The sequence below is a fragment of the Pinus tabuliformis genome, chromosome Q (genome assembly GCF_031772625.1).
Source record: "Pinus tabuliformis cultivar Carrire ecotype Pingquan chromosome Q, CPIR1, whole genome shotgun sequence".
NCBI classification, from domain to species: Eukaryota; Viridiplantae; Streptophyta; class Pinopsida; order Pinales; family Pinaceae; genus Pinus; species Pinus tabuliformis.
In genome coordinates this window covers 226,899,234-226,971,322 of record NC_142296.1, presented here as the reverse complement: position 1 = coordinate 226,971,322, position 72,089 = coordinate 226,899,234, and positions in this window count along the sequence as shown.

The following is a 72,089-nucleotide window of genomic DNA, read 5'->3' as shown; positions in this document are numbered from 1 at the left end:
ATTTTGCTAAATAATATAAACGTAAAGATTGGATGTTTCTCCATGGACATAGCCTAATTTGGGTGAACCACATATATCTGTGTCTCTCTTGTTTTATGTGTTTATGTGTTTGTGTTTCCACTATCTTTTATTTGTTTCATTGCTTCGTTAATTATTTTCTAACAATTGGTATGAGAGTCGAAGGTCTATTTAGCTAATAAACTCGTAGGAGAGAAGGGTTTGTTTCAAGTGAGAGCAATGGCAGAAGATGGTAGGTTTAGGGTTGAAAATTTCAACAAGCAAAACTACCAGTTGTAGAAGATGCAGATGGAAGATTATCTATATCAGAAAGATCTTTACTTACCATTGAGTGGAAAATCAAAGAAGTCGACAAGTATGACAGACAAAGAATGTGATCTTCTCGACATAAAGACACTAGGAACGATACGGTTGTGTCTGGCAGTGTTGGTGACATTCAACATTTCAAAGGAAATGATAAAAAAAGGTTTAATGATGGAATTGGCCAAAGTATATGAAAAACCTTGGGCCTCAAATAAGGTATTTCTTATGAAGCGTCTATTTAATATGAAGATGTCAGAAAGTGGATCTGTTGTTGATCATTTAAATGAATTTAACACGGTTACCAGACACTTAAGTCTTGTAGGGGTAAACTTTGATGAAGTTAGGGCTATGTTATTTCTATGCTCATTGCTAGAAAGTTGGAATGACTTAGTTATGGCTATAACTAACTTTGTCTCTAGATCTAGTACTTTAAAGTTTTATGAAATTGTTGGTGCCATCCTTAGCGAGGAAATGCAATAGAAAAACTCTGATGAGACATCAGGTAATGCTTTCACTATAGAGACTAGGCGAAGAAAAGTGGAAAGAGGAAGGAGCCCAGGAATTCACAGTAAGTCAAGAAAAGGTAGATCCAAATCCAAATCAGGGATAGTGTGTTGTAAATGTGGAAAGAAATGCTACAATCTTGGAAGGGAAAAGAAGGAGATGAACAATAAGAGAATAATCATGAGTGAGTGTGACAGGTGATGTGTTGCAAGTTGTTTTGATTCTTTCATTAAAAAATATTATTGATTCATGGGTGGTAGATTCATGGGCTTCATTCCATGCCACACCTGATAGGAAACATTTTCATGACTATGTTAAATGAGATTTTGGACAGGTTCGTTTTGGTGATGATAAACACTATAAAATCATTGGAATGGGTAAGGTTTTTATAAAGCAACAAAATGAAAACCAATGGCTATTGAAGGAGGTAAGACAAGTTCCAAATCTGAAGAAAATTCTAATTTCAACAGGGTAGTTAGGTGGTGAAGGTTGTATAACTACATTCACAAACAAAACCTGGAAGGTCCCTAAAGGAGCTCTGGTAATAGTAAAAGGAGAAAAGGTTGGTACATTGTATTTATGCAATGGTATTTCCAATTTTTTTAATTCTTTAACTTCCACAGGAATATATATGACATTGTGGCACCATAGGCTCGGGCACGTGAGTGAGAAAGGGATGAAAATTCTTCACTCAAGAAATTTTTTGTCAAGTTTGAAGCATGTTGATTTGGATTTCTATGAAAATTGTGTTTATGGAAGAAAAAAAATAGATTTCTCAGAGTTGGGAAGGAAAAGAAGAGTGAAAAATTAGAGCTTGTGCATATAAATGTATGGGAACCTGCTCAAGTATCATCTTTTGGTGGCTCTCGCTATTATGTTACTTTTATTGATGATGAAAATAGGAAAATCTGAATTTATTGTATTCGAAATAAATTTGATGTATTTCATACTCTTAAGAAATGGAAAGCTTTGGTTGAGAATGAGACATGAAAGAAGTTGAGTGTCTCAGATCAGAGAATGAAGGTGAATACTATAAAAAAAAGTTTGATAACTACTGTTCAGAGCATGGAATTCATAGAAAGGGCAATGCCAGGAACACTAGGGGAAAGGGTGTCTCAGAAACGATGAATAGAACAATCATGGAGCATGCAAGGTGCATGAGATTGCATGCAGGATTGCCCTTATAATTTTGTGTAGATGTTGTAGATATTGTTGTTTATTTAATAAACAAAGGGCCTTCAATTTCCTTGGATGGTGGTATTCCAGAAGAGGCATGGACATGTAAAAAGGTAAATTACTCATTTGTAAAGACTTTCGGTTGTGAAACCTTTGTCCATGTCAATAAAGAAAAAAGAACAAAGCTTGAGGCAAAATCAAAGAAATTTACCTTTATTAGATATGATGTTAATGATTTTGGTTATCACTTATATGATTATGAAAATCAAAAAATCATCAGGAGAAGAGATGTCATATTCAAGGAAAAGGTCTTGTATAAGGATTAGATGCTGGAAAAGAGACATGAAAAGGAAAACAAAGAATATGTAGTGCTTGATGAAATCACAAGAAAAGTAAAGGTGCCTGAAAATAATAATGATCAATAGTGATAACAACAACAACAACAAGCACCTAAGACACTTGAAAGTGGTCTTAGAATATCTACCAGGATAAGTAGACCCCTTGAATGATACTCTCTTTCATTATATTATGTATTATTGACTGATTCTGGTGAACCAGAAATATATGAAGAAAAAATGCAGGTAGAAACCAGGAAGAAGTGGGCACAAGCCATGGAAGAAGAGATGGAATCCTTGATGCATAACCAAACTTGGGACTTAGTCAAGTTTCCTACAAGAAAAACAACATTGCAAAATAAATGGGTTCACAGGTTGAAGGGGGAAGATGGAGGTAAACAAATGTATAAGAATAGACTTGTGGTGAAGGGGTTTGCACAAAAGAAAGGTATAAACTTTGATGAAATTTGTTTTCCTGTTTTTAAAATGACTTGAATTAGAACTATTTTAAGTCTAGTGGCAACATAATATTTTCATATTGAGAGGTTATATGTAACAGCAACCTTTCTCCATGGGAATTTGGAGGAAGAAGTATATATGCAAAAACCACAAGGGCATTAGGTCAAAGGGAAGGAGAAATTAGTGTGCAAATTGAGGAAGAGCTTGTATGCCTTAAAATAGTCTCCAAGGCAGTGGTATCAAAAATTTGACAGGTTTATATCTGAACAAGGTTATACTAGATGTCACTTTGACCATTATGTTTATATTAAAATGAAAAATGATGACAATTATATTATATTTCTATTGTATGTAGATGACATGATTGTTGCAAGGTCTAACATGCAGGAAATAAATGTGCTTAAAGGAAAATTGGAAAATTCATTTGAAATGAAGGATTTGGGTGCTATAAAACAAATCCTTGGTATGAGAATAACTAGAGACAGGAAAAATCACAAATTAACATTGTCTCAGAGTGAGTACATAGAAAAGGTATTGGAAGGATTTAATATGTAGAATACTAAACTAGTTAGTGCACCTTTGGCTATCCATTTCAAACTAAGTAAGGAGATGTGTCCCAAGGCTCAGGAAAAGATGGATTATACATGTAAAGTTCCATATGCATCAGCAGTTGGAAACCTAATATATGTAATGGTTTTCACAAGGCCTGATATTGCACATGTTGTGGGAGTTGTAAGCATGTATATGAATAATCCAAGAAAAGAGCAATAAATGGCAGTGAAATGGATTCCAAGCTATTTGAGAGCTACCACAAATCAAGCATTATGTTTTGGAGGTTCAAACATTGTTCTATAGGGTTGTGTTGATGCAGATATGGCAGGTGATAGAGATAAAAAGAGGAGCACCATAGGGTATGCGTTTACTGTAGGTGGAACAACAGTTAGTTGGGTTTCAAAATTGTAAAACATTTTTACACTTTCAACAACATAATCAGAGTATGTTGTTGATAAAAAGGCTAGTAAAGAAACGATTTGGTTACAAAGGTTTATGGATGAATTGGGCAAGAAGTAGGACATGGGCAAGTTATATAGTGACATCTAGAGTGTTATTCATATTGCAAACAACTCATCATTTCATTACAAGACTAAACATATACAACTCAAGTACCATTTCATACAATCAGTGTTGGAAGATTGACAAATGAAGTTGGACAATATGTACACTAGCCATAATCTTGCAGATATGTTGACAAAGGTTGTAACCAAGGAGAAATTAAGCTCTACTTAGTTTCACTTGGACCTCAAGAATGATGATGAAGATGAGAAACAATTAGTTCCAATTGGATTCATTGTCCCACAAGTGAAACAATGATAAAGTTTGCATAATCAGTCTCCAAGTGGGAAATTGTTGGATGTGGAGCCTGATTATCTTCCTGATTGTTCAGAGGATTTTTTTATTGTTTTTTCAATCGCATTGGGTCCCTGTTCCTAACAGTGTGGCAGCGCCACCTATATGATCATCTTCAGGGGGTCAAGCAGGGAGAAATGATAATTTTTATGAGCTCCCCCCTAGCGGGGGTTCGAGGGAAGCACCCCTAAAACTAAAAATAGATGAAAAAATTCCTTGTAAAATATTGTAATTTCGTAGTCAATATGGGTTATTCATTAGGCAGATGATCTAACGATATATGTTATATTAATTTAGGAGTTTTTCCCTAGAAGACAACCCTCATTTTATATTGCATTGTATTGCGACTATGAATTATTATTCTAAGCGATAAAGAGAGAGGAGACCATGTGAGAGAGAAGAGGAAATTACAACAGATTTGTTGTAGGTTGTATCTCTTCATTTTGCTGGATAATATAAAAGGAAGGAATGGTTATTTCTCCATGGGCATAGCTCAAATTAGGTGAACCACATATATCTATGTCTCTCTTGTTTTATGCATTTTTGTGTTTACGTTTCCTCAATATTTTATGTGTTTCATTTCTCCATTAATTATTTTCCAACAACTATTATCAGAGCCAAAGGTCTATTTGGATGATAAACACATAGGAGAGAAGGGTTCTTGGTTCATGTGGAAGAAATGGCGGAAGATGGTAGGTTTAGGGTTGAAAAAATCAACAACCAAAAGTACTAGTTGTGGAAGATGTAGATGGAAGATTATATGTATCAGAAAGACCTTTACCTACCATTGAGAAGAAAATAAAAGAAGCCGACCAGTATAACGGACGAATAATGGGATCTTCTTGACAGAAAGGCACTAGGAACAATACGGTTGTGTCTGACAATGTTATTGGCATTCAACATTTCAAAGAAAACAACAACAAAAGGTTTAATGATGACATTGGCCAAACTATATGAAAAACCCTGGGCCTTAAATAAGGTATTTCTTATGAAGCGTCTATTTATTATCAAGATGTTAGAAGGTGGATCTGTTGTTGATCATTTAAATGAATTTAACATAGTTACTAGTCAGTTAAGTTTTGTAGGGGTAAATTTTGATGATGAAGTTACAACTCTGTTGTTTATGTGCTCATTGCCAGAAAGTTGGAATGACTTAGTTATGGCTATTAGTAAATTTGTCTCTTGACTATTAGTTATGGACTTTAATACATGAAACTTAAAAATCATATTGAATCAATAAACCCTAGAAACATAAAGAACATGCTTTGAATGAAAAATACTAATACTAATAAATTTCCTTTTTCTTATTTTTACTTTTTGCAAGAAATACATATCGATACAAGTACAAAGATAATTCAAATACCGAATCTAGTTAAATTTTTCAAGCCTTCCTTTTAACTAGGGAGGTATTTGTAATTATACAACAAGATACATGGATACTCAAATTAAAATATTCTTATAAGAAGAGTTTAGATTGATAATAATTTTCAAGCATCAACATCATAACCAACATTGCCAATCTGCATTATAGCAAGGCCTTAACTAACGAGCTCTAACTCTCCTCTAAATTAGAGCATAGTGTTGGGATGCTTACATTTTGACACCACCACCACTGCTTCTCAAGGCACATACCCCATCCAAATTTTCACCAGGTATGTCCTTACTAGATTGTTCTTATCTTGGATTCTCAATCATCAAGGAATATTGGTCCTCTTTGACTACTCTTATCTTGGATTTCCTACCTCATCCTCAAAGAGTATCGGTCCATGGGACTAATCCTAACTTGGATTCCTAATCCTCAAAAAGCAATATTCCTGGATGCTTATCCAATCCTCCATTCACCCTCTTAGTGCCTTCACTATACTTACGACTATTATTCTTAGCCTAGTGCATGACACATGGAGAATACAATGTCCCACATCATTCCCTCTCAACTAGGGAGGAGATATCTACAAGCCCAAGCTTGTTCATCAAATACTCAAGCTTATTTGGAAGAGACTTTGTTAATATATTAGTTACATGTTTGTCTGTGGAGATGTATTGTAGCTTCACGATCCCATCTTTTACCAAGCTTCGAATATAGTAGTATTTATTACTGATATTCTTTGTCCTAGCATGAAAAACTAACAGCTCTGTCAACCGTGTACACAACTATGGTTGTCACAATGTATAATGGTAGGGTCCAACGGTCCTTCAAGCAAATTTGAAAGTATCTTTCTGAACTAAACGTCTTTTCTAACATCTTCACTTGCTGCTATATATTCAACTTCAACACTATTGAATGCAATTGAATCTTGTTTCTTTCTCATCCACAAGATCATATACGATCCCTAAATAAAACATACACCAATAGTGCTTCTTCCATCTGCCTCATTACCTCCCCAACCTGAATCTGTATAGCCCAATAATTGTATCTCATTACCAGCATATCTCAGAAAGTGATGTATAGTCCCATGAAGATATCTCAAAATATATTTAGCTTCTATCAAATGATCATGTCTTAGCTCCATATGAAATTGACTAAGAATGTTCACTACAAAACATATGTTTGGTCAGGTGTTCACAAGGTACATTAAGGAGCCAATCAATTGTTAGTAGGAAGTGGGATCAACAAGACTTGAATTTGAACTTCTTAACTTCTTCAAATTAGTCATCATCAAAGTGTTCACCGGTTTACTATCCATCATACCATACTGTTGCAAAATATTGATCACATACTTCCCTTGACCAAGATAGATCTCACCAGGTTTCTACCATATTTCTAGTCCCGAGTAGTAATGCATTAGGCCAAGATCCTTCATATCAAATTTGGCTGCTAATTACTTCTTGCATTCTTGAATATGATGCTCCACACATGTAACTAATATTTTATCCACATAGAGTAGTATGATCACAGGTTCATTCTTTATCACCCTTATGTAGAGATTAGGATTTGCAAAACTCTTGAAAAATCCAAGTCTTAGTAGATATGCATCCATCATGGCATACCATGCTCTAGGTGCTTGCTTTAAGCCATATAAAATCCTTCTTCAGCCTGCAAACACGTGTTTCCTTATCATGGACCTCAAATCCCTCGGGATGCTTAATGTAAACTTCTTCATTAATTGTTCCATTTATAAAGGTTTTTTTTTTTTCCCTCCATTTGATGAATGTTTTATCCCATAGTATTTGCAAGAGATAAGTGATCTAATGGTTGTATATCTAGTTGTTGGAGAACTTTTTTATTCATAGTTGATTCCTTCCTTTTGAGAAAAAACTCTTCCCACAAACCTTGCATTATGCTTGTCAATACTTCCATCGATTGCATTCTTGATTTTGTATAACCATTTGGAATTTCAATTGATTTGTCTTTAGGTCTAGAAACAATTTCCCAAACATCATTCTTCATTATAGACTGCCATTCTTCTTGCATTTCTTTCTTCCATCCTTGATGTTTGGTTGCCTTCTCATAAGCGGTAGGTTATCCTTCAATAAGTTTAGTCATGTAAGTTGCATAACCTTAATATGTTTTAGGTTTCTTTCTTTCTCTAAATGTTACTTTTGATATTGCATGTCCTTCGGCTTCCTGTAGAGTTTATATTAACCAAGCTAACCTTTTTAGATTTTTTGGAATGATGAGTTGTTGCATAGGTTCACTTGGTCCTTCAATTTCTTCATGATTGGTTGTAGGTTCTTGAAAATTTTCATGCCTTGAGATTTCTTCAAAGATTGGTTCCTCTTCCTCATCAGGATCAATGGGAATGTCTTTAGAATTCTTATATCCAATATTCTCATCAAAGATAACATCTCTACTTACTTCAATATGATGATCTTCCTTCATGTAGATTCTATATGATTTTGATGAAGTATTATATCCAAGAAAGATTCCTTTTATACCTACAGGGTACAACTTATTCCTTTTTTCCTTGGGAATGTGAATGTATACGTGACATCCAAAAATTCAGAGATGATAGAAACTTGGTTTTTTCCCTATGAATGCTTCTTTCGGGGTCATGTCATTAAGAACTTTATGAGGACTTCAATTTTGTATGTATACTATTGTTACATACGCTTCACCCCATAATAATTTGGGAAGGTCTTAGTCATGTAGCATGGCTCTAACACATTCTTTAATGGATCAGTGCTTTCTTTCAGCCACACCATTTTGTTGAGTATTGTAGGGAACTATCAACTCCCTCTTAATTACCTCTTCCTTGCAAAAATCCACAAGCTCTATGGAAGTATATGTTGGTTGTGTTATGTTCTTTCCACGATTAACCTACGTAGTGAACTGGGGGCTTAGAGGGGGGGCAGAGCCACCCCTTTGTTGCACTGATTGCACAGCGGGGGGTCACGGGGGGGGGGCGGCAGCCACCCCTGTTCGGGGGGTTTGAGGGGGGGAAGGTAGCCCCCCTTTATGGGGTTCGGGGTAGCGCCCTGGGAAATTTTTTTTTGGACCTTATATTAGGTTTGGCGAACCTACCTATGGTTTTCGGTCCATGGTTTTGGACGCAATGATTTTCGGTCCATGGTATTGGATGCTTCGACATGTATAAATATGTATTGCAACATTGAAAGGAATATAATGAAAAATCAAGCTGGTAGTCCCGGTTTTGGGATCCAGGGGAAAATCTCTGTGTATATGTGTTTTATGTGTTATTCTCTGGCATTGTTTATTTTCTATGTTTTAGAATTCATATGCAGGTAATTTCTGTACGGGGTTAAAACCTACATTTGGTAGCAGAGTTGTTTTGGCTTCAATGGGACGCCTTTGTTGCTGAGGGGTTTCGCTGGGGCCCGTGGTATACCCTATTCAGTGAGAGATCTGCGAGATCGATTCTGGTGGTGAAAGAATATGGTGAGCAGTGGAAAGATAGAGATCGAGAAATTTAATGGTCAGAGTTTTGAGTTGTGGAAACTCAAGATGGAGGATCTGTTGGTGGATAAATATCAGCGGATCGCGGTAGATCTAGGTACTAAACCAAAAGGAGTGTCTGATGAAGAATGGAAGAAGTTGGATCGGAAGGCAAATAGCACAATACGATTGTGTGTCTCAGATTTAGTATTGTTGAATGTATCAGGGGAAGCTACGGCGAAGGCTTTGTGGAACAAGTTAGGGACTTTGTACCAATCTAAGTCTTTGGTGAATAAATTGTTCCTGTGGAAAAAGCTGTATAACCTGAGGATGAAAGATGGAGACTCAGTGACAGAGCATATGAACGCATTTAATACTGTGGTAAGTTAGTTAGCATGTGTTGATATTAAAATTTCAGATGAAGATAAGTGCATCAGTTTGTTGTGTTCTCTACCAGATTCGTGGGATAGTTTGGTTATTGCAATAGGTAGCAATGCAACTGCCTTGCAGTTTGATGAAATAGTCTCAGCCTTGCTGATGGAGGAGATGAGATGGAAAAATATGGAGAGCTAGAATGGTGATGCCTTATTTGTACAAGGCTGGTCCCAGAACAAAAACAAAAATAAGTCATCGAGTGGGAGATCTAAATCTAGAGGGAGATCTAAATCTCCAAGAAAACCTGTAAAGGTGGTGTGCTAGAAATGCAGAAAGGAAGGGCACTACAAAAGGGAATGTAAATCTAAAGCTCCTGACAAAGGAAAGGGATCTGATGATGCTCCTTTTGTAGAGGCGAAAACCACCTCAGATGAAGGTGGGGATGTGTACTTGGCTTCTTCAAGTACACATGTAGATCATGAGGTATGGTTGATTGACTCAGGTGCATCCTTTCACTTCACTCCCCATAGAGAGTGGTTCTACGAGTATGATAAATACGATGGTGGTGATGTATTCTTAGGGGATGATAGGAAGACTAGAATCATTGTTCGCGGAAATTAAAGTTGAAGTTGCAAGGTGGAAGGGTTAGAACACTTCCAGGTGTTCTACATATTCCTGCATTGGCTAGAAATCTGATTTATGCAAGAAAGCTGGATGATGCAGATGTAAAGACAATGTTCGAGAAAGATACCTGCAAAATGGTTTGGGGAGCACTGGTATTGATGTAGGGAGTTCGGATTGGAACTCTGTATAATTTGAAAGGTAGCACTATTGTTGATGGGTGCAACAGTTCTGTGGTTCCTAAAAGTGGAGCAGAAAATCTAGTGGTCTCTGGAGAGAAGACCATGCTGTGGCATCAAAGGATTGGACATATTGGAGAGAAGGGCCTTCGAATACTTCATGGTAAATATATGGTAGAAGGTATGAGTAATAGCTCTTTGGATTTTATTTATGTGAAAATTGTGTATATGGGAAGCAGAATCGGGTGAGTTTCCCCTCTGGTGGTAAGAGGGCGAAACATATATTAGAGCTTGTGCACAGTGATGTGTTTGGACTTGTGAAGGTTCCATCATTGGGTAAGTCTATGTACTATGTATCATTTATAGACAAATTCTCAAGGAATACATGGATATATTTCCTTAAGAAGAAATCATAAGTCTTTGACAGGTTTAAAGAATTTAAGGCTTTGGTGGGAAACTAGACAAAGAAAAAGATAAAGGTGCCGAGGACAAATAATGGTGGAGAGTTTTGTAGTAAGGAATTTGAAGAATTTTGTAAGAAGTGTGGTATAGCACGGTAGAAGACTATTCCATATACACCTCAACAAAATGGAGTTGCAAAAAGAATGAACAAGACGTTGATGGAAAGAGCAAGAAGCATGCTCAGTGGTGTCGGGTTAGGACAGGAATTCTGGGCAGAGGCAGTGGAGATAGCATGTTACTTGGTCAACAAATCACCTTCATCAGCGTTGGAGGATAAGACTCCATAAGAGGTATGGACTAGTAAGAAACCCTCTCTTTCACATATGAGGGTATTTGGATGTGATGCATATGTACATGTTCCAAAGGAGAAACGAATCAAGTTGGATAGTAAATCTGAAAAGTGCATCTTTATTGGGTATAAGGATGGTTTAAAGGGTTATAAGCTTTGGAACCAAACAACAACGAAGGTTGTGTACAGCTGAGATGCGGTGTTCAGAGAGGTGAAAGATGTTATTAAACATGAAGTCCAACCAAAGGAACCTGAGAAGATAGAGTTTGAGCTAAAGGAGGAAGAATCAAACTCTACTGCAGAGGAGGAATCAGAAGATGAAGAGCCACAAACTCCGAGTGTAAGAAGATCAGTTCGAGAAAGAAGGCAGTCAGAAAGGTATAGTCCACCTGATTTTTGTTCAAATTTTGCTTTATCTATTACTAATGATGACCCCAGAACTGTGAAGGAAGTAGTAGATTCAGAGGATGGAAAACTTTGGAAAGAGGCCATGGTTGATGAAATGGCATCTTTGCACAAAATTGAGGCTTGGGATCTGGTGGAGTTGCCAACTGGAAGGAAACCCATTGGCAGCAAATGGGTCTTCAAGAAGAAGAAAAATGCAAAAGGAAAGGTGGAGAAATACAAAGCTCGGTTGGTAGCAAAAGGTTATTTGCAGGTGCCGTGAATTGATTTTGGTGATATTTTTTCTCCTGTTGCCAAGGTAACTTCTATTAAGTTACTTTTATCTATTGCTGCTGCTTTTGATTTTGAGGTAGAACAGATGGATGTGAAGAAAAAATTTCTTCATGGGGATCTGGAAGAGGAGATCTACATGAAGCAACCTGAAGGCTTTGCAGTGAAGGGCAAGAACGAACTGGTATGCAAGTTGAAGAAGTCTTTGTATGGGTTAAAACAATCACCAATGATGTCGTATCAGAAATTTGATACATTTATATGGGGACTTGGCTTCACCAGAAGAAAAGCAGATCACTGTGTGTATTTTAAATTAATTGGTGACCATGTTATTTATCTGGTCTTGTATGTGGATGATATGTTGCTGGTTGGAAATGACAAAAAAATTATCGAGGATTTGAAGACCCAATTGTCGTCCAAATTCGACATGAAAGATCTTGGTGCTGCAAACTATATTTTGGGCATAGAAATTAAAAGATATCGGGTAAAGAGGAAGATCTGGTTAAAGCAGAGGAAGTATGTCAAGACAATACTGTAGATGTTTAATATGTAGGATAATAAACTGGTGAAGGTTCCTATTCCTGTAGGTGTAAAGTTATCTGCTGAACAGTGTCCCAAGACACAAGAAGAGGAAGAGGATATGTCCCGTGTTCCATATGCAAGTGTAGTCGGTAGCCTGATGTATGCAATGGTTGTACTAGACTAGACATTGCACATGTAGTGGGAGTATTGATCAGGTTTATGTCAAAACCAGGGAAGGAGCATTGGACAACAGTGAAGTGAGTTTTCAGGTATTTGCGTGGCACTAGTGATTATGGTTTGTTCTACCAAGGAAGACCAGGATTGGACAAAGTTTTGGATATCCATGGCTTTGTTGATGCAGACTGGGCTAGAGATCTAGATCAAAGAAGATCTACAAGTGGGTATGTGTTTAACCTATTTGGAGGTGTAGTTAGTTGGGTGAGTAAGAAACAATCTGTAGCGCCACTATCAACTACAGAGGCAGAATACATGGTAGCCACTCATGCAAACAAGGAAGCAGTTTGGTTGCAGAGATTATGTTCAAGTATGGGGTTAGTACAGGTAGCTATAAGGATAGACTGTGATAGCCAAAGTGCAATTTTCTTGGCAAAGAACCCTGCTTATTATTCAAAGACAAAGCACATTGATGTTCAGTATCACTTTGTGAGGGATATGATAGAAGAAAAAAAGGTGTTGTTGGTAAAGGTGGACACTTTGAAGAATACTGTAGATGCATTCACAAAATCTGTGAGCTCTGAGAAGTTTTGTTGGTGTAGAGAAACAATGGGCGTTTCAGGGTTGGAAAAATGACTATGCTCTCTTGTGGCCCCCTGTGGAAAGAAAACAACAAGTGGGAGAATGTTGGGTTGTGTTATATTCTTTCCACGACTAACCTACATAGTGAACCGAGGGGTTAGAGGGGGGGCAGAGCCCCCCCTTCATTGCGCCGATTTCGTAGCAGGGGGTTTGAGGGGGACGAGTAGCCCCCCTCTACGGGGTCTATGGCAGCGCCTTGGGAAATTTTTTTTTGGACCCTATATTAGGTTGGGTGAACCTACCTATGGTTTTCGGTCCATGGTTTTGGACGCGATGGTTTTCGGTCCATGGTATTGGATGCTTCGACATGTATAAATATGTATTGTAACATTGAAAGGAATATAATGAAAAATCAAGCTGGTAGTCTCGGTTTTAGGATCTAGGGGAAATCTCTGTGTATATGTGTTTTATGTGTTATGCTCTCGCATTGTTTATTTTCTGTGTTTTAAAATTCGTATGCAGGTAATTTCTGTACGGAGTTAAAACCTACTGTATATTCTCCACCATTATCTGATCTTAGGGTTTTGATATTCCTTTCTCTCAAATTTTCCACTTCTGCCTTGAAGTCTTGCAATCTCTTAAATACTTCATCTTTAGACTTGAGGAGGTATATCCAAGTCTTTCTAGAGTGATCATCAATGAATGTTACATATTATTGATGACCACCAATTTACTTCTCTATCATGGATCCACAAACATCTGAATGTACAAGATCCAAAATTTCCTTGGATCTTGTATCATTTTTTGCAAAAAGGTTTCTTCACATTCTTTCCAAAGCACATCTATTAAAAACTCCTTCATGTTCTTCCTTTAGTTCAAGGATACCAGTAACCATATGATTCAATGATGGAAATATCTTGTAATGAAGGTGACCATACTTTCTATTCCATAGTTCACAAGGAGTGATGTCTAAATTCACTAGAGCTTGAGGAAGAGGTGTTAGAAGTCTATACAACCTCTCCTCATGAATCCCAATAGTATTAGCATTTTCAATACTAAATCCCTTAGCCCATACCGTAACTTTTGTCATCAAAAAATGCAACCATATCACCTTTATCTTCGAAGAAATAAATAGAAAGAAAGTTATTTTTAAAAACTGGAACATAGAGTATATTGTTGAGATGAATATTTGCATCGTTTTTCAGCTACAAGGTGGTAGATCCAATTCCTTTGGTTCAGTAACTCTTTTTCTCTCCAATTTCAACTGAACGAGAGGAGATTCCTTTTGATAAATTTTTTATTTCACCACATTCCCTTGTCATATGTCTTGACACTCTACTATTGATTACCCATATACTATCATCTTCAAAAGTACCTGTAAGAGAAGAAAAGAGACATCCTTCCATGACATTTTTAGATAGCTTGGAGATGAAATTGATGATGCAACCTTTAATAGTTTCAAGGAGACTCCTAAGAGTATTGAGGCCTTTCTTTGTATAGGTTTTCATTGGATAAGGAGAGAGAATATGGATAATTTCTTGAAGAATGTCTTCCAATAAGAGTGCCATCAAAAGTGATCCTCAAGTTGTCCTTCCTTCACCTTAGCTCTGATACCATGTTGATAAATCAAAATTCTTGTAGATTAGGGTTGATTCCTATTACTTGATAATTAATTATGAGTGTTTGTTGGATTTTATTACTTTATTATATCTTTTTCATCAAGCAATTACCAAAACATAAAGTACATGAAGATCACAAGAGACAAAGAACACAAGATGTAGGCTCCAAGCCAGGGTAAAAGCCCACAAGGAGGAAACTCAAACAACTTCTCTTCTTATAGAATTAGATCAAAGTGAGACATCCAAGACTCAAGACCAAGAACTCCACAAGGAACCAAGTCATATCTCCTTCATATCTCCTCCAACCAAACCAAGTCAATGAGAATCAAAGTTGGTAAAACCTTTTCAAGGCAAAAATTTTAGACCTGCAACTTTGCAAAGTTTCCCCAGCACCTTCACAGAAAAATAATTTCAACCTATAATTTGTAGAGTAACCCCAGCAACTTTGCAAGTGTGGACAAAGACAAGCAAAAACTCAATTTTTTTTCTTCCTTTGATTCTTCTTTCTCTTTCTTGGCCTTCACACTTCATCTTCTTCTTTCTTGTTCATAAATCAAATTGTGAGCAAGTGAGAAAATGAGGTTGAAGCCTCTTCCTTTTATAGCCAACAAAGAGCTTGAATTGGGCCTCTTCAAGGCCAACTTGACAAGGGATGACTTCGTCTTTTGGGACATATGACAAAAATGATTCTTGACTCAATAAACCCTAGAAGCATGAAGAACATACTTTGACTAGAATAATAATAATAATAATAAAATTATTTTTCTTCTTTTTGTTTTTTACAAGAATTACATATTGATACAAGTACTATGATAATTATGAAGATCAAACCTAGTTACATTTTTCAATAGGGTGGAACCTGTTAGGATTCTATAATCTAGGAATCAAAGTGTGTTTACTTCTTACTATTCATCTAGGAGCTCTGCAGCCATTGGAAAAACTACTTCAAGACTTCTACACCATCATACATACATTTCAAGCCTACCCATTTGATCCATTTTTCCATAAGAGGTGTGCAAACATACAAAGCATGGAGGGCTACTTGGACTTGCTAAAAAATTTGTTGTGAAATTGACTGTTTTTTCATCATTATCAAAAGTTGTTTCCAACCAAATGGATCTGGATTTTGGAAAACTGAAAGAGTTTGTTTCCAAACACGGGCCAAAGAACAAAAACCTCCTTTATTTTCTACACGTTTCATATATTAGAAGATTCAAATGCATATTTACAGTCTATTTTTCAGGTTTTGGTATTTCCTATTTTAGTTATGATGTTTGGGTGCAAATTGTGAGGAGCTGGAGAGGAAGTTTTGGAAACTGAGAGAGGTTTCTCTCAAGGACACTCTCATATACATAAAAATCTCTATTTTTTGCAACAGATTCCCAGATTTAGGATATATGAGTTAGTTTGGGACCCCTATTTTTTGAGAAATTCAATCCTTGTTTCATAGTAGACTTGTTGCGCAACTTCCGTGCAAACATATAAGTCAATGTTATGTTGGAAAATTTCGAATGTTGAAACTTCTAGAAGTCATTTTAGTTATTGGCTAAGTGTCGATAAGTTTACAATCATGTCGATAGGTTTAAAATCATGTAGTTTGAATTTCTAAACAAAGTTGCATTGTTTAAGTTGATGTTTCTAAATTGTAATAACAATTTCTATTTTTTATACAGAGCAAGTGAAGATGCATTGCATCTATACCATTCTACTTTTATGAAGAAAATTTGACCACCTAGAGTGGTAATTCAAATTATTGATTGTATATAATGATGTAAAGACATGGAAAATGGGATTGGTTGGTCAGATTGGAGAGGAAAGAACACTGCGCATATTGTAATTTTTTCTGAGTTTTAATGAAATTGGTGGATCAGAAGTACCTGGTTAAATATTTTTAAAGATTCATGTTATTCATCTCTCTTATGTGAGTGTTTCCTATTTTATGTGTGTTATATTTCTTCCTATGAATTTTAAATGAAAAACTTGTTTCAAAATTCATCTAGTTAATGTTGCTATGTTGCAGTCATTTAGACATTCTATATGTCTTTTCTGCCATAATAATTTTAAGATTCATCCATTGTTTGATGCCTTGAGATGGTTATCTACTTTCTTTATTCTTATCACATCTATAACTATTAATTGACATAAGGAAGTGTTTCTATCTTTCATTTGAACAAATTTTCCCAATTCACCGAGCATCCACCACGTCATTGATCTCAATTTTTTACTAACTCCATGCTCAATGGATTTCTCTCTGCCCTACCACCACACCTATAAACTTTGTTATTTTCCAAATATCTAGCCATTTTTCTTCATTGAAACCAATCTTTAGTGACTAAGTTGAAAGAGAGAGCCCTCTCTGAGGTTGGAAGGGCTAGTTTCCAATTTCGCAAGTGGTTTGTGGTTACCTCTGGGTTTCCTTCCTACAATGAAAGGAAATTATGGAGTGCTAACATATTGGAACCATTGTCAAGGAGCGAGAGGTCACATTTTCCCTGGGTGTGAACGACAAGGATCAAATCTAATTCCTAATGATGAACAATAGTTGGACATCAAAAGGTTGTATATTTTTCATCGGGCGACTCCATTACAAAAAACTCCAAGTTGCAGAACACTCATGGCGACTCCACTATCTGAGCTATTTAGAGCTTGAAATATTGATCTGACTGCTTGTCAAACAAGATGACAGGGTATGTGGAAGACCCTATTTCTATTGAAGGTTTCAAAGAATATTCAGATAATTTTGATGATGATCAAATTGATGATGGTTTCTCAAAATTTTAACCTATTTATTTAAATTCATGCAAATGTAGCTCTGAAGATAAGATCAACATTTTAGAAGAGTTTGCTGAAAAAATTGAGAAGGTCTTCAAGCCTTAGAAGTTCAAATTCAATCCCATAGTTTCCAATGAAAAAACCAGTCTTTTGAGAAGATTTTTCAGCCGAAACGTGAAGTGGTAGTGCTTCATTTTGATATTGAGATTGAGGAGTGTTTTGAGAATGAGTTTGATGACTCACAACTGAAACTGTATGATGGCAACGAAAGCATATATGAACTGTCCAAGCATGATGATCAATTTTCTGAATACTTTGAAGATCAACGAGTAATGCATGTCTTTCATGATCCCACAACTCTCTATATGGATGAATTGTTCACTATAGAGTTTTGATCATGTTTCAATTGTGAAGATCAAGCCTAAAACCAGTTTCCATTGCCCTTACATGTTCCAGTTTTGATTCTGTTGAAGAATAGTCAAGAGGCCATGTTGAGAAACTACTGGACTGGTTAAATTGGCATTTTAGTATCACCTAATTCAAAATTTTAGAGATCATCTTAGAGTAGGTTTCTCTATATATAAATAATCTCATAGGAATGAGAATGCTTCAGTTTTTAGTTGTAGTAGTTTCTTTCTAGTGTGGATTTTATTTTCAGTCTATATATTGGTTACATTGCAACAATTTGGCTTCAGTTGGAGAAGGTTGCAGGTTAGAGAAAATTGCAGTTAGACTCCATTTCCAAATGGATCAAGCTACTAGTATACAGTGTTATTGGAACCTCACAGGGAGGATGCCATCCCCATTGGAGCCAATGTTAGGATCCTATAATCTAGGAATCAAAGTGTGTTTGCCTCTTACTATTCATCTAGGAGGTCTATAGGCATTGGAAAAACTACTTCAAGAGTTCTACACCATCACACAGACATTTCAAGCCTACCCATTTGATCCATTTTTCTAGAGGAGGTGTGTAAACATACAGGCATGGAGGACTACTTGGACTTGCTGTGAATTTGTTGCGAAATTGATTGTTTTTTCATCATTTAAAAAAGGTATTTCTGACTAAATGGAGCTAGATTTTATCAAATTGAAATAGATATTTTCCAAGCACGAGCCAAAGAAATGCATCTTTACAATCTATTTTTCAGGTTTTGGTATTTCTTGTTTTAGTTATGATGTTTGGGTGCAGATTGTGAGGATTTGGAGAGGAATTTTTGGAAACTGAGAGAGGTCTCTCTCAAGGACACTCTCATATACAAAAATTTCTCTCAATTTTGCAATAGATGTTCAGATTCAGGATATATGAGCTACTTTTGGACCCCTATTTTTCCATAAATTTTGGTTATTTCTTAGTAAACCTGCCGTGCAAACATATCAGTCAATGTTATTTTGGAAAATTTTGAATGTTGAAACTTCTAGAAGTCATTTTAGTTGTTGGATAAGTGTTGATAAGTTTAAAATCATGTTGATAGGTTTAAAATCATGTAGTTTGAGTTGTTAAACAAAGATGCATTATTTCAGTTGATGTTTCTAAATTGTAATAACAATTTCTATTTTTTCTACATAGCAAGTGAAGATGCATTTCATCTAGACCATTCGACTTTTATGAAGTGAATTCGACCACCTAGAGTGGTAATTTGAATTCCTGATTGTATATAATGATGTAAAGACATGGAAAATGGGGTTGGTTGGTCAGATTGGAGAGGAAAGAACAATGTGCATATTGTAAGTTTTTCTAACTTTTAATGAAATTGGTGGATCATAAGTACCTGGTTAAATATTTTCAGAGATTCATGTGATTCAAATCTCTTATGTGAGTGTTTCCTATTTTGTGTGTGTTATATTTCTTCCTATGATGTTTAAATGAAAAACTTGTTTTAGAATTCATCTAGTTAATGGTGCTCTGTTGCAGTCATTTAGACATTCTATATGTCTTTTCTGCCATAATAATTTTAAGATTCATCCATTGTTTGATGCCTTGAGATGGTTATCTACTTTCTTTATTCTTCTCACATTTGCAACTATTAATTGGCATAAGGAAGTGTTTCTATCTTGCCTTTGAACAACTTTTCCCAATTCACCGAGCATCCACCACGTCATTGATCTCAATTTTTTACTAACTCCATGCCCAATGGATTTCTCTCTGCCCTATCACTACATCTATAAACTATGTTATTTGCCAAAGATCTTGCCATTATTCTTCATTGAAACCAATCTTTAGTGATTGAGCTAAAAGAGAGAGCTCTCTCTGGGGTTGGAAGGGCTAGTTTCCAATTCCACAAGTGGTTTGTGGTTACCTTTGGGTTTCCTTCCTATAGCCAAAGGAAATTACAGAGTGCTAACAGAACCTTGTTGAAGAACTGGAAAAAATATCAGTTTGGAGGAGGCCTATTAATGAGCGAATAGGTTTGGACCTAAAAATTATCGCGATTGTCAAATTAACATGATCTTGACTGTTATATCTTTTAGGTGCCAACTTTACTTTTAACGTTTGTGCTAGTTGATGTCTAGAAAACTTAAAGGCATTCGATAATATGGGATATGACCTTCGATTGATCATGTGTTTGGAAGGACCATAATATGTATAATATATAAAGACTGATATAGATTAAAAATGTGTATATATAAAAATGGACACGTGGAGCCTATGGTCAGAAAAGAAGATAGTATGTTAGATGCATGTAAGAAAAGGTCAGAAAAGTTTGTTTGCTTCTTGTTAGAGTCCTATAATAATAGGATTCATAATTTTGAATTGACTATGGTCATTGTTGTAATATTATACATACCTTTTCTTTCTGCAAATGTTTTCTATATTAAAATTAAAAAATGTAAAGAGGGTATGTCCTAAAAGAATAATCAAAGGACAGAAAAAAGAAACAAAAGGACAAAAAGAATAAGAAAAGATAAAAAAATGAAAATATATGAACCCCAAATACAAAAACAGATCATGAAAGTGTGCAAGTCTAAATGCCACTACTATGTTACTTCTTCTGCAAATAATGGTTGTGTGCAGCTTGTCACACATGCCACAACCCATGGTAGTCAAACTGCTTAATCTTGACTATGTCATGCTTTGAATTTTATGTTTGTAGTTAGAGAATAAAATCTAACCAAACAACTTAATCTTGGCAGATCAGTAGATAGGTAGAGAAATAAAAGGAGCTCATCAGTTTAATCTGAGCCCTTGGAAGATATAAGGTTAGAAGTAGATAGTTTGTTTTATAAAATAAAAGGAAAGAAAAGGGTATGCTAGCCTAAATGCACCCAAATAAGTATAAAGAAGAATAAAATGTTAGGGTAGGTAATGGGTAAGTAGAAGAAAGGTTGTTGAAGTATAAAGTTGATTGGATCAAAACACATTCATCATGCTTAGACATATGTGCTAATATGTATGATCAATTATGAAGGCAAAAGCAAAGGTTTACAAGTTAATTTAATTAACTCCCCCTCAGTCATTTTTTCCCCTATACTTACTAATTTCCTATCCACAAGCATGTTCTAGTACTTTAAATCCTTCAAGTCAAAGAGGCTCAGAGCATTTCTCTAACTTTTGGTGGGACCGGACCCTCGGCTTAATGACTTATGGACATCAAGTGTTAGAATCCCCTTCATAAAAGTCATCCATCTTCATTTCCCTAAAAAAAATATTTTTCCTAAGTTTAAACTCCATTAGCCTATGAAAAGTGAGAAATACCATGTTAAACCGCATTTCATTCAAAAACCCACAAAAGAATTTATCTTAAGTTAAGTGTATGTAAAGGAAATGTAAAAATATTACATTACACTTGATACTATTTTCATCTCCACTCATTTCATGTCATATTGATTTCTAATTTAATTATATAGCTCCCATAATCCCCTGTTTCTCCTATATAAATAAATCCCTATGTATTATCCCCACCAATAGTTTAACTATAAACTATAGTTTTATTCTATTCCCCTCATTGAAACCCACTTAACCCATCAATTCTTTGTGAAGTTAAGTGAAACCTTCATTAAAACCCGTCTGATCCCCTAACCCCATGATTAACCCCACAATAATTACAATCCGCCGTAATTAAAGCCCTTGCCCCCCCCCAAACAAAAAGCTCCATCCATTTCCTCTACGCTAGTCTGCCACCCGACTACCATCTGATCATCTGTGCCCAAATCAGACAACGCATAACCATATCGGGCTCACCCAACGCCCGACCTTTACCTGCCCGATCAATTAAACCCATGATTAAATCTTAATAAATCCCAATCCACCAAGGATTAAAGCTCTGCACCCCCCGAAGCCCATGCTTTTATCACCCGCGCACCTCCCTTGCCCAACTGCCATCCAATCACCATCCCCCTCATTCGATGGTCCACAACCGTATCGGCCGCACCCGATGGCTAATCGTTACCTACCTGATAAAGTGGTTTTCCCCTGAACCCCAAATGCTACGTGTCAGGCGTGGAGGTAGATCGGGTGACCCCTCCTCAATACCGCCTTCGCCACAAAAGCAGTGCGATGGCCTGGAAAACCGCCTCCCCGCTTAACTCGAGAAATCACTCTTTGTTCATAATATAAAAATTCTGTGCCAATTTACCCATTACCCATTAAAACCCCTAAAAACCTCATTTTCATGCATTTTACTCAGTTACACAACGAAACCTGTCAAACCCTTCCGGTGCCACCTTGAGCCTCTGAGACATGATTTCACCATGGATTCCCTCCCGAACACCTTCTAAACTCTATCCATAGTTCTTCCCATTTTCAGTACAGTGTCCGGTCACCTCCTCGCAGACCTGTGTTTTATTAACAAATTGTTGTATTTTGCAGGTAATTAGCAAAAGACTAGAGCTTGGATAAACAGTTTTGATACTATTAAGGAATTTTAAAGATAGGGGGTATGAGTTATGAATAGGTCATTAATTAATTTTGGGCTAACTAGTGTATTAACCTTATCCCGTTTATGATTCTATTGGGTATTTTAAAGATAGATTAGATTTGTGTTTCCTTATATTTTTTATGCATTTATATTTAATTCGACTATACCTTTAGAATTGAAATTCCCTTTAACTTATTTCTTATAGATTTAATGAGTGAAAATCCCTTTTTAAACCTTATAAGTTTTAATATATTTACCTAATGACATAGTTAATTTTAATATTTTACATCATATTATTGATTAGTGATTTAGTTATAAAAGGAGATCTAAATTTACCAATGGACCATTAGGCTTATATGGTAAGTAAGAAATCATTAATAATAAATATATGATAGTAGTGAGTTAGTTTGTGTTAGTTAGTTTATGGTTATACATTTATTGTAAACATGTATTAATACATTTACCTTATGTAACTAATTTCTAAGAATAATAATAATTTAACAAGAATGCCATTTATTTGCTTTAATAATATGGGTTTGATAAATTAGGATGTGAATATAAGTTATTTAATAAATATATTTTATTATATATAACGTATTATTTGTTTTCGAATGGGCCATTATAATTAAATAATAAATAAAATAAAATAATATATTTTTGGGCCTTTAGATTGAAATAATTATTGAATAAATATACTTTTACCTAATGAAACTAAATTCTAAAAATAATAGTAAATTAAAACTTTTTGTTTATATTTAAATATTGTTGGAATAATATTAGATATAGATTATCTATGATTTATTTATTTATTGACCATTATATTTAAATAATAAATATGGATTATATAAATATTATATGAATTCTTTTAATTTTAGCTAATAAATTATATATTTTTGGTTTTAGGCATACGTATACAAATGAATTCTTTTACTATATGATTTACCTGATTTAGATATTTTTCTAAGAATAGTAAGAATTAAATATTTCAAGAATATTAGTAGTTTGACTTTGATCATTAGGTCTAAATTAGCCGTTGGCAATATAGCCGTTGGAGTCTCTGCACGCTCTATTTAATCAAGCTAATCCGGATTGGTTCTTCAACTTGTCCTGACGATGAACCACACTGGTTGGTTCGAAACGCGTCGACAAAAGATTGGTTATGTGATTTTGCCGAAGAATTTATGAACAGTTTTGATACTAGTCACAAAACTTGTTTACTCCAAGGCTTGAAAGGAAATATATTTAAAAAAACTGCATTCAGAAGAAGAAAACAATTATACATAGAACAAAGAAAGAAATCATTCACACAGAGACACTGACTGTTAAAACAAAGGAACCAGACAGAGCATACAGTCAAAAGACAAACAAATCAAACATACAGAAAGTTGATCAATGTTGATATGAAAATGGGACTCTTAGGATTCTTGTCTAACTTACAAGAACCTCTCCCACTTCCAAAGCTTTAAATTTTCCCAAGTCTTAATGATTAACCAATGCAGAATTAAGAAATGCTTGAAAATAAGGTGTATGGTGGCATGTGTTTTTCACTGTTTATGTGCTTTTAAAATTCGGTTGTTCGTGCTGATATGTAAATACATATGATAATAGACAAATGAAACAATAAGCAAACACATAAGACAAAAATTTAATATGGGGTTCACCTGAAATGCTTGGGCTACGTCTCCTTGAGCTCTAGTCAACTCGACTAGGCTCCCTAGGATTATGGCAACAGTTCTTTTACAAGTTCCACACTCAACTCCAATGTTTTACATAGGAACATTGGGCTCAGAGCACCATCTTATCCCTTGGCTCTTGGAGCTCTTTGGCTTTCTGGCTTTGGCTCTTGGCTCTGACTCTAGCTCTGTCTCCTTGGCTTGGGCTCTGGTTCTGGCTCTCAGCTCTCGCTTCTGGCGCTCACTTTGGCTCTTGGCTCTGGTTGTGGCTCATGGCTCTCTGCTCTGGCTTCTATAAGCTCTTTCTCTTGACCTTTGCATGCCTCTGTGAGTCACTCGACCTCCAAGCAACTCCAACAACAATATCCTGCTGTCAATTGAGCTCTCTGGCTTTTCACTCGACCTCCGAGTGACTCCAAAGACTCTCTGTGCATTCAACTTTTTCTCACTATTCATTCTCCTCTCTTCTTCTGTCCCCCCTCTATCTCTGTCAGTCTATGTCTTTAAGCCATCTGCTTCCTGATTGTTCGTTTCCACTTTTGTTGGGTGTGGAGCCTAATTATCTTTTTTATTCAAAGGTATTGCCACATTGGACCCTAGTTCGAAATGGGGTGGCAATGCCACCTATAAAATATTCACTGCAAGGGGGGTCCAGGGGGGGCGGTTGCAACCTTTGGGGAGGCCCCCCCTTGGCGGGGGGTTTCGGGGGCAGTGCCCTCGAAGCTAAAAACATATGTAAAATTGCCTTGTAAAAGTATAGTAATTTCTAGTCAATCTGGGTCGTTCATTAGGCAGATGATCTGACGGTAGAACTTATATTTAGTTTAGGGTTTTTTGCCCTAGAAGGAAACCCCTCTCTTTGTATGAGGGCATTGTATTGAGTCTGTGTAATATATGTGTATTCTCCGAGTGAAAATTAGAGGTGTGAGATTGTGAGAGAAAACAGAGGATATTACAGTGGATCTGCTGTAGGTTGTGTCTCTTCATTTTACTGGATAATAGAAAGGAAGGACTGGCTGTTCGGAGTGGTCGTAGCCCAAACTGGGTGAACCACGTATATCTGTGTCTCTCTTGTTTTATGTGTTTATATTTCTGCAATATCTTATGTGTTCCATTGCTCCATAATGTATAATTTTCTAACAACTAGTAGCAGAGCCGAAGGTCTATTTGGTTGATAAACTCACAGGAAAGAAGGGTTCCTCGTTCGAGTGGGAGCAATGGTGGAAGATGGTAAGTTTAGGGTCAAGAAATTTAATGGCCACAACTTCTTGTTGTGGAAGATGCAGATGGAAGATTATCTGTATCAGAAAGATCTGTACCTACCATTGGGCGAAAAAACAAAGATGCCGACGGGAATGACAGATGAAGAATGGAACCTTCTCGATAGAAAGGCACTCGGAACAGTACGGTTGTGCCTCGCAGCGTCGGCCACCTTCAACATTTCGAAGGAAACAACGACAGAGGGTTTGATTAAGGCATTGGAGAAACTATATGAAAAACCCTCAGCCTCAAACAAGGTATTTCTTATGAAACGGTTATTTAATATGAAGATGTTGGAAGGTGGATTTGTTGCATACCATTTAAATGATTTTAATACTGTTACAAGTTAGTTATGTTCTGTAGGGGTAAAATTTGATGATGAAGTTAGAGCTCTATTATTCTTGTGCTCATTACCAGAAAGTTGGAATGGTTTAGTAATGGCCATTAGTAACTCTGTTTCTGGATCTAGTACTTAAAGTTTGATGATGTTGTCGGTGCTATCCTTAGCGAGGAAATGCGATGGAAAAGCTCCGGTGAGACATCGGGTAATTCTTTGAGTGCAGAGTCTAGGGGAATAAAAATGGAAAGAGGAAAGAGCTCAGGATATCGCAGTAAATCAAGGAAAGGCAGATACAAGTCTAGATCGGGGATAGTGTGCTGGAAATGCGGAAAGAAAGGACACCTAAAGAAGGACTATAGATCTTAGAAGGGAAAAGAAGGAGATGCACAACAAGAAAACAATCATGAAGCAAATGTGACAGGTGAGGTGTTACAAGATGCTTTGATTCTTTCTTTCGAAAATATTACTGATTCCTGGGTGGTAGATTTAGGGGCTTCATTCCATGCCACACCTGATAAGAAATACTTTCGTGACTATGTTTAAGGAGATTTTGGACAAGTTCATTTGGGTGATGATAAACCTTGTAAAATTTTTGGAATGGGTAAGGTTCTTGCAAAAGAGCAGAATGGAAACCAATGGCTACTAAAGGAGGTAAGGCATGTTCCAGATCTAAAGAAAAATTTGATTTCAACAGGGCAGTTAGGCGATGAAGGTTTTGTGACAAATTTCACAGACAAAGCTTGGAAGGTTACCAAAGGAGCCCTGGTAATAGAAAAAGGCGAAAAGGTTGGTACATTGTATTTATGCAATGGTATTTCTAACTCTGTTAATGCTTTACCTTCCAAAGGAGTAGATGCAGCATTATGGCATCATAGGCTTGGACACATGAGTGAAAAGGGGATGAAGATTCTTCACTCAAGGAATTTGTTGCCGGGTTTGAACAATGTTGATTTGGACTTCTGTGAGAATTGCATTTATGGAAAATAGAAGAAAGTCAGATTTCTTAGAGTTGGGAAAGAAAAGAAGAGCAAAAAATTAGAGCTCGTGCATACAGATGTATGGGGACCTGCTCAGGTATCATCTCTCGGTGGCTCTCGTTATTATGTTACTTTTATTGATGATGAAACTAGAAAAACTTGGATTTATTGTATTAAGAATAAATCTGATGTATTTGATACTTTCAAGAAATGGAAAGCTTTGGTTGAGATTGAGATAGGAAAGAAATTAAAGTGTCTCAAATCAGACAATGGAGGTGAATATTGCAGCAAAGAGTTTGATAGGTACTGTTCAGAGCATGGAATTCACAGAGAGAAGATAGTTCCAAGAACACCACAAGAAAATGGTGTGTCAGAAACGATGAACAAAACAATCATGGAGCGTGCAAGGTGCATGAGATTGCATGCAGGATTGCCTTTACAATTTTGGGCAGATGCTATTGATACTGTTGTTTATCTAATAAACAGAGGGCCTTCAAGTTCCTTGTATGGTGGTGTTCCATAGGAAGCATGGACAGGTAAAAAGGTAAACTACTCCTTTTTAAAGCCTTTTGGTTGTGAGGCCTTTGTCCATATTGATAAAGAAAATAGAACAAAGCTTGAGGCAAAGTCAAAGAATTGTTTCTTTATTGGATATGGTGTTAATGATTTTGGTTATCGCTTATATGATTATGAAAATCACAAAATCATTAGGAGTAGAGATGTAATATTCAATGAAGAGGTCTTGTATAAGAATCGGTTGCAGGAAAAGAAACAAGAAAAAGAAAACACGGAATACACAATTCTTGATGAAATCACTGAAAAAGTAAAGGTCCCTGAAAATAATAATAATCAATAACCACAACAACAACAACCACCACAACAGCAACAGGCACCCCAAACACCTGAAAGTGGTGTTAGAAGATCTACCAATATAATTAGACCCCCTGAACGATACTCTCCTTCATTATATTATTTATTGTTGAATGATTCTGGTGAACTCGAATGTTATGAAGAAGCAATGCACATTGAAAGCAGGAAGAAGTGGGAGGTAGCCATGGAAGAAGAGATGGACTCCTTAATGCATAACCAGACTTGGGTTTAGTCAGGCTGCCTGTAGGAAAAACTACATTGAAGAATAAATGGGTTTACGGGCTGAAGGAAGAAGATGGAGGAAAACAGAGGTACAAAGCTAGACTTGTGGTGAAGGGGTTTGCACAGAAGAAAGGTATTGATTTTGATGAAATATTTTCTCTTGTTGTTAAAATGACTTCAATCAGAACTATTTTAAGTCTAGTAGCAGTTGAAGATTTGCATCTTGAGAAGTTAGATGTAAAGACAACCTTTCTCCATGGGGATTTGGAGGAAGAGATATATATGCAGTAGCCACAAGGATATGAAGTGAAAGGGAAGGAGAAACTAGTGTTCAGGTTGAAGAAGAGCTTGTATGATTTAAAACAGGTTCCAAGGCAGTGGTATCTAAAATTTGACAAGTTTATGTTTGAACAAGGTTATACTAGATGTCACTTTGATCATTGTGTTTATTTGAAAAAGCAAGATGATTGCAGCTATATTATATTGTTATTGTATGTAGATGACATGCTTGTTGTAGGGTCTAACATGCAAGAAATAAATGTGCTCAAAAGAAAATTGGCAAAATCATTTGCAATGAAGGATTTGGGAGTTGCATAACAAATCCTTGGTATGAGAATAACTAGAGATAGGAAAAATCGTAAATTAACATTGTCTCAGAATGAGTACATACAAAGGGTGTTGAAAAGATTTAATATGCACAATGCAAAACTAGTTAGTACACCTTTTGCTAGCCATTTCGAACTTAGTAAGGAAATGTGCAAAGACCCAAGAAGACATGGATTATATGTCTAAAGTTCCATATGCATCAACAGTTGGAAGCTTAATGTATGCAATGGTCTGCACAAGGCCTGATATTGCACATGCAGTGGGAGTTGTAAGCAGGTATATGAACAATCCAGGAAAGGAACATTAGATGGCAGTGAAATGGATTCTCAGATATTTGAAAGGTACCACAAATCAAGAATTATGTTTTGGTGGTTCAAACATTTCTCTACAGGGATATGTTGATGCAGATATGGCAGGTGACAAAGATAATAGGAGGAGCACTAGAGGATATGTATTTACTATTGGTGGAATAGTTGTCAGTTGGGTTTCAAAAATCCAAAGTGTTGTTGCACTTTCAACAACAGAAGCAGAGTATGTTGCTGCTACAGAGGCTAGTAAAGAAATGATTTTGTTACAAAGGTTTATGGGTGAATTGGGTAAGGAGCATGATATGGGAACGTTATATAGTGATAGCCAAAGTGCCATTCATCTTGCAAAGAACTCAGCATTTCATTCCAAGACTAAACACATATAGCTCAAGTACCATTTCATACGATCAGTGTTGGAACATGGAGAGTTGAAGCTGGAAAAGATACACACTAGCCAAAATCCTGTAGATATGCTAACAAAAGTTGTAACCAGGGAGAAACTGAGAATATGCTTAGATTCAATTGGTCTTCAAGGATGACGATGAAGATGAGAAATAGCCAGGTCCAAAGAGGAGTCATTGTCCAGCAAATGAAGCAGCGGTGGAGTTGCTATAATCAGTCTCCAAGTGGGATATTGTTGGGTGTGGAGCTTGATTATCTTCTGTATTCAAAGGTATCGCCACATTGGACCCTAGTTCGAAATGGGGCAGCAACGCTGCCCGTAAAATATTCGCTACAGGGGGGTCCAAGGGGGGCGGCTGCAACCTTTGGGGAGCCCCCCCCTGGCAGGGGGTTTTGGGGGCAACGTCCCTGAAGCTAAAAACAGATGTAAAATTGCCTTGTAAAAGTATAGTAATTTCTAGTCAATCTGGGCCGTTCATTAGGTGGATGATCTGACGGTAGAACTTATGTTTAGTTTAGGGTTTTTTTCCCTAGAAGGCAACCCCTCTCTTTGTATGAGGGAATTGTATTGAGTCTGTGTAATATATGTGTATTCTCCGAGCGAGAAGTAGAGGTGTGAGAGAAAATAGAGGATATTACAGCGGATCTGCTGTAGGTTGTGTCTCTTCATTTTGCTGGATAATAGAAAGGAAGGACTGGCTGTTCAAGGTGGACATAGCCAAAACTGGGTGAACCACGTATATCTGTGTCTCTCTTGTTTTATGCATTTTCTGTGTTTATATTTCTGCAATATTTTATGTGTTCCATTGCTCCATAATATATAATTTTCTAACAGATTTTAGCTCTCTCGTTCCCTGCCTCTGTCCGTTCGAATCCCTCCTTTCGGCTGTTACAGTCACTGCATCACACCTCATAGGGAAGTGGCCACCTATTCCATAACGGATAAGTGTCAGGTTCACCGGAAACACTCGATCATTTGAAACGACCGTTATTTCCGTTTACTCCAAGAATGCCCGCGAAACATGAATCTTTGCCAACTCATCGTCCACGTCGGACTTCAAAATATTGCACAATCTTCTTTATGGCTTTGTCAAATCCGGTCATCCATCGATCGCATCTCCGCCGTTGATCTGGAGCCTCCAGATCCTACGGTCTCCGTCCATATCGCGCGGGTAAGTTGCGTTACCTTTACTCGCACAATGTGAGCGGATTTCTCTCTCGTCCGTTGGACACATCTCACCCAGTGTATGGAATTTCACGGGACTTAGTCGAACCTGCTTACCGCCTGAAGTGCTTGCTATATCCTACCGGTTTTGGTGTGGGACCCACCTTCTGATGGAATCAGTAATTCCCATACGGTTTTATGCCTTTTCCTCGTGACCGAGCGCTTGGGGCTTTCCTTCACTGAGGGGGATGCCCTGTGATACGCGATTAGCGCTAATCACGTATCAGAAATTGCCTCTGTTTTTGGATTTGGCCTCCTGATTGCCAATTTGTGCCAATGCGCGGTCACCATGGGCCAACGGTCTGCACGTTTTAACCGAGGGTCCTCGTTGTTCCGCGCTGACCACAAATTGCCATTGTTCAGAGGTTATTTCTGATAAGCTCGATATCCAAAAGACTTTGAACTTTGGCATGAGTTTCTTTACAGAGTTTGGGTAACTTTAAGAGAGTTTAATGATCCAATTCGGATCACACCTTCCCACTAAAATAACTTTTGGTCCACCAAAAGAATGATATATTGATCTGAGCAGTAAATGAGAGTAACATCACCCTCATCTTTCAGCCTCCCTACACTTGCCTTTGCATAGTGCCTCTGAACCACAATCTCTAACCACTTCCCTTCTTGGATGGGTTGGTTGTCTTTGGGAGAACTGTTTTCCTCCTTGACTTCATGCAGAACTTCTTCTGTGAAGTTTACAGAAGGTAGTTTCAACTTCTTTACCCTGATCCTTGAGCCAAGGTGGCTCAAACGAATGTGAAGTACATCTGCTCCACAAAACATTCATTTGTACCTGTTTGAAAAGCTGCCAACAACAACTGTTAACAACAACAAGTATACAAACAACAATTGGATGGACTAACTCTTACTTCAACAAAGAAACATATTTCACATCTTGTGAATCCTTCCTTGTCTTATATGTGCATACAAATGATTGACTAGATAACAAGCCAATAAAACATGCCTTTAAAACAAATGACCCTTCAGGTCAAGCATGTAGAAAAAGACCTTTAGGACTCTTTTCCAAAAGATGAAACACTTCATCATTATCTCCATTTTGGAGACCAAGTTAACTTCTCCCAAGCCAACATTACATGCATCTCATGCTCATGCATGCATTCCATCTATCAACTTTCGCTTAAGTACACTGTACTTTCGAAGCTGAAATGAACATATTGTTGCAGCAATAAAGTGAGTTTCCTACTCAACTTCTTTCCATTTACCATTTTGGTAAGATCCTGCAACTTGCATTTATTCCACAAAGAAATGCAAACAGATGCATCAAAGGACATGCAGTCTTAATTGGATAAGAATTCTAACCATTTCTTACCAATCCATTTCAAAGGTCCCTCCTTGGTTTGCACATCAGCATCAATATGTGAATCATCCTGAAACACATCAATCATGGAATCTTTATTTCCATCCCTGCCATTTTCTTTTTCCACCTTCTCCTTTAGCTTTGGTGGAAGCAGTGCTGGATTCAAAGTCCAACACCTTTTAGCAAGATGCCCTTGCTTATGGCAGTAAGTGCAACACATGTGCATCCTTTTGACAGCATGATTTTCCTTGTCCTGTGGACCTTTGGCTACTTGCTTCTTTTCCTTCAAAAGTTTCCTGTATGTGGCCATCCTCTTCCAACATCTAGAAACATAATGGTTATCCAAACCACAAAAGGAACATGCAATTCTTTTTCCATGCTTTACAAAATCAAAAGGAATGTGTTTAGAACTAGATTTATACTTTCCCTTTTCACCTTTATCAGGAGTAGGTGAAGCAAATGAGGAAATGGCTCCCTTTGGAACACCATCACTTTCTTCAAGGCTGTCAGAGTTTCCACAACTCTTTGGTTCAAGTGTGTGCTTCTGAACACCTGCATCCTGTGAATGATGTTTCGAGCTATTGCATTCCTCCTGAATACAATCCTCACACTTCTGAGGTAGAGGACCTGCAATGAAACTCCTTTTTGGAACTGTTTCAATGGCCTTCATGGAAGCTTTGGAACTCTCTCCATAAGACTGTCCATAACCAAGACCCAAATACTTAGGCCTTTCCTCAACCATTATTGGCTCAACAATACCTTGTGCATATTTTCCCAATCCTTTTCCTTCATAGCCCATCTTGGACATTAGCTTGGAACCTATGCCTCTAGTATGTTTTTCAAAAGAACCAATATAAGCATTCTTAGAATAATTTGAAGACAAACTGGAATGGTTTACCTCTTCTTCAAGCTGATACTTGACCAAGGCTTCTTTGGAAACAAATAGTTGTGACTCCAACTCATGCGTCCTTTTTAGGTTCATATTTGCAATATGAAGTTGCCTCTCCATTTCCTGCAATTTTCCAGAAATCATCTGCTTCTCTTCCTCCACAGAATTCAACTACTCTCTAAGTATGCTACTCTTCCTTCCATCCTCATACATTTCTCTTACCTTGTTCATCATGATGAACATGTCTTGCTTCATGTCTCCATTAAAGAAACTTGTGATGAAAGAAGAATTCGAGGATTCACTTGTAGAAGTTGTCAATATGCAAATGGACAAAAGAACTTCAAACAAGATTATTAAAAATATTATTCAGTAACCTCTTACAATAACCTTTTGTGCTTCAAGGATTGCCTTGAGGTCCTTTGTGATAGAAGAATGCATTCAGCCCTTCTTCCTTCTTGTCCTTCCTGGACTGAGCTATCAATAACTTTCCCTTCACCTCTACAAACTCAAACAATAGTCATTCTGCAACCAAGCATACAATCAATGAGGCAATCAATCCTTGATTGTCCAAAAACCTTTGAGACAAGCAATCTTTGCCCTGTCAATCAAGCACTCTGATACAACATCCTTTGAAGGTGGGGTTAATCAATCTTAAGCTTTGATACCACCTGATCTGAAAATGGGGCTCTTAGGATTCTTTTCTAACTTACAAGAACCTCTCCCACTTCCAAAGCTTTAAATTTTCCCAATTCTTAATGATTAACCAATGCGGAATTAAGAAATGCTTGAAAATAAGGTGTATGCTTGTAGGAATTTACAGGGTAAGTTCCTCAGAAAGAACACCAAAAGGACACCGCTCACAACCAGATCACAGATCAATACACCAGTATTTTTGACGTGGTTAAAACCATCAAAGAGGGAAACAGTCCATGGCCTGTGCCAACGTGGCTACTACAGGCAATTTATTAATCAAAGAATGAAAATTTACATAAGCTTCTCTCATGCACGGATTACACGAACAATGACCCTCCATGCGCTTTAAATAGAACTCATGGACCAATCGGGTGTCAAGCCACGGATCAAGTGTCGGTAATACCGAGGAGAGAGTGAACCGTCGGATCACTACATATCGTGACCGTCGGATTGTAAGTTACAAAATGTACAACGGTAAAGAAACACACTTTACCTAACTCTATACCTAACTCTACACTAGACCAAGTTGAACTTAACTATATCCTATGTGTCGAAATATCCTAACATCCCCCCTTAAGAACAACTTGGGATAGGATTGAAGGATTTACAAATATGACACAATAGGAGAAGGAAGGAGGCACTAGAGCCTATCCCCCCTTAGTGACAACTTCCTGAACTCCAAGCATATATCGAAGTTTAGTGAACTTCGCCTCTGTGAGAGCCTTTGTGAAGATGTCTGCAACCTGATCATCTGTTGAACAATATTGCACTTCAAGAACATGGTCATGAATGAGCTTTCTGATGAAGTGCATGTGTAGTTCAATGTGTTTGTTGCGCTGATGCTGGACTGGATCTTTGCATAGCTGAATGGCACTTTGATTATCACACCAAAGTGTGGTTGGATGCTGCTGCTCAAAGCCAAACTCTGATAGGATCTGACGAAGCCACAAGGCTTCCTTACTAGCTTCCACGGCACCACGATACTCTGCTTCTGCTGACGAAAGAGAAATGGCAGCCTGTTTCTTACAAGCCCATGTAATAGGTCCTGAACCAAGAGTGAAGACATAACCGGCAGTAGACTTCCGATCATCAGGGTCACCAGCCCAATCAGAATCAGTGAAACCAACTAATAGAGGAGCTGCTTTGGCACTGTAATGAATCCCAAACTGTATTGTACCTCGAACATAACGAAGTATTCTTTTAGCTGCTTTCCAATGACTTTCACGGGGGTTTTGCATAAAACGAGCAACAAGGCCAACAACAAAGGAAAGGTCAGGACGAGTATGGGTTAAATACAAGAGTTTTCCTACAAGTTGACGGTATAAGGTAGCATCAACTTCAGGAGAAGTACAAGAGACTGAAAGTTTGACTCCAGACTGAAAGGGAGAAGGGGCTGGCTTACAGTCTTCCATGTGAAAATGACGAAGAATATCACAAGCATACTTGGACTGGGAAAGGGAAATACCCTCCTTGGATTGCAAGACTTGAAGACCGAGAAAATAGTGTAAGTGTCCTAAGTCTGTCATTTCAAATTTCTTTTTAAGGCTGGACTTCACATGGTTTATAAGGTTGGGATCACTACCAGTAAGAATAAGATCATCAACATAAAGAACAAGGATGATAAGAGAGTTTCCCACTTTCTTGGTGTAGACAGTATTGTCAGAATAACACCTAGAAAAGCCAGATTCTAAAAGAAAGCTATCCATTTTGGCATACCAAGCCCGAGGAGCTTGCTTGAGACCATAAAGAGATTTCTTAAGTCGACATACAAGGCTGGAGTCTGTTTGGATGAAGCCAATGGGTTGTTCCATATAGATTTCTTCATGCAAGTCCCCATGCAAGAAGGCAGATTTAACATCCATCTGATGGACTTCCCATTTTAAAGAGGCAGCAAGGGAAAGAACAAGGCGGATAGAGTTCATTTTGGCAACAAGGGAGAAGGTTTCAGTGTAGTCAATGCCTTCAACCTGTGAAAAGCCCTTAGCAACAAGACGAGCTTTATGTTTATCAACTTTCCCATCTGGTCCATACTTGGTTCTGTAAACCCATTTACATCTAACAAGTTTGCGTCCCTTTGGTAGAGGAACAAGATCCCATGTATCATTTGTCAACAATGAATGATATTCTTCATTCATAGCTGCTTCCCAATGTGGATGGCCTGAAGCTTCTGCAAAAGTGTCAGGATCATGATTTACTGGAGCTTGAGCCAGTAAAGAAGAGGCTCTTTCAAACTGAGAACGTGTACGTCGCTGATCTGTAGGATCACCGGCAAGATCACCTGCTGCATCCCGAGTAGCACAGACCCATCTTGGAAGTTGAGGATCCTGAGAAGGTGGGGGAGGATTGTCATCCTCACTTTCATCATCTGAAGAAGAAATGTTTTCAAAAGTAGAAGAGATAGGAAGAGGTGGCACATCCGCCGGACTAGGCTCGCAGGCCGATTTATTTTCATCAAATTTTACATCTCTTCTAATGATAACATTTTTGGACTTAAATGGAATAAGTCTATAACCTTTTACATCTTCAGAATATCCAACAAAAGTACATTTCTCACTCTTAGGTTCTAAAGCTTTATGCTTTTCATCTGGAATATGGGCCTATGCTTCACTTCCAAAAACACGAAAGTGACTTACATCTGGTTTAATGGAACTCCAAGCTTCTTCTGGAGTGATATTCTTTAGAACCTTAGTAGGAGTGCGATTTATTATATAATTTGCACAATTAATTGCTTCGGCCCAAAAACTAAGACTGAGTCCTTTAGATTGCAGCATACAATTAGCCATTTCCTTTAAGGTGCGATTTTTCCTTTCAGCTACACCATTTTGTTGTGGAGTGTATGGAACAGTATGTTGCATTTGAATTCCATTTTCGGTGCAAAAGTTGATGAATGTGTTTTTAACATATTCTCCACCATTATCAGTTCTTAGCTTAAGAATTTGATGTCCAGATTGTTTTTCAACAAAGGCTTTGAAGGCCAAAAAAGTGTTAAATACTTCGCTCTTGAGTTTTAAGAAGTATACCCAAGTGCGTCTGGAGAAATCATCAATGAAAGTTAAGAAATACTTGCAGCCAGAGAATGAAGCAACAGGAAGTGGACCACATAAATCACTGTGCACAAGCTGTAAAGGGGCTGAGGCGTGCCAAGAGGCACGTTTTTCAAAACTGTCCCGATGATGTTTTCCGAGTACACATCCGGAACAAACACCATCTCTGCAAGATACCATAGGAAGACCTGTCACCATATTTTCTTTACATAGATGCTGAAGGGAGCGATAGTTTAAGTGACCAAATCGCTCATGCCAAAGTTTGCTCACTTCATCATTATGAGCAACAAATACTGAGGGAAGATTTGATGACCCAAAGTTGTGAAACTTATACAACCTTGTGGAATCATCAGCAAGACCAATAGCTAGAATCTGTTTAGGATCTTTTAGATCCTTGATTACAACATCATGAGGTGAAAATTCAACAATTTTACCTTCACCTGAATGAGTTATCTGATATACAGATAGAAGGTTGCAGGATAAGGTTGGAACACATAATACATCATTAAACTGACCATTGTCTAGATGAACAGTTCCAGTCCCTACAACATTAAGAGATCTATCATCACCAACATATATATTTTTGGTGTTACAATCATTTAAAGAAGAAAACATGGCTTGGTTTTTGGCCATGTGATAAGAGGCTCCAGAATCAATGAGCCACTCATGAGAATGAGAAGAAGAAGATACATTTAATGCATAACCAGACTGAGATGATTGACAACGACATGCAGAAAGTGCCATTCCTGAAGATGAAGTTGAAGTTGAAGTTGAAGAATGCTCCACATGGATGTTATGTTTCTTCATTGCGGCTTCCAAGGCTTCCATCTTCTTAAAGCATTTAGATTCTAAGTGGCCATCTCGATTACAAAAGTTACAATGTCTATCAGTCTTCTTCCATTTGTTTTTATTGGTCCTATCATTTTGCTGAAATGATCTTTCATTTTCAGGCTGAGTTTGCTTAGGACCCTTGTTTGGTTTAGGACCATTCTTTTTAGGAAATGACTTCTTAGGATTCTTTGAATTTGGTTGTTGCTGGGCGGCTAACGCTTTCTTGGAAGAGTTTCCAAGATTAAGAAGACCAAGGTGTAAGAGTTTTTCTTTTTCTCTTATTAAAGAATCACAAAAAGAGTCAAAGGAAGGGGCCTTGTAGTCTTTTCCTGACAAATGAAAGCTTCCCTCGTAGAATGGAATGTGGAAACAAATACAGAGTAGGCTGGTCCCAACTTAGTAAGGATGGAATAAATAAGGTTACTATCTTCTTTCTTAACCTTAACACCTTCCAAGAGATATCTAAGGGTCTTGAATTTGGACAAGAAATCTTCAATGCAAGAAAAATTATTAGGATCCAATGTAAGCAACTCATTTTCAAGTTGATGGGCTCTAATTTCATTTTTAATTCCAAAAACTTTAGTGATTTGTTCCAATGCTTCATGAGGAGTTTCAAGTTCTGCAATATGGAATCTAAGATCAGGAGAAATAGACATCCCTATCAAACCACGTGCTTGATCTTGTCTATTTTCCCATTTTGCAGCCTTGTCTTCATCTTTTGGTTTCTTCTCTTGGTCTGTGGCTATTCTGTAGAGACCTTTACTTCTAAGTAAATCTTCCATGTAGGATATCCATTGGAAGTAGTTAGTGCTGTCAAGAATGACTTGGCATGAACTTTCCATTTTTAAAAAAAACTGAAGCTGAAGATGCTGAAAGTAAGTGTTCCAATGGATAGATCTCGAAAAATTAGGCTGTTTTAAAAAAAACGGCTCTGAAAAAGGCTTCCGGATGAAGAAGTTATGGCTTTTTGAAAAAACATTTTTTGAAGTTGCCGGCAAAGTGCGCGAATGTGCGGAAATGAAAAAATCCGCCCCCACAAAATGGAGACTTGAACCCAAGACCTCTACTCTCTTAAAATAGCTTTGAACCAATTGATATATACAAAAAATTTGAGAGAGAGAGAGAGAGAGAGAGAGGGGGGGGGGGGCCTTGGTTTGCGTGCTTGCCTTGAGAAAGCTCTTTTTCCCTACAAAACACAAAACACAAAATCCAACACGGACATGCAAAGAAAACGAACCTTATGGCTCGAAGTTAGCTTTAGCCAAAAACCAGATATTTTAAAAAATGAACCTTGCGGCTCAAAGTTAGCTTTAGCCGAAAAACTAAATATTTTTCTCAATGTTTCTGATTTTCCGAGATCACACTAAGGTGCAGGGAAAAGAGCATACGCATGAGAAAAATCCTCCTTTCTGTTTCTAATTTGCCCAGATCACACAGAGTCGCAGGGCAAAGAGCATACGCAGAAATGAAAGGTATAGATCCGGTTAAAAAAAAGCTAAATAAACCGAAACCGAAATAAGCAGAGAGAAAATAACAGTAAACTGCAAGTAAAGACTGTATACCTCCAGATCTTAAAAATGACGCAGCTAGGGCTACCGGAAACCTTTTCGCGTGAAACGAAAGGGGTTCCTCACTGGAACAGATGCTCCGAACACAACAGAGCAGTTCTCTCGGCCCGAAAGCAGTCAGAAACAACAGATCTAGGAAACGGCAATCGGATGCAGTTCTACCGGCTTCAGATTTGGATCACCAACGGACGCAGCCCTCAAATAGCTCTGATACCATGTAGGAATTTACAGGGTAAGTTCCTCAGAAAGAACACCAAAAGGACACCGCTCACAACCAGATCACAGATCAATACACCAGTATTTTTGACGTGGTTAAAACCCTCAAAGAGGGAAACAGTCCACGGCCTGTGCCAACGTGGCTACTACAGGCAATTTATTAATCAAAGAATGAAAATTTACATAAGCTTCTCTCATGCACGGATTACACGAACAATGACCCTCCATGCGCTTTAAATAGAACTCATGGACCAATCGGGTGTCAAGCCACGGATCAAGTGTCGGTAATACCGAGGAGAGAGTGAACCGTCGGATCACTACATATCGTGACAATCAGATTGTAAGTTACAAAATGTACAACGGTAAAGAAACACACTTTACCTAACTCTATACCTAACTCTACACTAGACCAAGTTGAACTTAACTATATCCTATGTGTCGAAATATCCTAACAATGCTGGCATGTGTTTTTAATTGTTTATGTGATTTTAAAATTCAGTTGCTCATGCTGATATGTAAATACATATGATAATAGACAAATGAAGCAATAAGCAAACACATAATACAACAATTTAATATGGAGTTCACCCGAAACACTTGGGCTACATCTCCTTGAGCTCTAGTCAACTTGACTAGGCTCCTTGGGATTATGGAAACAGTTATTTTACAAGTTCCACACTCAACTCCAATGTTTTACACAGGAACATTGGGCTCAGAGCACCATATTATCCCTTGGCTCTTGGAGCTCTTTGGCTTTCTGGCTCTGGCTCTTGGCTTTGGCTTTGGCTCTTGCTCTGGTTCTTGGCTCTAACTCTAGCTCTGGCTCTTTGGCTTGGGCTCTGGTTCTGGCTCTCAACTCTCGAAACTAGCGCTCGCTCTGGCTCTTGGCTCTAGCTGTGGCTCATGGCTCTTTGCTCTGGCTTCTCTAAGCTCTTTCTCTTGGCCTTTGCATGCCTCTGTGAGTCGCTCGACCTCCAAGAAACTCCAACAACAATATCCTGCTGTCAATTGAGCTCTCTGGCTTTTCACTCGACCTCTGAGTGACTCCAAAGACTCTCTGTGGATTCAACTTTTTCTTGCTGTTCACTCTCCTCTCTTCTTCTGTCCCCCCTTTATCTCTGTCAATCTGTGGCTTTAAGCCATTTGCTTCCTGACTATTCGTTTCTGCTTTCAGCTCTCTCGTTCCCTACCTTTATCTATTTGAATCCCTCCTTTCAGCTATTACAATCACTGGATCACACCTCACAGGGAAGTGACCACCTATTTCATAATGGATAAGTGTCAGGTTCACCAGAAACACTCGATCGTTTGAAATGACTGTTATTTCCGTTTACTCCAAGAATGCCTGCAAAACATGAATCTCTGCCAACTCATCGTCCACATCAGAATTCAAAATCTCGTACAATCTACTTTATGACTTTGTCAAATCTGGTCATCCATCGGTCGCATCTCCGCCGTTGATCTGGAGCCTCTAGATCCTAGGGTCTCCGTCCATATCGTGCGGGTAAGTTGCATGACCTTTACTCGCGCGATGTGAGCAGTGTTCTCTCTCATCCACTGGATACGTGTCACCCAGTGTATGGAATCACATGAGACTCAGACGAACCTGCTTACTGCCTGAAGTGCTCACGATATCCTGCCAGTTTTGGCGCGGGACCCTCCTTCTAACGGAATCGGTGATTCCCGTACAGTTTTATGCCTTTTCCTTGTGACCGAGTGCTTGGGGCTTTCCTTCACTGAGGGGGATGCCCTGCGATATGCGATTAGCACTAATCGCGTATCAGAAACTACCTTTGTTTTTGGATTTGGCCTCTCGATTGCTAATTTGTGCCAGTGCGCGGTCACCATGGGCCAACGGTCTGCACGCTTTGACTGAGGGTCCTCGTTGTTCTGTGCTGACCACAAATTGCCATTGTTCAGAGATTATTTCTGATAAGATCGATATCCACAAGACTTTGAACTTCGGCATGAGTTTCTTTATAGAGTTTGGGTAACTTTAAGAGAGTTTAAGGATCCAATTCGGATCATATAAAAAACTAAATAATTTACTATTGAAATACACAGTAAAAGGTTAAAATGTACAGTAAAAGTAAAAACACAGTAAAGGATATTGACAGGTCATCAAAGTAAAAGTGTATCAGTGTCAAAGAGTATCATATGAAAGCCTAAAGTGACTAAAGCCTCCAGTGTGAAATTTCAAACAACAAAGAGCATAAAGGGCTAAAAATCAAACCATAAAGGCTAGCAGTACCACAATAAATGGGAGAACATGAAAGCAGTTCAATAGTTGTCTCTATCTTCTTGCAAGAAGATATTTTTATTTCCTAGATTAAATCTCAAGTTAGTTCGAGATATTTTGTAATAAAACTTTTGTATAAATACTTCACAATTCAAAGTATGTGGAGTGGATACCTAGACATTTCTATAGAAGTTTGATCAAGAGATTGTAAAGCTATTGTATCATTGACTGAGCTAGCACGCTGGATTGATGAATAAAGACAAGATATTTAACATCCATCTGATGGACTTCCCATTTTAAAGAGGCAGCAAGGGAAAGAACAAGGCGGATAGAGTTCATTTTGGAAACAAGGGAGAAGGTTTCAGTGTAGTCAATGCCTTCAACCTGTGAAAAGCCCTTAGCAACAAGACGAGCTTTATGTTTATCAACTTTCCCATCTGGTCCATACTTGGTTCTGTAAACCCATTTACATCTAAAAAGTTTGCGTCCCTTTGGTAGAGGAACAAGATCCCATGTATCATTTGTCAACAATGAATGATATTCTTCATTCACAGCTACTTCCCAATGTGGATGGCTTGAAGTTTCTGCAAAAGTGTCAGGATCATGATTTACTGGAGCTTGAGCCAGTAAAGAAGAGGCTCTTTCAAACTGAGAACGTGTACGTCGCTGATCTGTAGGATCACCGGCAAGATCACCTGCTGCATCCCGAGTAGCACGGACCCATCTTGGAAGTTGAGGATCCTGAGAAGGTGGGGGAGGATTGTCATCCTCACTTTCATCATCTAAAGAAGAAATGTTTTCAAAAGTAGAAGAGATAGGAAGAGGTGGCACATCCGCCGGACTAGGCTCGCAGGCCGATTTATTTTCATCAAATTTTACATCTCTTCTAATGATAACATTTTTGGACTTAAATGGAATAAGTCTAAACCTTTTACATCTTCAGAATATCCAACAAAAGTACATTTCTCACTCTTAGGTTCTAAAGCTTTATGCTTTTCATCTGGAATATGGGCCCATGCTTCACTTCCAAAAACACGAAAGTGACTTACATCTGGTTTAATGGAACTCCAAGCTTCTTTTGGAGTGATATTCTTTAGAACCTTAGTAGGAGTGCGATTTATTATATAATTTGCACAATTAATTGCTTCGGCCCAAAAACTAAGACTGAGTCCTTTAGATTGCAGCATACAATTAGCCATTTCCTTTAAGGTGCGATTTTTCCTTTCAGCTACACCATTTTGTTGTGGAGTGTATGGAACAGTATGTTGCATTTGAATTCCATTTTCGGTGCAAAAGTTGATGAATGTGTTTTTAACATATTCTCCACCATTATCAGTTCTTAGCTTAAGAATTTGATGTCCAGATTGTTTTTCAACAAAGGCTTTGAAGGCCAAAAAAGTGTTAAATACTTCGCTCTTGAGTTTTAAGAAGTATACCCAAGTGCGCTTGGAGAAATCATCAATGAAAGTTAAGAAATACTTGCAGCCAGAGAATGAAGCAACAGGAAGTGGACCACATAAATCACTGTGCACAAGCTGTAAAGGGGCTGAGGCGTGCCAAGAGGCACGTTTTTCAAAACTGTCCCGATGATGTTTTCCGAGTACACATCCGGAACAAACACCATCTCTGCAAGATACCATAGGAAGACCTGTCACCATATTTTCTTTACATAGATGTTGAAGGGAGCGATAGTTTAAGTGACCAAATCGCTCATGCCAAAGTTTGCTCACTTCATCATTATGAGCAACAAATACTGAGGGAAGATTTGATGACCCAAAGTTGTGAAACTTATACAACCTTGTGGAATCATCAGCAAGACCAATAGCTAGAATCTGTTTAGGATCTTTTAGATCCTTGATTACAACATCATGAGGTGAAAATTCAACAATTTTACCTTCACCTGAATGAGTTATCTGATATACAGATAGAAGGTTGCAGGATAAGGTTGGAACACATAATACATCATTAAACTGACCATTGTCTAGATGAACAGTTCCAGTCCCTACAACATTAAGAGATCTATCATCACCAACATATATATTTTTGGTGTTACAATCATTTAAAGAAGAAAACATGGCTTGGTTTTTGGCCATGTGATAAGAGGCTCCAGAATCAATGAGCCACTCATGAGAATGAGAAGAAGAAGATACATTTAATGCATAACCAGACTGAGATGATTGACAACGACATGCAGAAAGTGCCATTCCTGAAGATGAAGTTGAAGAATGCTCCACATGGATGTTATGTTTCTTCATTGCGGCTTCCAAGGCTTCCATCTTCTTAAAGCATTTAGATTCTAAGTGGCCATCTCGATTACAAAAGTTACAATGTCTATCAGTCTTCTTCCATTTGTTTTTATTGGTCCTATCATTTTGCTGAAATGATCTTTCATTTTGAGGCTGAGTTTGCTTAGGACCCTTGTTTGGTTTAGGACCATTCTTTTTAGGAAATGACTTCTTAGGATTCTTTGAATTTGGTTGCTGCTGGGCGGCTAACGCTTTCTTGGAAGAGTTTCCAAGATTAAGAAGACCAAGGTGTAAGAGTTTTTCTTTTTCTCTTATTAAAGAATCACAAAAAGAGTCAAAGGAAGGGGCCTTGTAGTCTTTTCCCTGACAAATGAAAGCTTCCCTCGTAGAATGGAAGGTGGAAACAAATACAGAGTAGGCTGGTCCCAACTTAGTAAGGATGGAATAAATAAGGTTACTATCTTCTTTCTTAACCTTAACACCTTCCAAGAGATATATAAGGGTCTTGAATTTGGACAAGAAATCTTCAATGCAAGAAAAATTATTAGGATCCAATGTAAGAAACTCATTTTCAAGTTGATGGGCTCTAATTTCATTTTTAATTCCAAAAACTTTAGTGATTTGTTCCAATGCTTCATGAGGAGTTTCAAGTTCTGCAATATGGAATCTAAGATCAGGAGAAATAGACATCCCTATCAAACCACATGCTTGATCTTGTCTATTTTCCCATTTTGCAGCCTTGTCTTCATCTTTTGGTTTCTTCTCTTGGTCTGTGGCTATTCTGTAGAGACCTTTACTTCTAAGTAAATCTTCCATGTAGGATATCCATTAGAAGTAGTTAGTGCTGTCAAGAATGACTTGGCATGGAATTTCCATTTTAAAAAAAAAACTGAAGCTGAAGATGCTGAAAGTAAGTGTTCCAATGGATAGATCTCGAAAAATTAGGCTATTTTAAAAAAAACGGCTCTGAAAAAGGCTTCCGGATGAAGAAGTTATGGCTTTTTGAAAGAACATTTGTTGGAGTTGCCGGCAAAGTGCGCGAATGTGCGGAAATGAAAAAATCCGCCCCCACAAAATGGAGACTTGAACCCAAGAGCTCTACTCTCTTAAAATAGCTTTGAACCAATTGATATATACAAAAAATTTGAGAGAGAGAGAGAGAGAGAGAGAGAGGGGGGGGGCCTTGGTTTGCGTGCTTGCCTTGAGAAAGCTCTTTTTCCCTACAAAACACAAAACGCAAAACCCAACACGGACATGCAAAGAAAACGAACCTTATGGCTCGAAGCTAGCTTTAGCCAAAAACCAGATATTTTAAAAAATGAACCTTGCGGCTCAAAGTTAGCTTTAGCCGAAAAACTAAATATTTTTCTCAATGTTTCTGATTTTCCGAGATCACACTAAGGTGCAGGGAAAAGAGCATACGCATGAGAAAAATCCTCCCTTTCTGTTTCTAATTTGCCCAGATCGCACAGAGTCGCAGGGAAAAGAGCATAGGCAGAAATGAAAGGTATAGATCCGGTTAAAAAAAAGCTAAATAAACCGAAACCGAAATAAGCAGAGAGAAAATAACAGTAAACTGCAAGTAAAGACTGTATACCTCCAGATCTTAAAAATGACGCAGCTAGGGCTACCGGAAACCTTTTCGCGTGAAACGAAAGGGGTTCCTCACTGGAACAGATGCTCCGAACACAACAGAGCAGTTCTCTCAGCCCGAAAGCAGTCAGAAACAACAGAACTAGGAAATGGCAGTCGGATGCAGTTCTACCGGCTTCAGATTTGGATCACCAACGGACGCAGCCCTCAAATAGCTCTGATACCATGTAGGAATTTACAGGGTAAGTTCCTCAGAAAGAACACCAAAAGGACACCGCTCACAACCAGATCACAGATCAATACACCAGTATTTTTTACGTGGTTAAAACCCTCAAAGAGGGAAACAGTCCACGGCCTATGCCAACGTGGCTACTACAGGCAATTTATTAATCAAAGAATGAAAATTTACATAAGCTTCTCTCATGCACGGATTACACGAACAATGACCCTCCATGCGCTTTAAATAGAACTCATGGACCAATCGGGTGTCAAGCCACGGATCAAGTGTCGGTAATACCGAGGAGAGAGTGAACCGTCGGATCACTACATATCGTGACAATCAGATTGTAAGTTACAAAATGTACAACGGTAAAGAAACACACTTTACCTAACTCTATACCTAACTCTACACTAGACCAAGTTGAACTTAACTATATCCTATGTGTCGAAATATCCTAACAATGCTGGCATGTGTTTTTAATTGTTTATGTGATTTTAAAATTCAGTTGCTGGTGCTGATATGTAAATACATATGATAATAGACAAATGAAGCAATAAGAAAACACATAATACAACAATTTAATATGGAGTTCACCGGAAACACTTGGGCTACATCTCCTTGAGCTCTAGTCAACTCGACTAGGCTCCTTGGGATTATGGCAACAGTTATTTTACAAGTTCCACACTCAACTCCAATGTTTTACACAGGAACATTGGGCTCAGAGCACCATATTATCCCTTGGCTCTTGGAGCTCTTTGGCTTTCTGGCTCTGGCTCTTGGCTTTGGCTTTGGCTCTTGCTCTGGTTCTTGGCTCTAACTCTAGCTCTGGCTCTTTGGCTTGGGCTCTGGTTCTGGCTCTCAACTCTCGAAACTAGCGCTCGCTCTGGCTCTTGGCTCTAGCTGTGGCTCATGGCTCTTTGCTCTAGCTTCTCTAAGCTCTTTCTCTTGGCCTTTGCATGCCTCTGTGAGTTGCTCGACCTCCAAGAAACTCCAACAACAATATCCTGCTGTCAATTGAGCTCTCTGGCTTTTCACTCGACCTCTGAGTGACTCCAAAGACTCTCTGTGGATTCAACTTTTTCTTGCTGTTCACTCTCCTCTCTTCTTCTGTCCCCCCTTTATCTCTGTCAATCTGTGGCTTTAAGCCATTTTCTTCCTGACTATTCGTTTCTGCTTTCAGCTCTCTCATTCCCTGCCTTTATCTATTTGAATCCCTCCTTTCAGCTATTACAATCACTGGATCACACCTCACAGGGAAGTGACCACCTATTTCATAATGGATAAGTGTCAGGTTCACCAGAAACACTCGATCGTTTGAAATGACTGTTATTTCCGTTTACTCCAAGAATGCCTGCGAAACATGAATCTCTGCCAACTCATCGTCCACATCAGACTTCAAAATCTCGTACAATCTACTTTATGACTTTGTCAAATCTGGTCATCCATCGGTCGCATCTCCGCCGTTGATCTGGAGCCTCTAGATCCTAGGGTCTCCGTCCATATCGTGCGGGTAAGTTGCATGACCTTTACTCGCGCGATGTGAGCAGTGTTCTCTCTCATCCACTGGATACGTGTCACCCAGTGTATGGAATCACATGGGACTCGGACGAACCTGCTTACTGCCTGAAGTGCTCACGATATCCTGCCAGTTTTGGCGCCGGACCCTCCTTCTAACGGAATTGGTGATTCCCGTACAGTTTTATGCCTTTTTCTTGTGACCGAGTGCTTGGGGCTTTCCTTCACTGAGGGGGATGCCCTGCGATATGTGATTAGCACTAATCGCGTATCAGAAACTACCTTTGTTTTTGGATTTGGCCTCTTGATTGCTAATTTGTGCCAGTGCGCGGTCACCATGGGCCAACGGTCTGCACGCTTTGACTGAGGGTCCTCGTTGTTCTGTGCTGACCACAAATTGCCATTGTTCAGAGATTATTTCTGATAAGATCGATATCCACAAGACTTTGAACTTCGGCATGAGTTTCTTTATAGAGTTTGGGTAACTTTAAGAGAGTTTAAGAATCCAATTCGGATCATATAAAAAACTAAATAATTTACTATTGAAATACACAGTAAAAGGTTAAAATGTACAGTAAAAGTAAAAACACAGTAAAGGATATTGACAGGTCATCAAAGTAAAAGTGTATCAGTGTCAAAGAGTATCATATGAAAGCCTAAAGTGACTAAAGCCTCCAGTGTGAAATTTCAAACAACAAAGAGCATAAAGGGCTAAAAATCAAACCATAAAGGTCAGCAGTACCACAATAAATGGGACAACATGAAAGCAGTTCAATAGTTGTCTCTATCTTCTTGCAAGAAGATATTTTTATTTCCTAGATTAAATCTCAAGTTAGTTTGAGATATTTTGTAATAAAACTTTTGTATAAATACTTCACAATTCAAAGTATGTGGAGTGGATACCTAGACATTTCTATAGAAGTTTGATCAAGAGATTGTAAAGCTATTGTATCATTGACTGAGCTAGCACGCTGGATTGATGAATAAAGACAAGATATTTAACATCCATCTGATGGACTTCCCATTTTAAAGAGGCAGCAAGGGAAAGAACAAGGCGGATAGAGTTCATTTTGGCAACAAGGGAGAAGGTTTCAGTGTAGTCAATGCTTCAACCTGTGAAAAGCCCTTAGCAACAAGACGAGCTTTATGTTTATCAACTTTCCCATCTGGTCCATACTTGGTTCTGTAAACCCATTTACATCTAACAAGTTTGCGTCCCTTTGGTAGAGGAACAAGATCCCATGTATCATTTGTCAACAATGAATGATATTCTTCATTCATAGCTACTTCCCAATGTGGATGGCTTGAAGCTTCTGCAAAAGTGTCAGGATCATGATTTACTGGAGCTTGAGCCAGTAAAGAAGAGGCTCTTTCAAACTGAGAACGTGTACGTCGCTGATCTGTAGGATCACCGGCAAGATCACCTGCTGCATCCCGAGTAGCACGGACCCATCTTGGAAGTTGAGGATCCTGAGAAGGTGGGGGAGGATTGTCATCCTCACTTTCATCATCTAAAGAAGAAATGTTTTCAAAAGTAGAAGAGATAGGAAGAGGTGGCACATCCGCCGGACTAGGCTCGCAGGCCGATTTATTTTCATCAAATTTTACATCTCTTCTAATGATAACATTTTTGGACTTAAATGGAATAAGTCTATAACCTTTTACATCTTCAGAATATCCAACAAAAGTACATTTCTCACTCTTAGGTTCTAAAGCTTTATGCTTTTCATCTGGAATATGGGCCTATGCTTCACTTCCAAAAACACGAAAGTGACTTACATCTGGTTTAATGGAACTCCAAGCTTCTTCTGGAGTGAGATTCTTTAGAACCTTAGTAGGAGTGCGATTTATTATATAATTTGCACAATTAATTGCTTCGGCCCAAAAACTAAGACTGAGTCCTTTAGATTGCAGCATACAATTAGCCATTTCCTTTAAGGTGCGATTTTTCCTTTCAGCTACACCATTTTGTTGTGGAGTGTATGGAACAGTATGTTGCATTTGAATTCCATTTTCGGTGCAAAAGTTGATGAATGTGTCTTTAACATATTCTCCACCATTATCAGTTCTTAGCTTAAGAATTTGATGTCCAGATTGTTTTTCAACAAAGGCTTTGAAGGCCAAAAAAGTGTTAAATACTTCGCTCTTGAGTTTTAAGAAGTATACCCAAGTGCGTCTGGAGAAATCATCAATGAAAGTTAAGAAATACTTGCAGCCAGAGAATGAAGCAACAGGAAGTGGACCACATAAATCACTGTGCATAAGCTGTAAAGGGGCTGAGGCGTGCCAAGAGGCACGTTTTTCAAAACTGTCCCGATGATGTTTTCCGAGTACACATCCGGAACAAACACCATCTCTGCAAGATACCATAGGAAGACCTGTCACCATATTTTCTTTACATAGACGTTGAAGGGAGCGATAGTTTAAGTGACCAAATCGCTCATGCCAAAGTTTGCTCACTTCATCATTATGAGCAACAAATACTGAGGGAAGATTTGATGACCCAAAGTTGTGAAACTTATACAACCTTGTGGAATCATCAGCAAGACCAATAGCTAGAATCTGTTTAGGATCTTTTAGATCCTTGATTACAACATCATGAGGTGAAAATTCAACAATTTTACCTTCACCTGAATGAGTTATCTGATATACAGATAGAAGGTTGCAGGATAAGGTTGGAACACATAATACATCATTAAACTGACCATTGTCTAGATGAACAGTTCCAGTCCCTACAACATTAAGAGATCTATCATCACCAACATATATATTTTTGGTGTTACAATCATTTAAAGAAGAAAACATGGCTTGGTTTTTGGCCATGTGATAAGAGGCTCCAGAATCAATGAGCCACTCATGAGAATGAGAAGAAGAAGATACATTTAATGCATAACCAGACTGAGATGATTGACAACGACATGCAGAAAGTGCCATTCCTGAAGATGAAGTTGAAGAATGCTCCACATGGATGTTATGTTTCTTCATTGCGGCTTCCAAGGCTTCCATCTTCTTAAAGCATTTAGATTCTAAGTGGCCATCTCGATTACAAAAGTTACAATGTCTATCAGTCTTCTTCCATTTGTTTTTATTGGTCCTATCATTTTGCTGAAATGATCTTTCATTTTGAGGCTGAGTTTGCTTAGGACCCTTGTTTGGTTTAGGACCATTCTTTTTAGGAAATGACTTCTTAGGATTCTTTGAATTTGGTTGCTGCTGGGCGGCTAACGCTTTCTTGGAAGAGTTTCCAAGATTAAGAAGACCAAGGTGTAAGAGTTTTTCTTGTTCTCTTATTAAAGAATCACAAAAAGAGTCAAAGGAAGGGGCCTTGTAGTCTTTTCCCTGACAAATGAAAGCTTCCCTCGTAGAATGGAAGGTGGAAACAAATACAGAGTAGGCTGGTCCCAACTTAGTAAGGATGGAATAAATAAGGTTACTATCTTCTTTCTTAACCTTAACATCTTCCAAGAGATATATAAGGGTCTTGAATTTGGACAAGAAATCTTCAATGCAAGAAAAATTATTAGGATCCAATGTAAGAAACTCATTTTCAAGTTGATGGGCTCTAATTTCATTTTTAATCCCAAAAAGTTTAGTGATTTGTTCCAATGCTTCATGAGGAGTTTCAAGTTCTGCAATATGGAATCTAAGATCAGGAGAAATAGACATCCCTATCAAACCACGTGCTTGATCTTATCTATTTTCCCATTTTGCAGCCTTGTCTTCATCTTTTGGTTTCTTCTCTTGGTCTGTGGCTATTATGTAGAGACCTTTACTTCTAAGTAAATCTTCCATGTAGGATATCCATTGGAAGTAGTTAGTGCTGTCAAGAATGACTTGGCATGAACTTTCCATTTTAAAAAAAAACTGAAGCTGAAGATGCTGAAAGTAAGTGTTCCAATGGATAGATCTCGAAAAATTAGGCTGTTTTAAAAAAAACGGCTCTGAAAAAGGCTTCCGGATGAAGAAGTTATGGCTTTTTGAAAAAAACATTTGTTGAAGTTGCCGGCAAAGTGCGCGAATGTGCGGAAATGAAAAAATCCGCCCCCACAAAATGGAGACTTGAACCCAAGAGCTCTACTCTCTTAAAATAGCTTTGAACCAATTGATATATACAAAAAATTTGAGAGAGAGAGAGAGAGAGAGAGGGGGGGGGGGCCTTGGTTTGCGTGCTTGCCTTGAGAAAGCTCTTTTTCCCTACAAAACACAAAACAAAAAACCCAACACGGACATGCAAAGAAAACGAACCTTATGGCTCGAAGCTAGCTTTAGCCAAAAACCAGATATTTTAAAAAATGAACCTTGCGGCTCAAAGTTAGCTTTAGCCGAAAAACTAAATATTTTTCTCAATGTTTCTGATTTTCCGAGATCACACTAAGGTGCAGGGAAAAGAGCATACGCATGAGAAAAATCCTCCCTTTCTGTTTCTAATTTGCCCAGATCGCACAGAGTCGCAGGGCAAAGAGCATACGCAGAAATGAAAGGTATAGATCCGGTTAAAAAAAAGCTAAATAAACCGAAACCGAAATAAGCAGAGAGAAAATAACAGTAAACTGCAAGTAAAGACTGTATACCTCCAGATCTTAAAAATGACGCAGCTAGGGCTACCGGAAACCTTTTCGCGTGAAACGAAAGGGGTTCCTCACTGGAACAGATGCTCTGAACACAACAGAGCAATTCTCTCGGCCCGAAAGCAGTCAGAAACAACAGATCTAGGAAACGACAGTCGGATGCAGTTCTACCGGCTTCAGATTTGGATCACCAACGGACGCAACCCTCAAATAGCTCTGATACCATGTAGGAATTTACAGGGTAAGTTCCTCAGAAAGAACACCAAAAGGACACCGCTCACAACCAGATCACAGATCAATACACCAGTATTTTTTACGTGGTTAAAACCCTCAAAGAGGGAAACAGTCCACGGCCTATGCCAACGTGGCTACTACAGGCAATTTATTAATCAAAGAATGAAAATTTACATAAGCTTCTCTCATGCACGGATTACACGAACAATGAACCTCCATGCGCTTTAAATAGAACTCATGGACCAATCGGGTGTCAAGCCACGGATCAAGTGTCGGTAATACCGAGGAGAGAGTGAACCGTCAGATCACTACATATCGTGACAATCAGATTGTAAGTTACAAAATGTACAACGGTAAAGAAACACACTTTACCTAACTCTATACCTAACTCTACACTAGACCAAGTTGAACTTAACTATATCCTATGTGTCGAAATATCCTAACAATGCTGGCATGTGTTTTTAATTGTTTATGTGATTTTAAAATTCAGTTGCTGGTGCTGATATGTAAATACATATGATAATAGACAAATGAAGCAATAAGAAAACACATAATACAACAATTTAATATGGAGTTCACCCGAAACACTTGGGCTACATCTCCTTGAGCTCTAGTCAACTCGACTAGGCTCCTTGGGATTATGGCAACAGTTATTTTACAAGTTCCACACTCAAATCCAATGTTTTACACAGGAACATTGGGCTCAGAGCACCATATTATCCCTTGGCTCTTGGAGCTCTTTGGCTTTCTGGCTCTGGCTCTTGGCTTTGGCTTTGGCTCTTGCTCTGGTTCTTGGCTCTAACTCTAGCTCTGGCTCTTTGGCTTGGGCTCTGGTTCTGGCTCTCAACTCTCGAAACTAGCGCTCGCTCTGGCTCTTGGCTCTAGCTGTGGCTCATGGCTCTTTGCTCTAGCTTCTCTAAGCTCTTTCTCTTGGCCTTTGCATGCCTCTGTGAGTCGCTCGACCTCCAAGAAACTCCAACAACAATATCCTGCTGTCAATTGAACTCTCTGGCTTTTCACTCGACCTCTGAGTGACTCCAAAGACTCTCTATGGATTCAACTTTTTCTTGCTGTTCACTCTCCTCTCTTCTTCTGTCCCCCCTTTATCTCTGTCAATCTGTGGCTTTAAGCCATTTGCTTCCTGACTATTCGTTTCTGCTTTCAGCTCTCTCATTCCCTGCCTTTATCTATTTGAATCCCTCCTTTCAGCTATTACAATCACTGGATCACACCTCACAGGGAAGTGACCACCTATTTCATAATGGATAAGTGTCAGGTTCACCAGAAACACTCGATCGTTTGAAATGACTGTTATTTCCGTTTACTCCAAGAATGCCTGCGAAACATGAATCTCTGCCAACTCATCGTCCACATCAGACTTCAAAATCTCGTACAATCTACTTTATGACTTTGTCAAATCTGGTCATCCATCGGTCGCATCTCCGCCGTTGATCTGGAGCCTCTAGATCCTAGGGTCTCCGTCCATATCGTGCGGGTAAGTTGCATGACCTTTACTCGCGCGATGTGAGCAGTGTTCTCTCTCATCCACTGGATACATGTCACCCAGTGTATGGAATCACATGGGACTCGGACGAACCTGCTTACTGCCTGAAGTGCTCACGATATCCTGCCAGTTTTGGCGCGGGACCCTCCTTCTAACGGAATCGGTGATTCCCGTACAGTTTTATGCCTTTTCCTTGTGACCGAGTGCTTGGGGCTTTCCTTCACTGAGGGGGATGCCCTGCGATATGCGATTAGCACTAATCGCGTATCAGAAACTACCTTTGTTTTTGGATTTGGCCTCTCGATTGCTAATTTGTGCCAGTGCGCGGTCACCATGGGCCAACTGTCTGCACGCTTTGACTGAGGGTCCTCGTTGTTCTGTGCTGACCACAAATTGCCATTGTTCAGAGATTATTTCGGATAAGATCGATATCCACAAGACTTTGAACTTCGACATGAGTTTCTTTATAGAGTTTGGGTAACTTTAAGAGAGTTTAAGGATCCAATTCAGATCATATAAAAAACTAAATAATTTACTATTGAAATACACAGTAAAAGGTTAAAATGTACAGTAAAAGTAAAAACACAGTAAAGGATATTGACAGGTCATCAAAGTAAAAGTGTATCAGTGTCAAAGAGTATCATATGAAAGCCTAAAGTGACTAAAGCCTCCAGTGTGAAATTTCAAACAACAAAGAGCATAAAGGGCTAAAAATCAAACCATAAAGGCCAGCAGTACCACAATAAATGGGACAACATGAAAGCAGTTCAATAGTTGTCTCTATCTTCTTGCAAGAAGATATTTTTATTTCCTAGATTAAATCTCAAGTTAGTTTGAGATATTTTGTAATAAAACTTTTGTATAAATACTTCACAATTCAAAGTATGTGGGGTGGATTCCTAGACATTTCTATAGAAGTTTGATCAAGAGATTGTAAAGCTATTGTATCATTGACTGAGCTAGCAAGCTGGATTGATGAATAAAGACAAGATATTTCACAGGATTCATGTGTTGAGCGAAGTGCAGACAAGTATTTTCTCATGTTGTTGTTATCTTTCTTAAAGTTTTTCCACAATCTTTAATGTATTTCTGAATCTGAATGCTATAACTGGAACAATATCTCAGAATTTGTTTAATTACACTCTATTTTAACAATTATGCTTATAAATGTTTTCAACTGATATCTAAGTTAAGGAATTCTTAATTGATCCTTAGTTTAGGTTGTTTCTTGCTAATCCAGATCAAAGGATTCTTAACTTCCCTTTGCTTTTGATTACCCCCTATTCCTCATTTAAGTGCCGGTCTGAGAACCCTTAATTACTCCCTCACCCCGATTCAAACCATTTCACCCCCCTATTCCAAAGAACTGCACTTTACTTTGCTAGCTTTCCCTTTGAACATTCCCTTTAGTGAGTTGATCCAATTCTACTGCCCTTCTATTGACTCCATAGCCCAATGGTCTAGAGACATCATTCTATCCATCTGTTTAAAGAATCCCACAACCCAATCTCAAATAGAAATTAATAAACTCCCTAAACATTCATTACTAGCCTGAAATCCCAGCAAACAAAGCTAAATCATATAGAGAGAGCCCTCTCTAAGCCTAGGTTGGCTAAAGCCTATGCTCCAAAAGTGGTTTGTGGTTACCTCGATGATTTATTTCTTTAAACTTGAGAAATTACTGAGTGATAAAACTTCTAATGAGAAGTGGGAGAAACCCGGATGCGGGTGCCACGCCGCATATGGATGGCTCGTCAGCTATTTAGCATGGGTGGTCTCAAGTTCAGAAGAGGCATTAACTGCTCTCCACCGCCCTGGATGGCAAGCGTGAGAGCTGAAGGGAGGAAGGACGACAATTCATTGCCGATTTTGTGCGACATTAACGGTTTCAGATGGGAGTTATGGCACTCCAAAAACGAGGCAAACCAGAGCAGCTTAAGTATGCCAAGAATTGGGAATGTTTTGCAATGGTTCAGGCTCGATTTGTGGATTCAGGCTTCAGTCCGTCAGGCCTTCAAGCGCTGGCTCACGAGCTCTCCTTGGCAATTGGAGGTGGATACAGGGCAACAAGGGAGGATAAGGGCAGATTCACACCCCTCATATCCCTCTCCACGGCTCTGTCACGCTCATCGGTCTTCAAGGAAGGAATGGCGCCAAGACAGAGGCTCATTAGCCGTCGAGGCACTGGAAGGGAAGGTTCTTCACGTCCCCTGGCTGCTAATCCGCCTCCATGTTGCTGTCGTTGTTTATGCCACCAGTCGGCAGATGCACACCCCATTCGGCCGTCTCAATTCATGGACACCAGGTCTCCGGACTCAAGCTCTGCTCCGCTACCTGCGTTCGGAACAACGGTCTTCACTGTCAGTTGTGCCCAATGTCATTCCAACATTAATGCTCATGTTTCGGTCCTATTCCTGGAGGAACCGAAAAAGGAGGTGGGAGGATTACCCAACGCCCAAATTCATCATGTTGAATGTTCCAGAGTTGCTGGGGAAAGGGCAGAGGCACAACCTGAACCGAATGCTGTGCAACCTTCGTCTCAGCCAGCACCAGCTTCAGGCAAAGCCAAGGTTGATTGGGGACCTCCACCGGAAGGCGAGTACTGGATTTATGAAGAGGACTCGGAGGAAGAGGATTCGGTTGAATAGGAGCCGGCTCTACCATGCTTCTGCCCTCAGACAACTCTCAGGTTTTTTTTGTGAACTGTTACTCTTGATACAAGTGCTCAATTATGCTGTAAATGTCACTGTTTGGCCTCATAATTCTGTTACTCTATGCTCGACTACGCCCGCGCGAAGAATACTGCTGAAGAACCTCTCTTTCTCTCCTTGGCCCCTGCGCGGGATTCATAATTTTGCTTTTTCTGTGTCTCCAAAGATTACAGCCCCTGCGTGGGTTACTAGTCTCAGTCATGACGCCCTTGCGTGGGTATCTGGTCAAAAGGGTGTTGCCCCTGCGTGGGCGTTCAGTAGCTATAAGAAGACCCCTGAAAGTGAAGTTTTCTGTGAGCACTATCAATCCAGAGGACCAGCCTTGGCCCCTGGCGACATGTATTCCTGGATGTAACTGTTTTCTCTTGTAAATAATAGAAGTAGCATAGTTTTAACGATAAAAAAAAAATGAGAAGTGGGAGAAATCCTAAGGAGGTCAGATAATAATAGAGAAGTAGGGGGGGTACAATTAGTTACCTACTAAAAGAAGAATAGTACTGGCTTGTTGAGAGCAGGATGAAAATCAAATTTCAGGCATGGATGAATTGGGGAAAATTAGCTAAATTTTTAAAGCCCCTAACTTATAGCCTGTAAACCAAAATTGGGCATATGACTAGTCATTAGAAACATAATTCTAGGTGGGTATCAACTATCCACCTAGAAATTTGGCTTGAGGGAAAAAATTAAAAGAAAACTACAGGAATTTTTAGAGGCAAAAATAGCTAAACAGATTGCAAGATTTCAGAGGGTATAAATTTCAGCCTAGGTGTAAGAATAATGGTATTATATAGTCAATAGAAATATATTGATGAGGAGAATGACTTGGTCAACCCATATTTTGGAATTCAACAAGAATTTAGGGAAAAAATTATAGGAAATACTACAGGAAAAATTGCCTAATGGTGGATATGATTCTAGAATATGCCCAGGTGCCTTATAATGAAGAGGAAGTAGTGAAGGTTGTGAACATTAGCCTGAGTAATAATAATTTCCAATCTAATGGTCATGGAATGGACCAACCGAAAGTTGGATATTTGGAAGAAATTGTCAAAAGTCTCAAATTATAAGTGCTCAACTACAAACATGACAATGAAAAGCTAATGAAGGAGCAACATCAAATTAATTATCAAATTTTATAAAGTTTGAACAAAATTCAGAGAGAATTGGGCCACCAAAATGAGTCTAGATTAGGATATGAGCATAGTTCTAGAGATAGGGAGAGAGGAACTGAAAGGTTGAGGCATTTCAGGAGTGTTATTCGTCAACACCATTACTCATAAAAAGGGACTAGAAAAATGGGCCATTCTACATGATTCCAACAACAACCCTAGTTTTCCACCAATCATAAAGACAAGCAGAAAATTCGACAGGGAAAATTTTCAAAGAGAGATGAGAAATAGAAAACCTCCCACCTTTAATGGAGAGAACAAGAAAGGAAAGGAGGCTAAAGTTTGGTTGTTGGAGATGAGAAAATATCTTCAACTGTATAATTGCACTTCAAATTTGGAGGCCAGATTTTCCATATATCATCTTAAGGTCAAGGCTAATATCTAGTGGGAGAAACTCAAGGAGGTTAAGCACTTTGATTAAAGGAAAATCAATTCAAGGAAATTTAAAGAATATTTCCAAAGGAAGTACTTATCATTACATTATTATGAGTGGAAAATGTAGGAATTCTTCGATCTTTAACTAGGACACATGACCATGGAAGAATATGGTCAAAAATTTGTTGAGTTATTATGGTACGTACACTTTATTAAATATGAAAATGTTAAAATACAAAGATACATCAGTGCGTTGTCGTTATTTTTTGTTGATACGATGAAATATGATGAACTTAATACCTTGGAGGAAGCAATGAGGAAAGCAGAACAATCAATGTATGATTAGAAAAAAAATAGATATGTTTTGCACAAATATTTGGGTGGTAAAAATAAGATTTTTATGGAGCAAAGAAAGAAGGGTCTTAAACCCTTTCGATTTAAGAATACTTTTCAGGCAAGCCAATAGACAACCTAAGCTTCTAACCAACCAGAAGGGGGTGCTACTTCAAGAAAGAAGCTTCAACTTCCACCTATTAAATTTTCAAGTTGTAAAGGAGACCACTAGTTAAGCGATCTTCCTAATAAGCCAAAGAAGACGATGACCATGCATAGCATGTATGCAACCACTATTGTGGATCATGTGGGTAGAGGCATGCCTAGAATTCATACAACTTTGGATGATTGATAAGTGTAACATCAAGCACATATGATAGAAGATGAAGGTAAGCTAAACAATCAGTCCATTATTATTTTAATTGATTCCATAGCCAACCACAGTTATATTAATTTGAATCTAGTTAAAAAATTTAATCTGAATAAATTTAAATATTCCAAACCTTGGTTAGTATAGCTAGATACATGTATGAAGAGAAGGGTTACAAAATTAATCAGAGAATACCCAATTGAACTAAATGGGATGTGAACAACCACTGAATTGAATGTACTGGGTACATATGATTGTTTAATTGACATGGATTGGTTGGAAAAGTACCATGAAATACTTGGTTGTTACAACAAGTATTTTAATTATATTAAAGATGACGAACAACAGAAGCAGGGTCAAGGAATTCCTAGGCCAATATCCATTAGAGAGATATCATCCATGCAATTGAAAAATAATTTTAAGAAAGGATGCCAGATCCTTGAAGCTCATTTGGAGGAATTAAATATGGACCAACAAATTAATATAGAAAATTACCCATGGCTTCAAGAATTTTCTTATATATTTGCATAAATACTTGGATTACCTCTAAGGAGGGAGATTGATTTTTCTATTGACCTAGTGCTAGGAGTTATTCTGGTATCTAAAGAACCATACATGATGACTACTTTAGAGATTAAATAATTACAAATGCATCTAGAAGAATTATTGAAAAAGGGATAATACACCCCAGTGTATCGCCATGGGGTGCTTTGGTTCTTTTTTTTAAAAAGAAAGATGATACACTACGATTGTGTATCGATTTTCCACAATTAAATAAAGTTACTAATAAAAATAAATACCCATTGCCGAGAATTGATGATCTCTTTGATTAGTTGTGTGGGGCAAAAATATTTTCCAAAATTGATTTAAGATTTGGGTATCACTAGTTGTAGATTAAAGAAGAAGATATCAGTAAAGCAACATTTTAGACTCATTATGGGCATTACTGTTGGAAAATACTAAGGGGTGGGGGGGGGGTGAATTAGTATTCCTTATCAATTAGCACTTTTACATATTTTTAGAGAATCAGTTAATCTTCAATTATTATTAACGTTTATGCAGTAATAATAGTAAATAAAAGAACCCAGGAGGCATAAATATTTTAGGTAGAAAACTCCCTCCGGGTCAAAAACCACCAAACGCTTTTCTAACAAATTCTTTAATATTCAGCCCCAACAGAAATGAAAGCAACAACTTCCTAGAATTATAGAAAATAATTCTTCTCCAGCTCCCAATGGATGGACGCTCCAATGCCCGAGATTCTTCAGTAGTCAATTGAACTGATGCTCCAACAATCAATGAGCTACAACTCACCCTAGCATCACCCTACTACCCTAAATTTTTCATAGGCTTGAACCTATTGGTGACTTCATGCACCAGCCTAGCACCACCCTACCACCCTATATAAGAATAAAAGAAGAATGGACTCTCGTACCAGGGAAAATGGTCCACTTTACAATGATATAGAATGATGTAGAAGAAGAAGACACACTAGACCATAACCCCAACTATGACACAACCACCTAATGATGATCCTAGATCTCCCAACACTGCCTCTTCAGCTCTTTGCAGATAGACACTTGTACAACTTTTACAATGCTTCTTTTACAATGACTTTGTACAATGATACTTTTATAATGATTGTATGCAATGCTTCCCACTTGAAGACTTCATGTGGTGAACTTCTTGCTATTGTTCTGCACCTTGATTGATGCTCCTCTCATTCTACCCTTTCTCACTCTTCAGAACATTAGATTATGCATTGAGTCTTCTCTTGATGAATATATAATACCTGCAAAAATTCTTCAAGGAAATACCCATGACATGATAATAGCAAAACTTACCTCATCCTGCAGAGCATATGTCAGTGCTAAACAAAAACAACAAATTAGAATACAAAGAACCTAATGCAATTAAGAAATGAACATGCATATACAAAAGATACTTACCTGTAGCTTACCTTTGCTACATCACTTTTATGAACCTTGCTCTTTGCTGCCCTAGAAAGTCTGGTCCTTTGCACCCCTTGACAACACTTGATCTAGTTTTTCTCGCCTTCTAGGAGCACGATATTTAATCTGATGTGTCTATGTGATTTCAGATCCCCAATATGTGATCTTCATTCCTATAGTATCCCTCTTAGTCTTCTTTCCAATGCCATAGGTCTGACCCTATTTGGACTCTTCAAGACAAAGTTATTCCCAATCTCTCACAATGACCTAATTATGGACTAGTTCAGTAGAGAGAAATTGTACAACATGCCACATGTCACTTTTTCCTCCTTCGGCTCTAAAATTGATATACAAAAAATGATATTTCGTGCACTATCCGTCACTTTTTATAGAATTACAATCCTCTTCTTAGAGATAGAGTTATGATGATTTTCCCAAGGTCACTTCTTTGAGATGAAATTCGGGAGCCTGCAAAAACCCTAACTTCCATAGATCATATCTCCGAAAATACAACGAACCAAGATCTAAAATTCAGTCACAACGTTCATCAAGATTTCAAATCAAATGATTTGTCATTGTAGAATCTAAAACTTCACAGAAATGAAGTTATAGTGAAAATTCCACGATCACCTCATTTGGGGGATATATGAGATTTCTTTTATAGAGTTGAGAGGGGCTTCTATAGATAATCTTGGAGGGATTTAAGGAGCTTAAAAAAATATTAATTATTGACTATTCAATGACCAAAACCAATTATGAGTGCCATGCCATAACCCCATATGGTTTTATCCGACTAACTGGGCTTACTAACTTCAAACATGAATATATCTCAAACTGTGAAGAATTACTTGGCGTGCTGTATATCAATGTAAACATCTCGATGAGTAGAATCCATATAGAAGATCATTGACTCAAAATAGAGTAAGTTTTCAAGTCAAAATTCCCTTGCAAGATCAGGGTAGCCCCTGGTGCTACTTGGGTTGACATCAATGACAACCTCAAATCATCTTTAGATCAACAATTACAAGTTTGTTGTGGTACCTTTCAAATTATTTAATGCAGTAGGATTTTTTATGTGTTTAATGAATGAAGTCTTCACATAATTTGTGGATAAATTTGTCATGATTTTTCTTGATGACATACTAATATATTCTAAATATGAAGAGGAGCATCAACAACATTTGATATTGATTCTGTAGGTACTTAGGGAACATCATTTGTATGCTAAGTTGAGTAAATTTTCATTTTACGAGAGAAAAATCGATTACTTAGGTCACATTATTTCAGAGGATGGAATAGTTGTGGAGAAAATTAAGGCTATAAAAAAATGACCAACTTTGAAAAATGTTATAGAAGTTAGGTCTTTTATGGGTCTAGTTGGGTTCCATAGGAGATTCATCGAAGGGTTTTCTAGAATAGCATACCCAATTACTTCGTTGTATCAAGAGGGTGTAAAATTTGATTGGACACGTAAGTGTGAAGCAAATTTTCAACATTTGAAATCTTTATTGACCAGAGCTTCAGTATTAAAATTTGTCGATCTGAATTTGGATTTTCTAGTGTGCAAGGAAGGATTAGGTGGTTTTCTCATGAAAAATGGTAAAGTAATATGTTATGAGTATAGAAAATTAAAAGAGCACCAAAAGAATTATGCTGCCCATGACATGGAACTTTTAGCTATTATTCAGGCACTTAAAATGTGGAGGCATTATCTCATGGCTGGGATATTTGAATTACATACCGATCATTATGAATTACGACATTTATTCGAGCAACCAAATTTAAATGCACGACAATTCAAGTGGTTGGAATTGTTAGAAGAATACGATTTCAAAATTAAATATATCAAGGGAAAATAAAATCGGGTGGTTGATACAATTAGTCAGAGAGTGCATGTTATGCATGTCGCAACAATTAGTAGCTATGAAACAAATTTAATGGGTAGAATTCTAGAGGTTGGTAATTTAGACCATCAATACATGAAAACTAATAATAATTTACAACAAGGTGGAGCACAACAAAAATACCAAGAGTATGAAATGGGTCAGGAGTATATGCTTTTATATAAAGGTGGAATTTATGTGCAAAATGTACCAACATTAAAAGAAATAATTTTATAGGAAGTGCACTAGGTATTGTATTTTTGTCACCCGGGGCATTAGAAAAATTTGTCAATAATCAAGAAGAAATTTTATTGATCAGGATTAAGAAAGGAAGCGGATAATTATATAGTTGGGTGTATCAAATTCTAGTAGGTGAAAGCCAAACATAAACACCCCACAGGTTTGCTTCAACGAATTCCCAATACTAAGTGGAAGTGGGTGGTGGCATCATTTGATTTTATTACCAGTTTTCTCATAACCGTGAAAGGGAATGATTCTATAATGGTGTTTGTGGACAAGCTTACAAAGTCCACTCATTTTATTCCAATAAAATTGGTGCATGAAGCGGAAAATATTGCAGATATTTATATGCGGGAAATTGCTAGGCTTCACGGGTTGCCTAAAGAAATAATTTTAGATAGAGATCTTATTCACATATAATTTTTGGATCATGTTATTTAAAGAACTGGGTACCATTAAATTCTAGTACAACATATCATATTGAGCCAAATGGATAGACTGAGAAGATAAATCAAATAATTGAAGATATGTTATAGATTTATGTGATAGATAAACCATCCAAGTGGAAGGACAACCTCCATTTGATGGAATTTGCATATAATAATGGGTACCAAGCATCATTAAAAATGAGCTTGTTGAGGCTTTATAGGGTATAAAATGTAATACTCTTATGAGATGGAGTAACACAGTGGATAGAATTATGGTGGGTCTTGAATTTCTCAAAGACATGGAAGAGAAAATGGTCAAAATCTAGCAGAATTTGAAAGCTACCTAGGATAGGCAGAAAAGTTATGTAGATAGGAACAAAACAAACAAGGAATTAAAATTCGGGGCACATGTATTTTTTAAAGTAAAAGCAAATAAGAGCTCATTGAAATTGGGAAGTTGTGCCAAGTTAGCAATTAGATATTGTGGGTCATTTGAGATCCTAGAAAGGATCAACCTCATTGCATATAGGCTTGCATTGCCTAGATCTCTACATATTCATGATGTCTTTCAGGTTTCATTTCTTAGGAAATATGTCCCTAGAACTAATAATGTTATTTATTGGAAAATGATTTATTTCAAACCTGGGGTAGACTTCTAGGTTCAGTTGGTGTAAATCTTGAACAAAAAGATCAAGGTACTTCGAAATCAAGCCATATGCGTGGTAAAGGAACAATGGATTGTGCTTGGTCCTAAGGATGTGACCTGGGAGCAAGAATAAGTCATGGAGGCAAAATACCCTCACCTTTTTTATTGATATATTATATATTTTTTATATTTGTATATACGGTGCATTAGGGATAGTCCATAAAATAAGGGGGGAGGAATGTAATACCACACTTATTTTGATGGTGTAAATATACGTATTTTTGACATTAGGTTGTTGAGTTAGATATTTTATTATGTGGCCTGTGCTCCCATGCAGTTATTTTTAGTCATATTTTTAGGGTTATCGTGCCCGACACTGTAAATTTGTACACATCATGATATTAGTAAAATAAGGCTAGCTATGGAGCCCACTCCATGAAAAGAGTATGGGGGACATAACTCCATGGAAAAAGGAAACGATTGGGTATTTTTGGTGAAAAGTGCACCTAGGTCCCACATGTCTTCTAGAGGTACCATAAGGCAAGTTAGAGCCATGCATATATATAAAGAAGTGTAGATTGTGTTTGGGATGATTATTCAATCAATTAATCTTTCAACAAGTTACTAATTAGTCCATGAGTCCTGAGGTCTACTTTGAAACTGCTTGCGTTATGGTTAATCGGTTAACCGTACCACTGAGATGCATCTTATTTATGAATTGACCCCCAATGTGGGCTCTGGGGAGCCTGGTGCTTCGAGGGATTGTTGGCCTTATTTATGGTTGGGTGGCCATGGATTTCTAGTTGGGGAACTCGATTCAAAGATATTCAATGAGTCCTGGTGGGGCTCTGGCACCGACTGTGGAGTTATTTTAGTTTCTTCGTTGGTACTTGGATGCCTAGACAATAACAAAGCTCTAGAAGATATGGGTTGAGACTGTCTTGGCCGACTGTACGTCACCCTAGAAGGTGGGAATCGTCGAGAGACTCATGTTTCACTACTTGGGTGTTGGTCAAGGGGATGCGATCCTGTGGTTGGAGACGTCTGTTACTATGGTTGGTGCCTCAACTAGGGTTTCATTTTGGTTTCGCAATTCTTTCATATGGATTTATTGTCTTAGCTCAAGGGTAACTAATGATTGAGCTTATGAACCACCATGTATATGGCTGGGAGAAAATTAGAGAGACCGCAACTGGCCGACTTTGCATTCTTAGATAAGTTTATAAATTCTTATGTATAACTATAAATTTATGAGCAATGATTAATTTTTTTTCCTTAAGTTAAAAACTTACTTTTCTAGGTTTTGGTTAGTTACATTACTATACATTTAATTTCCGCTATGTTATATAAATTGCATTGTATGTGATGTATAATCCTTGCACAACATATAGAACTGGATTTCATGCTATATTTGTTTGTTATATATAGGGTGAAGACGAATTTGAGTGTTTTCATGCTTTTGCAACTTTAATTAATTATAATTATGCAGTTTTGGACATGTGGTGTTTCCCGGCTAGAGGCCGAGGACACTACGTAAATGGGGCATCAAAAGTCCAAAAACAATATTTCCAACAATATTCAATTTCCAATCTTTATCTTCGACATAAGTACTCTCCCCATTTTTTTGACATCAATCAAAATACTATTTCCAAAAATCTCCCCGTTTTTCATTGATGGCAATTCTTAGTCAATTCTAGAATAATACTGTAGAAACCCCCCTATCAACAATTCTCGCTATGCCTGCAACTTCTCCCACTTTGACATCAATTGAAAAAGTATGCTCCCCATAAACTCGTGCTTCTCCTTATCTGTAACGCTTATTGTATATACAACTTTTCTTAGTGTCTACAACTCTTTATCTATTTGCAACTTTTGTTAGTGACTAAACTTATCCCATTTTTTTCTATCTCTCCTTATGTCTACATGTTCTACCCCTTTGATAATACCAAGGGAAAGATATTTCTCCCCTTGAAATTATGCACTATTGAAAGACATCATTTAATTTACTTTCTTCACACATCATCTAATGTCTACATCCTGCAAACTCATCATTCCTCCATTGCAAGTCGTATTCTAACATTTCCATCTTTTTTATGAGACATAACACCTCTTGATTCACTTGAAACTATAATATCTTTTACTAATGATCTATTAGGGATATTACTCCCATATAGGAGTTTTTATTTCTTTTAATTTCATTGAGGACATATACATTGTTTGGAGACCTGATTGCATTTTCTAATAATCATCCTAAACCTTCTTTTCTTATTTCACATCATTTGGAATTGAATATGATATTATACCCTTGATCAACCATTTGACCTACACTCAGTAGATTTTTCTTTAGTCCTTAAACAAGTAGAACATTTGAAGTTTTTTCCCTTCCATCATCAAGACTAATTGTTCCCTTTCCAATAATCTTTCTTGTATCATTGTTTCCAAGGATGACACTACCTCACTGTTAACTGTCTTTAGAGAGAGAAATTTTCTTTTCTCACTTTCCATATGATTTGAGCATCCACTGCCTATACACCATTGGCTTAGGCTTTGTATTAAACACACATATATATATATACTGCATTCTTCACACTTCTCTTGCTTTCTTCTCCATATCTCCATACTTTGATTCCTATTGATGCTAATGTCTTCTTTTCTTCTTTGATCTGGAGGTCTTAATATATTGCTTCTGCAATCGCAAGCGTTGTGTCTAAAATTGTTGCACCTAAAACATTCAATATGATCAAATAAGGGAGAAAATGAATTGTGACCACCTTCATAAGAATTTATAAATTTTTTTCCTTCATAGTTATTCATTTGGGTCTTATAAGATGCTCTGATTCTATTTCTACTACATTCATTTCTTACATAGGAATTACAATCTATTGTAGGTTTTAACCTTGTTGGGACTCACAATTGACCTATTTTTGACCTTATCTTTTGCCGTATTATTATCCTTTTGCAGTCATAAGTTGAAAGCTTTTATTTTATAATGACATATTGACCCCAAGGTATGAAGTAACCTCCCGCATATCTATGTTTAATTGTTTATTTCATATTCGTGAATATCTTTATACTTATCCTTGGAAACGCTGACTAAATTGTCAAGTAATTGCCTTAAGTTTGCAGGAATTACAATGTATAGTTGCTGTAACACCAAAAACAACAACTACGCAGTTGCTGTAACACCAGAAACAGCAACTACACAGTTGCTGCAACACCAGAAGCAGCAACTCCGTAGTTGCTACAGTCAGCAACAACAATTACCTAAAGCAAGCTATTTTGTAACAGCCACGAATAACAGATGGCAACTATTTAAAGAACCTTGACGTGGCATAATCAATCGGAGGTCTAAAGCAAGAAGAACACAGTCAGCATGGCCCAAATCAGGAACAACATGGGGAAATGGCAAAGGAATATGAAGATCCCGAGAAGACGGTCGAAGTCAGTTACCCGCTGTGTAACAGCCAGAACTCAAGAAAGAATGTATTATCATACTGTTGTAACAATGTTCTGAATTGCTTATTTTTGACAAGATGGGTTAACTGAATAGGCTGTAATACTTTATTGTAATAGATGTCTCCTCTATAAAGAGGAGACATCTACATGAAAAGGGGATTAGTCAGTGTCTATGGTCAGTCTGTAAGAAGAAATCTTGAAGAACATCAGCAAGTCTGAACTTCATTGTATTTAAATCTTTTTGGCAGATGAATATAAAATTGTTTTGAGCACTTAATCCAGTCTTCGTTTTCCTGGGGAATCTTGTGAGAGGGACTGGGCCCACCTTCCTCACAAGATTCACCCATTTACTTTCTTGTCAAGTGTGTAAGTGTGCAATTAGTTTCTTTCTGGTACTTTGCTTGGATTTGATAGCATTACCTCTGGTATTCTTTGTTTTGCTAGTACTCTGTTTCATAAATCACTTGAGTTTGTTCCTCACCGGTGAATGAGAGTGCAGTGTGCAGTAGTAATCTGATTACAGAGGCAGGTGCTGAACGTCCCCACTTGGAGGATAGGGTCCTGATCCTCTGCCAACAGAGCGTCCATCATTTCGCTTTCCAGATTTGTAGTTTTAATTAATTGCTTTTACTTTAACAAGTACTGTAATGACATAACGTAAGAATCACGTATACTACAGCTTTTCAATGCTTTTAGATTTTGAGTACATACAGTACGCAGCAGCCTTTGGAATAAAAAGACTTTCCCTGGTTGACAATTAATGTGGTGCTTGAATGTTTAATTCATAAACAATTCAACTAGCCAACATTTTGGCGCCGTTGCCGGGGAAGGCAACTAAAGAATTCTAAAAGCATTAATGGTTTCTTTGTGAAAATAACAGGTGTATGAGAGGACACAAGAAAACTAATTTTACAGGCGGCAAAGGAGGAAGGAAGACTTACATCGACGAAATCATCTCTAAGGCTGAAGCATCACAGAGGACGAGTTCCCGGAGACCCCAGATCCAATACTCCTCACAAACAGACCAACAGACGGAGGAAGTAATAGGACCTGAAAGGAAGCTGGAAGCACCAGAGTACACTGAGGAACCGGTAGAGGAACCTGAAGAAACAGAAGACACAGAAGATAAAGCGAGTGATTCAGGGAAAAGACCAATGGAGGATAACAGAACAGAAGGGAGAGGGGAAAACTCGCTCTCTACCCTGGAATTCCCTATTGGGGAGCTCCCGAGAGGAACAACCCCCATGAAAAATATTCCACTCTCGGCATTACCCAATTTTCATGGGTTATCCTCCGAAGACCCGGACGAATTCCTCTTTGAATTCGACATACTGTGTAGAAGCTATGATTACATAAGTCCTAATCAGAAGCTGAAATTGTTTCCAGCAACACTAAAAGGGAACGCATTGAGGTGGTTTATGAGCTTAGGAGCTCAGGCAATCACCACCTGGGACCAGATGAAAGAGGGATTTCTGGCTAAGTATCAAGACTACTGCCGGACAAGAGAAAGAAAGGAAGAATTGTTTAAAATGGTCCAGAAATAGGACGAGAATTTGGAAGATTTCGTGGAAAGATTACAGTATAATCTGCAACGGTCTGATCATCCTAATATGAGCAAAGACATTTTGAAGACCATACTGCTGAAAGGGGTAAGAGATGATTGCCTGGACATGCTGAACATGCTTGGAAAAGGGGACATTTCTAAAGAACCCTTTGATGAAATTATTAAGCTCTGTATGCGGTGTTCAAGGGGAGCGACAGGCAGATCAAAAAGCAGAGATAATGTGTATTCAAGGGTTCAGAAGTCAGCCAGTGGAGGAGCAACAAGAGCTGAGATAGGTAACTTATTAGAAGAATTTAAAACTGAAATGCTAAGTTCTTTTGCTTCACAAATTGATGCTCTGCAGGTCAAGAAGAAACAGGCAGAAGCAGAAGCTGCCCTAGCAATTTTCTGTTCAAAATGCAGAGAAAAACATCCACTTAGAGAATGCCCACTGGATAGGATGCCTATATGCACAATCTGCGAGAAGGATCATGAAACACAGCAATGCCCCTCTCTGCCTGGAATCAAAGCAGCACTGCAGACAACTGAAGAAGAAGCTGAAGCAGTCTACCTAATGACACAGAGGAGGCAATGGCCGCAAAGACAAGGTACGAGCTCTAATACAACATTCAATCGTTGGAATAAGAATTCTCCTTTTTACCCACCCATGAATCAAATGCAATACCCACCCTTCAACACAATGAACTTTCCACTTATGCAGCAACCAAATATTCCTTTTCCTGACCCTACTATGTGGAATCCTTGGGCTCCCCAGCAACCATACTTTAATCAATGGAACCCAAACTGGGCAGCCCAACAGATACCCTTTCCTCAACAACAACAATCTCTTTCCTTACCATCTAACAATCCTTCGAATAATCAGGCAATGAGACCACAGCTGCCTGTACAACCTAACCCCAATCCAAATAATAATAAGGCCCTGCAAGTTATTGACATTCAAAATCAGCCTATTTCTCCCCTGCAATGTAATGATATTCACCTTCGCTCAGGGAGAATAGTCGAACCTATTATAGATGATATTACGGACTCTGACAAAGAAGAGAGTAGAAAAGAGAAATCAGCTAACCATAGTGCTGAAGCAGCAGAATCAACACCTAACAATAATGACCAAACGGTAGATCCACCATTCCCTGAAAGGCTGACTCTCACTAAAACACCTGAACAACCTACCTTCAATATTTTAGGAGAGCTACAAAACTTGTATGTCAAAATCCTGTTATTGCAAGCACTAAGGGATGTTCCTATATATGCTAGAACTATTAGAGACATTTGTGTAAAGAAACCTGGAAGGAAGGCTAAAGACCCCCTCACAGTTCATGTGATGGGGGAATTAACTGCCTTAATGACTGAAAAAGATTATCCTGTCAAGTATGGTGACCCTGGTCACCCTACAGTAACAGTCCAGGTCGGAAAAACCTTTATCTCTAAAGTCTTAGTAGACTTAGGAGCTGCAATAAATATCATGACACTCGAAACAGCTCAATTGCTCCAGCTAAAAAACTTTATCAGGGAAACTCCTACTATCTTAGAATTAGCTGACCGTTCTACGATCAAACCTGAAGGGGTCATTGAAGACCTTATAATCTCTGTAGAATCCTGGAATTACCCGGTCGACTTTGTGGTATTACAAACTAAAACAAAGTTGGGGGGTCATCCGTTGATTCTAGGGAGACCTTGGTTGGCTACAGCTGATGCTTTCATCAGCTGTAGATCTGGATCAATGACCATCTCCAATGGACAAGAGACTAAACAGCTGACCCTCTATCCTCATGCCACTCCCATGATTAACAGTGACAATTCCATATGGGTAGACTATGAGGATGAGGAAACCCAACCGATATTAACTATTGGGCAAGCTTTGACTTTTAAAGACTCCACCGAAGATGAACTAATTAGCAGTTTTATTTCTGAACCCTCTTCGGTTAATCCAGAAACATTTAATCACTTCGCTGCAATCCTAGAACCCGAATCCCAGCAGAATATGAAAAATGAAAACTTATGCCAGACAGCATTAGGCAACCCTTCCAAGAGCACAAAAGTTGAATTTGAACCTGGTAAAACGCTGAATATAAATCCTGATTTGACTGATGATGAAAAACAGAAATTAATAAAGTTACTCCAAGCAAACAAAGAGGCATTTGCATGGGACTACACAGACATGAAAGGGATCTCCCCTGAATTATGTACTCATCGTATATATATTAAGGAGGGATCCCGGCCAGTCTGTCAACCCCAGCGAAGAATGAACCCTAACCTCAGAGAAATTGTGAAGGAGGAGCTCCAAAAACTTTTAAATGCAGGATTTATATATCCAATATCTGACAGTGAGTGGGTTTCTCCACTCGTAATTGTACCAAAGAAGAATGGGAAATGGCGAGTATGTGTAGACTATAGATCATTAAATAAAGCAACCCAGAAAGATAATTTCCCTTTACCTTTTATTGATCAAGTATTGGATAATTTAGCAGGTAAGAAATTATTCTCATTCTTGGATGGGTTTAGTGGATACAACCAAATCAGGATTGCACCCCAGGATCAGGACAAAACCACATTTACCAGCCCATGGGGAACCTTTGCCTATAGAGTACTTCCATTTGGGTTGTGTAATGCTCCAGCGACATTTCAGAGAGCGGTGATAGGAATCTTTTCTGATATGTTAAACGATTCATTAGAAATATTCATGGACGACTTTACTCCTTATGGAGTGACCTTTGAAGATGCTCTGCAAAACCTTGAAAATGTACTTAAGCGGTGCATAGAAGCACACCTCGCTTTAAGCACTGAAAAGTGCCATATGATGATGAACCAGGGCATTGTATTAGGTCATTTCATTTCATTTTTAGGAATCCAAGTCGACCTAGCTAAGATTCAGGTGATTCAGAACCTTCCTATCCCCAAAACACAAACTGAGGTGAGAAGTTTTTTAGGACATGCCGGATATTACAGAAGATTTATTAAGGATTTTTCTAAAATAGCTTCTCCCTTGTTTGTGTTATTAATGAAAAATGCTGAATTCAAGTGGACTGATGACTGTGAGAATGCATTCAATAAACTTAAGCATCAGTTGTCCACAACTCCTATTTTGAGAGGACCTGATTGGGCATTACCCTTTCATATTTCCTCTGATGCCTCAGATACGGCAATTGGAGCTGTCCTGGGTCAGGAAGAAAACAATCTCCCCTATGCTATCTATTTCATCAGCAAAAACATGACACCAGCTGAGTTAAATTATACAGTAACTGAGAAAGAATTTTTAGCAGTTATTTATGCTATTAATAAATTTCGGCATTATATTACTGGCTATACTACCTTTGTGCATACTGACCACTCGGCCATCAAGTATTTAATGAATAAATCAATTACAAATGCTCGAGTCACCAGGTGGTTATTACTATTACAAGAATTTGATATCACAATTGTAGATAGGCCGGGAAAAGAAAATGTAGTTGCTGATTTTCTTTCTCGTTTAAAAACTGATGAAAATGTTCCAGTAGATGATTCTTTTCCTGATGAGTATCTATTTGCAGTATCTGCTCACTCACCTTGGTATGCAGACATTGCCAATTATCTAGTTGCAGGAAAATTACCATCACACCTATCACACAGGGAAAGAAGGAAGATCATCCAGCAAAGTGCTAGGTACAGCTGGATAAGCGGGTGTCTGTTCCACACAGGAATAGATCAAGAAATCAGGAGATGCGTTGGGGAAGATGAGATTTATGACATATTGAAAGCTTGTCATGATGGTCCTTGTGGAGGACATTTTGCAGATAAAAGAACAGCTCACAAGGTACTTAGAATGGGTTATTACTGGCCATCACTTTTTAAAGATGCTAGAAAATATGTGAAGGCTTGTGACAGCTGTCAAAGAATGGGCCAGCCCAACCATAGGGATGAAATGCCACTCAACCCCCAGGTAACTCTCGAACCCTTTGAGAAATGGGCATTAGATTTTGTAGGTCCCATTAATCCTCCATCTAATCAAAGAGTTTACATTTTAGTATGCACAGATTACATGACTAAATGGGTAGAGGCCAAAGCACTCATTAAAGCTAATGAAGAAGCAGTACTAACATTTTTATTTGAGGAAATCTTTGTTAGATTTGGACTACCCAGAGAATTAGTCACTGATGGAGGACCTCCTTTCAATTCTCATGGTTTCAAAGATACGCTCCAAAAATATCATATCAAGCATAAGATGACCACACCTTACCACCCCCAAGCAAATGGGCAGGTGGAAAG